General features: G+C 56.1%; 1 protein-coding gene across 4 annotated transcripts; it reads right to left on the reverse strand.

The window, feature by feature from the left end:
* Positions 1–1,885: 1,885 nt before the first annotated feature.
* On the reverse strand, positions 1,886–55,696 carry PPP2R3B (protein phosphatase 2 regulatory subunit B''beta). 4 transcript variants are annotated; one of them, XM_082608987.1, is made up of 14 exons: positions 54,951–55,696; positions 36,387–36,572; positions 24,052–24,141; positions 15,921–16,024; positions 15,579–15,681; positions 14,759–14,833; positions 13,196–13,282; positions 11,965–12,121; positions 8,137–8,185; positions 7,504–7,593; positions 6,995–7,170; positions 6,227–6,345; positions 5,927–6,033; positions 1,886–2,667 (listed from the first exon to the last, which is right to left on the reverse strand). In XM_082608987.1, the coding sequence occupies exons 1-14, from the start codon at positions 55,566–55,568 to the stop codon at positions 2,517–2,519; spliced, it is 2,112 nt and encodes a 703-aa protein (XP_082465113.1). In that variant the 5' UTR covers positions 55,569–55,696; the 3' UTR covers positions 1,886–2,516. The 4 variants fall into 4 exon arrangements, with proteins under 4 accessions (XP_082465113.1, XP_082465114.1, XP_082465115.1 ...); XM_082608988.1 differs by lacking the exon at positions 24,052–24,141 and having other exon boundaries at positions 54,951–55,695; XM_082608989.1 differs by lacking the exons at positions 24,052–24,141; positions 36,387–36,572.
* Between the last annotated feature and the right edge of the window lie 15,289 nt (positions 55,697–70,985).

A 70,985-nucleotide genomic window follows, 5' to 3' on the forward strand; every position in this document is an offset into this window, starting at 1 on the left:
CACCTGTGGGACTCCATCCCCGAGGGTGTGCAGGCCTTGGGGGAGGGGGACGCGGAGCCTGTCGACAACACGTTGCCGCCCCCAAGGGGTCTGTGGGGAGGCGCGGGGTGAGAGGCCAGCGTCCTCAGAACAGGGAGCGGCCTCGGGAGGGAGCAGCGGCCCTGCCGGGCCACCGCGGCTGACCACTCCTGCCACTGCAGAGCTGCCCGCGGGGTCGAGCTCCACCTGGACCCCCTGGCCGACACCTCCGTGGTCGGCAGGGAACCCAGAACCGTCTGCAGGGTCCCCAGTCCAGCAGGTGAGGCGTCCCCTGCGTTGTGGGAACTTGGGGGGCAGCGAGGGAGCAGGTGGGACTCTGCAGCCACCGGGGTCTCCCAGCTGAGACCTGAGCCCAGCGTGGGGATGGGAGGGGCCGCTGTGCAGTCAGCACCAGGGATACAGGCCCTGGTCCCAGTGACCCAGGGCCACTGTGTACACCATCACCAGCGGCTGGCTGGTTGTCAGGTGGCCCAGGCCCCGCTGAGCTACCCCAGGTGCTCTGATACCCCAGGTGTGGACTGGGGCTTGCTTGGGAGCCTCAGGCGTGTGCCCAGGCCCACGTGGCTCAGACCACTGGGTTGGGGGCACCCTGGGGTTCTGACGTCCCTCCTGACTCCGGGCTGGGGCAGTGCTGCCAGGGCCCTGGGACGGCCCTTTAGGAGCAAAGGTGCCCCCCTCCGGGGCACCCTGTGCAGACCCCGCGTGGTCAGTGCACCAGCCCGGGGAGCGGGGGCTCCAGGCGGGAGTGCGGCTGGCCTTGCCCCCAGCCATCTTCATGGCCCCCAGCCATCTTCATGGCCCCAACAGCCATGGCAGGTGAGGGTCCCCCGTCTGCCTTCTGGGGACTTGCCAAACTGTCCCTGAACTGAATGGGAACCACCCTGTGGGCGGCCAGGCCGACCTCTGGCCCCGTATTTGTTGGTCCCGGGCTCTAACGTTTGTGCATCTGTCCATGTGTCCTGAGCACCTGTCCTGTCTGTCAGCAGGGCGGGTCTGACTGAAAGCAAGCCACACTGCCGGAGCTCACATTGGCAGTTCCTCCTCCATCGCCAGGGGCCCAGGGGCCAGCGTGTGCCAATGACCCAGGCCTCGGGGCCCCCAGGCTGCGGGGCGGGTGACGGCAGCCCTTGCCCAGGACAGGGCTGTGTGACCATCAGCTGGGGACCCACCTGCCCCCAGCCCACTCAGTGGCCAGTCGCCGTGCCCGGCTTGGAAGGCAGGTGCCAGAGCTGGCCCTGCTCCCATCCGTGGGGCTCGGCACATGGTGCCTGCGGCCCTGTGTGGCCCCACGTGGTCTGGCTCCTCCTCTCGCTGCCGGCCCTGCCATGGGCGCGTCTTCTGTCCAGCGCCGCGGGCCCAGCTGCAGGGTGGACAGACTCATTCCCTGAGGTCTGCTTAGCACCCAGACCTTAGACGACCTGTCCCCGGCCTGGGCAGGGGGCTCGTCGGCCACCTCCCCTTCGACACGCGGGCTGTGCCCTCCCCGTAAGTCTCAGGTTGGTGCCGACTCAGCTGGGCAGACCCGGGAGTGGCCCGAGCGGCGTGGAGGGTAGGCGTCAGGGCCTCCCCGTGGTGTCTGCACGGAAGGCTCGCACCCCGTCACGCGCAGGTCAGAAGTGACCACAGGTGAGAGTGGCCATCCAGATGGCGTCAGCCCCCGCACCGCGCCCAGAGGGTCAGGCTGCGAAAGCCCGGGGACCTGCGCCCCTGGCTCCCTGCCCTGAGGGCCGCCACACCCTGTGGTCTCCCCGCAGTGACACCACTGTCTGTCCCCACGTCCCTCTGTGACCTGAGTTCGGAATCCCTGGCCGCTGTGTCCGTTTTTGTCCCAAGGTGAGCCTGGGGCTCAAAATCTTTAACTTCTTTATTTGAAAATACAAACGTGATCTCATAAAACGTTTTTAAACTGCTCTGCACGGCAAATAAAACTCAACTTTACATATGCTGTACATTTACACAAAAACAGTTAAAGATATGCTGACGTGGGCACTCCCTCTGGGGGAGAAGCTGCGGCCGGGACAGTGGCCCCTGCGGGGGCGCCCACGGGATGGAGGCGCCGGGGCTCTGGAATGTTCCTGACGACCACACCCCGCCCCGAAGTCAGCGCACATCCACGACCGCGGGCAGATCTTCTGGGGCGGCGCCTGGTTGCCGCTCAGCCAGACAACGCGAGCCTGGAAACACCTACACTTGGAAGCTGGACAGCGGGGCCGAGGTCACCCTGCCCGCCGGGGACACTGGGGCGTGTGCGTCCTCACCGCCAGGCCGGGCCTGGGGCCCTCGCACGCGCATCAGCTCCTCCGGGGCGGGTGGGGACCCACCTCAGTGACCATGACCGTCTCTGAGCAGCTTCTGTGCTGAATAAATAAGAATGTCTCTCCATACAAACGCACTTCACTTCCTGTAAAAGGGCTCAACAAGCACACAGTTCTGTTCCTGAGGCAGAGGCTGCGCTCACGCCCCATGGAGGCCACAGGTCACGAGGGCGGCAGGTCGTCACCCCCGCGCTCGTACTCATATAGCTCGACGGCGCCCAGGCCGGTTGGCACCTCGAAGAAGGGCCTCTGGGCCAGCGGAGACCGCAGCGCACTCAGCTTCTGGTCCACGGGGCTGAGCTCCGCCTCGTACCTGTAGGGAGGGGCTTGGTGAGGACGCGGGCAGGCGCGCACCCCACCTGTGCTCCCCTACGGCCACAGGTGCTGCTGGCAGCCCCCTGACGCGTGAGCGCAGGGCCGCCATACCGACGGCCTCCTTGTTGAGTCCTGCCCGTGGGGAAAACAGGCACGTCTTCCACCCAAACTCCTTCAGAGGGTGGGCGGAGGCCCCCTCACTGTTGCAGGAGGCTGTGACCCCGATTCCAGGGTGGCTGCCAGGAGGCCAGCGTGAGCCCGGTGCCAAAGCAGGGCACAGTGTCACAAGGAAGTGCAAGTCATCTCTGCAGCACAGTCCAAGGACAAACGAGAAGGCCCACGTACCGTGACCAGGTTTGTCACGGGAAGGCAAGCCCGGTTCAAGCACGAGAACCTCGCCGTGTCTGTATCGGCAGACGACAGGCGAGCAGCCATCTGGCCAAAAAGGCACCTGACAAAGTGCAGGACTCAGAGCCTCTGCGGACGGCAGTGAAGCGCGGTGTCCGCAGGCTGGGGAAGCACGTGGGCTGAAACATCCCACAGCAGCGTCACGCTTTCCGGGCAGCGGGGGACTCCACACCTGACGTGGGATCAAGGCCACGCCGTCCCCCATCACCACTTTCATTCAGCATCGTGCCGGGTGGCGGAGGAACCACAACACGATGAATAAACCACATTTCTCTATGTCACCAGTGAACTGCCGGGATGGAAACTTTAGCAGGACCTTTTCAACACTAAAAATGACGACGTACTCAAGTACAAATCTCACAAAATACGTGTAAGATCCACACACTGGAAACTACAAGACACTGGCAGGAGAAGTCAGAGACCTAAATAACCGGAAAGGTGCTTTGTGGATCAGGAAACTCGATGTCACTAAGGTGTCACTGTCCCCAGAGCACGCGTTCCTTCCTCAGAGTCTCAGCTTAATATTGTGTAGAGACAAGCTTGTTTGTAAACATCCACGTCCAAACAAAGGAACCAGGACAGCCAACACCGCGCTGGAGGATGCAGGGTCTCACCACGCAGAGGCCGGGCTTCCTCGGAGCTGCAGGAAGCACAGCTGGTGGGGGGGGGGGGTGCGGCAAGAGGCCAGCCACACCGGTCACGGGACAGACGGTCCCGAGACCAACTCACAGGTGGTCACCTGGTCACGGTGCCAAGTCTCACCATGTAGAGACCAGGCTCAGCCCAGTAAATGTCCCCCAGGCTCTTCCTGGACAGTCAGGCCGACTCTATATGATTCACACAGAAGCCAGAGCAACCGGAGTGACCCAGACGATTCTGAGCGAGACCAGAGTCAGAGGCCTTGCTACGTGAGTCCACTGCCCACACCCCGAGGCCACGGCAGGCGAGACGGCATTGCACTGGTGGCTGGACAGAGATGAGCGTCAACAGAACCGACGGAGCTCACAGACCCCACAGACACGGTCAATTGATTCTCAACAGAGATGCCGATCTGGTGGCCTTGCGTTAAACTGGACATCCACGTGCATAAAAAAGTAACCTGGACCAGACCCCATGCCCCCCAGAGGAGGTCACTCAGAGCAGATCACAGACCCAGCGTAAAATGAAAAACGCTGAAACTTCCAGAAGGGTCTCTGTGGCTTTGGATTAGGCAATCCTTTCTTACACATGACACCAAAGCCCAGTCCACGAAGACAAAGTGACAAATGGCAGTTCATCAAAGTTCAGAGCGTCTCCTCCGTGATACACAAGGTTAGGAGAAGGAAAAGATACACCACAAACCGCTAGGAAATACAAGTCCCCTCCCTCCTGAAGGACTTGTATCCAGAAGACGTAAAGAACCCCTGAGACTCCATCAGAAGGAAACAAGTAACCCACGATGGGGAACAGAAGACACAGCCCTTCACCAGAAAAGAGCAACAAGGACACGAACAGCTAAAGCCGGGATGCAATCCTGCTGCACACGTACGAGTGGCTACAATTTAAAAAACAAACCAACCGTAACCACGGCAGAGCCGGCGAGGATGTGGAGCCGCGGGAACTCACGCCCGACGCTTGCGGGGACGCAAAGTGGCGCAGCCACGTGGGAAGATGGGTGGGCGGCTTGTGGAGGTAAAGGTGCATCTGTCTACCAGGTGACCCGGAACCCCCCGCCCAGGTTCTGAGCCAGGAGATGAGCGCTTACAGCCCCACAAATCCAGCTCGCGCAGCTCGACAGCGGCACTGGCCACGCGTTCCCAGGCCCGAAGCAACGGACACCAGCAAGCCAACGTCCATTGCTGGTGAGGACGCAGCCAGGTGTGAAGGGGCCCCACCTCCTGACGCGCCCAGGGACCCGCGGGGCTCTCGGAGGCCTCGTGCTGAGAGCAAAGGCGGGCCTGAAGGGGCTCCACCTCCATGACCTTCTGGAGAAGGCCAAACCCCTGGACCAAAGACAGGGCCTGAGGGTGGGCGGGACCTGGGGTGACGGGCGTGCTTACCCTCCTGCCCACTCTGAGCCCCCTCGGGGTGGGAGTCTGACGACCCCTGGGCAGGCAGCACTGCTGGCAGCCCCTCAGAGGCGGAGGGTGACCCTCAGGCCCCGGGCTCCACTGCCACCCCGAGCACCACACGAGCAGCTGTGCCAACCCCGGCCCTGGTGCCGAGCAGCCACGCCAGGGGAAGAGGCAGGTCGGGAGGCTCTGGGCGGGACGGGCGGGGGTCCGAGCCCGCCAGGGACCCAGGCATGAACACTGGACCCCAACCCTCCTCTACCGCAAGGCTGCTTTTAAACCTGAGGACCAAGGTCCTGGGGGAGACGCCCAGTCCCCGGCCCCGCCCCCCTCACCTGTCCACACCCGTCAGCCACGGAGGAGGAGCATCGTCAGCAGACGTGCCCACTGAGCTACAGCCACGCTCCCCGACGGGAGACTCCACGAGGGGCCGCCCCTCCGTAGGGGTGGGGTCTGCGCCCCTCCAGCCGTCTGCCGGTCCCAGCCCCAGAGGGCGGAGGGAGCTCGGGAGACGGGGCCCTGGAGGAGCCCATGGGAGCCGGGGAAGGGACTGCCTCAGCAGGAAGCCCTCCCGGGCTCAGGGCGGCGTGAGGCCGGGCGGTGGGGCGGGGGACGGGGGGCGGGGGGCTGAGGGCCCGGCCTCCGTGGGTGCCTGCCCTCGGGGCGGGGAGGCGGCAGGTGGAGCGGAGCAGGCGTCTCTTGCCTGCAGCCTCAGGCCCTGGGCCGGCGGGCTCCTGGGGCTGTGACACGGGGCGAGCGTCCCCGCGTCCCGGGCCCCCGTCCCCGCCGCACCCTTACCCGTCCTCCCAGGGCTCCCCCACGGCCTCCTCAGCCACCAGGATGTCGTACTCCTCAGCGGCGTACCTCTCCCAGTCGGACAGCTCGGGGCCCTCGCTCTCGCTGTCCTGCGGGAAGCATGCGCGTCGTGTCACACGGTGGGGGGGACCCCGAGGTGCCCCCATGAGCCCCCCCGCCCCGCCGCGCCCCCCTGCCCCCACGCCCCCACCATGCGCCCCGCGCCCCTCCACGCCCCACGCCCCCACCACGCCCCTCCACGCCCCACGCCCCCACCATGCGCCCCCCCGCGCCCCCCCTCACCCTGAACAGCGAGATCTGCTCCCTCTGCTCGTGGTCCAGGTACTTCTCGATGTTGAAGAAGGTGTCGAAGAAGACGCTGGCTAGCTTGCACCTCTTCAGGTCGTGAAGCGTGATCCTCCCTGCGGGCAAGGGCGGCACGTGAGCACACGCAGCTCCCACGCACGCCCAGGAACCACGTCCCCTCCGTGCGTGCGTGCGTAATGACACGCCTTAGGACACGGCACCCCCTGCCGCGACGGGCCACGGGTGTGGGCAGAGCCCGGGGGGTGGGAGGGGTCGGGAGGCAGGGCCCAACGCAGTGAGGGCCGCCCGCGAGTCACCTGAGGGCGGGACCCAAGCTGCCCTGGACCCGCGGACACGGGGCAGGAAGGCCCAGGCCACCATGGCCCCCGGTGACGACACCTGAGACCAGGGTCCAGGACATGGACGCACGACACCGACTGAGGCGGGTGGCTTCGGGCAGACCCTCCCTTTGACGCTGGAAGGTGTCCTGGGCGCCCCTGGACGGACGCACCTGGTGGGCTCCCGGCTCCCACACCCACGACACACACCCCGGGGGCCCCAGCACAGGGCCGGACGAGGGGGAGCCGAGGGCGGGGGGCCTCTGCAGTGCCCACACTGGGGTTCCCGGCTTGGCCTCCCCACGTGGGCCCTGAAGGAGCACAGGCACAGGGCCATGGAGTCGGGGGACCACCTTCCCAACCCCCAAGGACCCACTCCCCCTGGGGTGCCCCTGTCTCACTGGGGGACCCCGCCCCCAGGCACCACCTTCGCTCTGGGGCTTCACCAGGTCCAGCATCTGGCACAGGCAGTCCTCAAAGGGCAGGGCCTCGATGGCCATGCTGTCCAGCCGGCGGCACTGCTCCTCATAGAAGTATTCCAGCTCGAACATGGACAGCACCCCGTCCCCATCCAGGTCCATGCAGCGGAACCAGTACTCAATGCTGTGACACCGGGCCACGGTCAGCATGGACGCCCAGGACGGACCCCACCACCTGGGGACGCCTCCCCCAGTGCGAGCCCCGCGTGGGACAGACGCCACCACCCGGGGACGCCTCCCCCAGTGGGACCCCGCCTGGGACAGGCGCCACCACCCGGGGACCCTCCCCCCCAGTGCGAGCCCCTCCTGGGACAGGAGCCACCAGCTGGGGACCCCCCCCCCCAGCGCGAGCCCAGGTGGATCATGGGGCGGGGGCGCCCTGGCTCAGGGGTGAGCTCTAGCCCCTGCTTCTAAGGGTTCCAGCAAGTGGAGCGGAGGGCAGCTGCCAGACACTCACCTGGTCGGTGTTTTCTTGTCTTCCTCAGAGATCAGGAACCAGACAAAGTCAGCGTAGCTTATTTTTCCTTCTTTCTGCACTTTTTTCCCTCTGGATTCAGGGCCGGAATCGAGAGACAAAGACTGCGTCAGGGAGAAGCAGCCTGAGGCGGGGACCCGCCCACCTTCCCCGGGGCGCAGGGAACCCTGCGTCTGGCCCAGGCCTGTACCCTTGGCTCCTACTCGGGACAAGGCCGGAGAGAGACCACGTGACCCGGAGGAGGGTCCCTGGGGCCCAGCTCGGGCAGGAGCAGCCGCCACGGTCACAGCCGCCTCACAGCCTCTGGTGCAGGGGCCTGTGTCCCTGGACTCACGACCTCGTGGCAGAGGCGTGTATGCGTCCCAAGTTACGACCCCGTGTGACGATGGCGTGCCCCTTACATGTGACCTCATGTGGCTGGCATGTGTCCCCCGACTCGTGACCTCGTGTGACAAAGGTGTGTACGCGTGTCCCTAACTCATGACCTCCTGTGACGATGGCACGCGCTCCCAGAGCACGGCCACCTCACATCAGGAGCGAATGAGCCAGAGCCGGATGTGCGTGTGCAACGTCAGCCCAAACCCTGACGAGCCCCGCTGGGCGGCTGGGACGCACCGCGTCACGGCTCCGGAGAAGATCCTGTCGATCATCTTGGTGGATATGGCTGCAAAAGAGGACGCAGGCCGTGAGCCCCGCACGCTGCTCCTGGCCCAACGTCGCGGCCCTGCAGATGGCTGGGCGGGGCCCAAGCCCAGTCAGGGGAACCCTCGGGACCAAATCTCCTGCTCCAGGCCTCCCTCGGGCGCTGCCCGGCGCGTTCCAGTCCAGGACCTGAGCCCAGAGCAAAGCCGGAGTGAAGAGCTGGCCCAGGGGCCCCAAGACAGAGCGGCCGGTAAAGGCAGGACGCGCACGTCCACCCTCTCAGAGGCTCTGCTTCCAAACACTGTTTGTTGTGATCAGCACACAAGTGCGTCCAACCCCCAGGCAACTAAGAGGATGAAAGAGTGAAAGACATCAAATTAGTCGGCTGGGGCTGCCATAACGAAGCACCGCAGACGGGGCGGCTTAAACAGCACACGTTATGTCTCCCCCATCCCGGAGGCTGGAGTCTGAGATCCCGGTGTGGGCAGGGCTGGTCCCTCCCGAGGCCTCTCTCCTGGGCGTGTAGACGGCCGTCTCCGCCCTGTGTCCTCACGTGGTCGTCCCTCTGTGTCTGTGTCCTGATCTCCTCTTCTTATAAGGACACCAGTCCTCTGGGATCAGGACCCACCCTAGTGACCTCACTGTACCTTCGTCCCCTCTTTAAAGGCCCCATCTCCAAATACAGTCACATCCTGAGGTCCCGGGGGTCAGGGCTTCATCGTGTAAATTTTGGGGACACTTTGCAGCCCATATCCAAGATCTATAACCACGAAAATGGAGAAATAAAGACAAAGTGTCTTTTCCCCCAAGTCATCCTGCCTCAATGAAAGTCACCTCTAATGGGAAATGACTGGATGGTGTCAGAGGCTGAACAGTGTTTCTCAGAAAGAGATGTCCACGTCCTCACTCCTGGGCTGTGAACGGGACCTTATATGGAAACAGGGTCTCTGCAGATGTGATGCAGTGAAGGGTCTGAGATGAGGTCCTCCTGGAGGAGGGTGGCCCTACATCCAATGACAGGGTCCTTCTAAGACACGGAAGAGGAGAGACCCAGACACAGAGGAGAAGCCCCATGAAGACAAGAGGCAGAGATGGGAGGGAGGCGGCCCCAAGCCCAGGGACGCCTGGAGCCCCCAGAAGCTGGAAGAGGCGGGAAGGACCCTGCCCTGGAGCCTCTGGAGGGACCACAGCCCTGGGACACCCTGACCTCAGACGTCTGGTCCCCAGGCTGGGGGAGGATGGATTTTAAGCCCCTGATTTGCGCTCATCCGATACAGCCGCCTCAGGAAGCCCCTCCTGGAAGACAGTCCTTCATAAATGCGTTGATTTTGGAACTCTGGCCTCAGAACTGGGAGGATGATTTCCTGTTCTTTGAGGGTCCGCCCCCCCCGCCCGCCATGACGACAGCCCCAGGGACCTGCACAGCTGACTCACTCACCGCCACGACCGGCAATCTGGGAGCAGAGCCCGCTCGTCCGTGGGACCCGCGACAGGTCAGCCCTGCCTCTCCGCCCACCCCTCCCCATGACGTAAGGGGGAGCCCCGCCGCCTCTCACGCAGGACCTGGCAGGCCAGGAACCGGCAGGTGGAAGGGGGGGTACGCGTCACGGCGCTCACGTCCACAGCTGGGGGGCTGTGCCCGAAGCCACCCAGTGTCCTGTGCTGGCCGCAAGACCACGGTCCCCACAGTCGGTCGTGTCTCGAGGCCACAACGCCACCAGCCCTGCCTGGTGACAAAGCCCCGACACCGGCCCCACGAGATGCCCTGACGTGAGACCTCGACGGGGTGGACACAGGGACACGGGGATGTGGGCCCCAGGAGAGGGTCGTGGGGACGGGCGGGGACAGGTGACCCCCGATCTGGGGAACCACGTGCCGGCCACCACGGGTCTGTGCCTGGAGCTATTCCCGAGATCACAGAGGGAGTTGGAGTTGAGACCAGGCGTCGAATTTAGGGACGGAGTTGAGAGAGACCCACGTCCGCTCAGGCGTCCACAAGCCAGCGTTCACGGCACCCTCGCGAGGCCAGTCTGAGAGATACAGCAAGCAGACGGTGCCCTGGGGAGCTCACATCAGGGGACCATCCGGGCCCCACCGACCACAGATGAAACACACGCCCGGAGAATCAGAAATACGGGCGTGTGTGTGGGTACGTGAAAAATCCGTTACATGAAAACGTGCAGTCTTAAGAAAACTGTTTCTAAAACTAAGAACCCACGGCGCACTTAAATTCTGGCCCACTCTGTGCACCCTGAGCATGTGACTTCTTGTCACAGGAGGTGGGAGGTGATCATTTTCTCTTATCACAGAAGCGTTTACACTGGATCCCCCCACTGCTCCTGAGCTGTGCGCAGGCCACAGTTGACCTTCTCAAGCCTCTGTGACGAGAACGCATGGAAGCTCAGCCAAACCCAGAAGCCAGAAGTGAAACCTCTCAGGGAACCGCGTCTCTGCTCCGCCGTTCCGGGCCCTCAGAACGGCTCCTGGAGGCCGCCGCCGCCGTCCCACCCGCTGCAGCCCAAGTGGCCCCGAGCTGGAATTTGGCCTCGGGACGGTGCCCAGAGCCATCCACGCAGACAGGGCACCATCCACTCCGCGGACAGGCCGCTTGAGGCCCCAACACAGAGCAGGAAGCTGCGGGAGGAGGGAGGGAGGGAGGGGGGAACGCTGCCCCACCTGCAGAACAGGTGTTTGTTCAGCTACAGGAACAGGTGCTGGGAGCTCAGGGCGGCACCCAGACTGGCCCACGCCAGGGCTCATCAGGAGACCTGGCGTGAAATGACGGGTGGGGTGGCCCCCAAATACCTGAGGACAAATGGAGGGGAGGTGGGGCGGGGAGAGCCGGGGGATGGACGGATGCGGCCTGTGTGGGGCAGCCGCTACCTCTGCTCAGGACGGGGGCTCCACGCCCCCCAGAGAGCGCCTCCACCGATGGCAGGACCTGTGCGTCCCAGTCCCCGCAGGTCCTGTGCTGTGTCCCGTGCCCGCCCCGGTCCCCATGTGTCCTGTGCTGCGTCCCGTGTCCGCCCCGGTCCCCATGTGTCCCGTGCTGTGTCCCATGTCTGCCCCATTCCCCATGCATCCTGTGCCGTGTCCGGTGTCCATCCCGGTCCCCGTGGGTCCTCTGCTGTGTCCCGTGTCCGCCCCGGTCCCCGTGGGTCCTGTGCTGTGTACCGTGTCCGCCCCGTTCCCCATGCATCCCGTGCTCTGTCCCGTGTCAGCCCCGTTCCACATGTGTCCTGTGCTGTGTCCGGTGTCCGTACCGGTCCCCATGCGTCCTGTGCCATGTCCCGTGTCTGCCCCATGCCCCACGCGTCCTGTACTGTGTCCCGTGCTGTGTCCCGGTCCCCATGTGTCCCGTGCTGTGTCCCGTGTCTGCCCCATTCCCCATGCATCCTGTGCAGTGTCCAGTGTCCATCCCAGTCCCCGTGGGTCTTCTGCTGTGTCCCGTGTCCGCCCCGGTCCCCACGTGTCCCGTGCTCTGTCCCGTCTCTGCCCCATTCCACGTGTCCTGTGCCGTGTCTGGTGTCCGCCCCGGTCCCCAGGGTCCTGTGCCGTGTCCCATGTCCGCCCCAGTCCCCATGTGTCCTGTGCCATGTCCCATGTCTGCCCCGGCCCCCAGGGTCCTGTGCTGTGTCCCTGTCTCCCGTGTGTCCTGCAGGAGGACACCAGAGGCAGTACAAGGTTCAGGCCTTGAGGGTCAGGGAAGGCAGCCATGCTGGTCTCCCTGGAGATGCAGGAGCCCAAGGGCAGCGCCCGCCCCAATGCTCTGTCCCTGCTGCCCGCAGGCCACGTCCTCACCGTGGTCATTGTGCCGGGCCAGGTCCTGCGCGTCAATGAGCAGGTCGTGGTCCGTGTCCAGCTCCCAGAACTTGCAGTAGATGACATAGAAGTGCTCGTAGGAGAAGAACTCCGTCAGCTGGTTGATGTCCACCTCATCTTCCAGGAGCGCCACGTTCTGCCACGACAAACCCAGAAAACCGCTGCCAGGCACCCCCGGCTGCAGCGTGGGGACGGGTCTCCCGCAGGTGGGAGCCCCCCCAGGACTCTCACGTCATGAGGGCGGAGGGTCAGAGCTGGTGGAGACCTGCTTGAGGGCTGGGAAGCCCAGCACCCAGGTCGGGGTGCACCTGGTCAGGGCCGCGAGACTGCACCACGGAGCAGCCCAAGCACGTTTGCTCCTGTGGCCGGGGGCTCCTGACGCGAGCGGGTCGGCCCCGCCCTTGCTGTCACGCACAGGTCCACAGAACCCGGGTGCACCTGCTCCCCAGAGGGCGGGGCCGTGCCTCCGGGATGGACGAGGGTAAAGGAAGGGCACACGACCAACGGAAGAAGAAAAAGCGTGGGCGGGTGGATAAGTGAGAGGCAGGACAATGAACAGATGACGGACGAGTCGGGGGGTGAGGGGTGGATGACGGTGGAGGGCTGGAAGGTGGGTGGGGTGACGACGACAGGTGGGCAGGTGAACGGGGTGACCGCTGGGAAGCTGGGTGCTGGGTGGGTGGAGGGAGGGGGAGGGAGGCTGGGAGGGCGGACAGACGGATGACTCGGGGTTGGTGTAGCGATGGGTTATGGTGGTGGGGGACGGATGCAGGGACAGGCGATAGGGTCGGGGAGGAGTGGGTAATGGCCGGGCGGGGGGACAAGAAGGAAGGTGGACGACGGGTGGGTGGACTGCGTGGGAGGAACAGGTGATGCGTCAGTCGATGGAGGGACGGGTGACAGGCTGGTGGGTGCAGGGAGACACGACGGGTGGGCGGACCGACGGACGACGTGTATGTGGGTAAAGAATGCGCTGCTGGCGTGTGGGTGGAGAAATGGATGGCGCTGGGGAAGGGAGGGAGGGGGTCCGGGTGGGGTAATGAGGACGGCTGGGTAGACGAGTGGGGTGACTGCTGCCAGGCTGGGGGAGGGATGGGGCATTGATGGGGGGCGGGTGCGGGGGGGTGGATGGGTCGCGGTGGAAACTGGGGAGGATGAGTGGGCGGCGCATGCAGGAGGCCCCGTGTCCCCTCGGCCAGCCGCCACACACCTGCAGGAACGTGCTCCTCCGGAGCTCTGCGCACGTGATCCTTCCGGACCAAGACCTGTTGACCGTGTAGAAGATCCTCTGTATGACCTGTAGGAGGAGGCCCGTCGGCTAAGCACTGGGACGCTGGGGGCTGGGGGCCCCGCACGTGACTGTGCAGCAACCCCACGTGTGGTCCTGCAGGTACCTGGCCTGGGACCTCGCCTACGAGCTCCTGCCTGGCCTCACCAGGAGCTCCGCACCCTGGACCGCAGGGCCCCGTGTCGCCGGCAGAGGGCGACCGCCCCGTACATCATCAGACGGGGGTGGTGGGGGGAGCAGTCCCGCCTCCAGCTGCAGGGAGGACACAGGTGGCAGGAGAAGCGGACCCGCTGCCACGTGCGGGGGGACGTCCGGGTGAGACGGCCGCCCCTGAGCTGGGACGGCGTGGGCACGGAGTTCCTGCGTGGCTGGGAGCCCGTCTTACACTGCGGGTGGTTTGAGAGACTGCCCCCAACGCTTCCACGGACACTCAACTGACCACTGAGTGAAAAACGTTAACTTAAGGCCAGAGAGTGCCCCTGCCCCCTGCACAGTGAGGCCCACCTTGGCCACGGGGCTCAGCTCCGCTCCCAGGTGGGGATGTCCCCACCTGTGATACCCCTCGCCTGTCCCTGTCACGAGCCGTCCCCTCACCTGCCCTCCTCCCGGGGCATCCCCGCCAACCTGTCCTCGTCCGAGACATCCCCTCCCCCCCACCTGCTGGAGGCTGTCCCCTCCCCCCGGACGTGCCCTGCCTTGTCCTGTCTGCACAGGGAGGTCGGGGCATGGGAACGGAGCACCTGGCGCACAGCCCCGTTCCCACGCTGCGCTCCCTGCCGCCGCTGGAATGAGGCACGGCTCCGGGGACCGCTCCTCGGCCACGAGCCCTCAGGGCGACGCGGACCGGTGAGGGGGCGGAGGGAGGCCTGGGGAGCCGCGGGCACGCGGACTGCCACGAGCGTCCGCTCCGCGCCGCACGACAAGCGCGCCCCTGGCCGGCGTGCCACGGGGCCGCCGCGCCGCCCGCGCCCGAGGCAGGTGGAGACCTACAGCCGGAGGGCGTCCTCCCCCCGTGACCTCAGACCGGGGCGGGGGCTGGGCCACGGGGTCCTCGTGTCCCCGAGCCAGGCCGGCACCCCGCCTGCAGCGCTCAGAGCGCCGCGCTCCAACTCGCTGGGAGTGCTTGCCTGGACCCGAGGAGGCAGGGCCCTCAGGAGGAGGGTCCCGGGCGTCCTCTGAGGCCCCTCCTGCCCAGAGAGGGAGACCGCTGGGTCTCTGGACGTCCCCTCGCCTGCCCCGCCCTGTCTGACCCCGGGGCACGCGGCCAGGACCACCCAGGCTCTCGCTGAGTGCGCCCAGCTGGGGACCCAGGGGGGATACACAACCCGCCCGCGCCCGAGGCCCACACCCGCTTCCTGGTGAGAAAGCGGGCCGTAAAGGGCCATGGGTCCAGGGGCTGGGTGTCCATTCCCTCACGGTGGGCCTGGAGCCCGGGCCTCAGGCGCCCACGGAAGCCACAGGGGCAGCGGACGTGCTCGTACTCACTGTGGTGATGTAGCGGGAGTGGAACTCTGACGCTTCCTTCAGGAATGCCAAGCCTGGGTGGGTGTTCACCACGTCCTGCACACGGGGGACAGGACACAGCCCTGGGATGTGCCGCCAGGCCCAGGGATAAGAACGCACGTGTCCACCACCAACATCCAGCTTCACACATCCAGCCACAGAGCCGCTCACGCGTCACCCCAAACACACGGTTACATGAAATCACATCAAATTAACGGATCACACAGAATCATCTGGGCCACGAGCTAAGGAAGCACGTCACCTCTCGCGGCCAAGGGTAATAATCTGACACGTGGAAATGTATAAAAGACCACCGTGGAAGTCCATCCCGGATTCTGAAAAAGAAACCTTGCGATATCCTCACTCAGCAGACCACTGCAGTCCCAGGAACCCTTTAAGTCTCTTCCATTCAAATGGTTTTGGTAACTTTGGTTACTCCGTGTTCACGGGAAACACGCGGGTAACCGGGGACCGCCTTCGATTCTCCTCTACAGGATGTAACACAGAGCGCTAAATAAAACCGTGTTTACAGGAACCAGAACGGCATTTGGAAACACGCGTTCTGCAAACCGCGACCGGCCGGGGTGCCCGGCGCCCCGAAGGTGCTAAGCCCTGTCCAGCTCCACGCTCTGCAGGCTCAGGTGTGGAGCTGTCCACGCCGTCCTGCCTCTCACGTGGGTTTGGAGGGGCTGCATGGAGCCAGCTTCGGAGGAGCCCGCCCGCCCGCCCCTGGGGTGCAGACACTGGGGCGCTCCTGCGAGGAGGGGGAGAGGGCGTGTGCGGCGGGGAGGCGGGGCCGCACCTGCAAGAAGGGGACGAAGTCCTCCTGCGCCAGGGAGTTGCCGCCGGGGCTCGTGAGCAGGTGGACGAACTTGGCCGCGTCATCGTGACAGCTCTGGAGCATCCTGGGCGACAGAGAGCACCCTGGCTGCACCCCGCACGCGCGTCCACAGGCCCCTCCCCAGACTCCGGGGTCGGGTGCTCCGTGAGGACGGGCACAGACGGATGGGGCCCCGCAAGGGACACGACGGCCGTGCCGGGCACCCCTGGACATCCGTCTCAGTCCCTTACTGTCCCGGCCGCAGGAGCACCGGCCAGTGGAGGCAGAGGCACGGCCGGGCCACCATCCCGCCCCGGGACTCACTTTCTCCACATGGCGACAAACTTGTGCACGGAGACGGAGCCCGTGCGCTCTCCCCCGGCGCCGCAGAAGAGCGGCCCCTTCCAGTAGAGCGGGCAGCCGCAGGCCTGCGGGGGGAAGGGGGGACGACACAGGGTTAGCGCGCCCTGGGACCCTGGCTGCCCGAGCCCCCGAGGCGGCCGGGCGCGCACCGCGTGCAGACAGCCCTACCGCGCAGGCCAGCGCCTGCGCCAGCCGCAGGGGCCTCGGGGGGAGGAGCAGCCTCTCCCAGTGGACACTCCGGAGACGCTGACGGAAACGGCGCTCCCGAGTACGGGGCACAAACCACCCGCTCCAACTGGTGGCGGCTCGTCAGCAGCTGTACAGAGGCAACGAGCACGTCCCCAGCCCTGAACGTGCAGCACCTCCGATGATGCGTCAGGACGGCATAAACGACAGAGCAGGTCAGGAGACGCTCGGGGTGCGACAAGGCCGAGGCTGCGGCCCGGGCACATCTCGGGGGTCGGGGCGACCGCAGGGCCGTCAGCGCAGGTGCTGACCGGGAAGCAGGCGGGAAACCTGCGCTCTGAGCTTCCCTCCCGAAGACGCAGAAGAAGGGCGGAAACAACGAAGGCTGAGAGAAGAGACAGAGAGGGCGGATCCGCGACAGAGAAAAGCCAGCACGGCCGAGCCAGCTCTGCGGAAAGCCTCTACGCAGGCAACAGCCCTCAGCGACACTCCTGCAGGAGCAGAAAAAGGAGGCGTGCGCTCCGCACGTCAGCGGTCACTGCAGAGCCCACCAGCGCCGCGCAGACAGGCAGTGGACACTCCCAGCAGTGGAGGCCGGGCAACGCGACAACTGCAGGCGAACGGGCGGACTCCTGACTAGCGAACGTGTCTAACCAGAACTGACAACGGACATCCAGACGGTTCTACATTTCAAGAGAGCGAACCCGTGGCTTAAAACCTTCCCACTAAGAAAATCCCGGGCCTAGCTTTAGGGAAGAAATCACGTGGATGTACCCACACTCTTCCAGAGAATGGAAACAAGGGACGTCTCCCAACTCCTGTTTCGAGGCTGCATGTCCTGGACCCGGACACCTGTGAAGGGAGATCAGGTGCCCTCAGCTCCCAGGAACAGAGACGCCAACATCCCACACAAATCCAGGCCGGCAAATCGAATCCAGCAGTAAAAAAAAAAAAAAAAAATCACAGTGAAACAAACAACAGGCCAGGAAACTTAAGAACAGGAGGGAACACAGCACTGTAATTGGGGGTGTACACAGGAGCCCACGGCTCGCATCTGCATGTGGGGAAGCGCGCAGGCCAGCTCTGCCCTGAGCTGGAACGGGACAGGCTCCACCAGCAGAGATGGAGGAGGGGACGCTCGGGGCAGAGACAAAGGGGAAACTGGTAATTCAAAAATACGTGACGGTAGGGAGAATTCCGAAAGGGTTACGAAATACCAGAATGACACTACGTCCCCTACACACGAACGAGTTCCATCCCGAGAGCACGTTCCGAAGCCCAGTTTGTCCGTAAGTCCAACAAAGTCAGCCTAGGTACCCAGCTAACACAATCGGCTGCATAGTACTGAACTGTAACAGGTTTCTAATGCTTTCCATGCAAATGACACCTTAAAAACAAACACAAAAGATGAAAAAACCACTTTTACAGTCCCTTGAAAAGTACAGTAGTGCAGTGCAACAGCTGGCACAGGGGGGCTGGCATCGAGGGAACAGGCCAGAAGGGTTACTGCCTGGAGGAGGGGGAGGAGGTGGGAGATGGTAGGGCTGAAGGGTCGCCAGCAGCACCCGGCGGAGGGCCAGCTGCAGTGCCACTCGCACTCGTGCCTGACGCTGACAGTAAGCCCGTTTGCATCTCGAAACGTTCCCAACGTGAAGGCTGTGTACGTAGGGGACTCACGTGTAACAGACAACCAGCAAAGCTGCGGGATCCCAGGACAACGTACAAAAATCAATTATGTTTCCACACACTGGCAACAAGCAATTAGAAAATAAAAAACGTTAACAGTGCCGTCCATGAAAAGCATAAAAAACATCAACCTACAGGTAAGCGTAACTGAAAGTGCGAGATCTCTACAAAGGGAACGAGAAAGCGTGGCTGGGGGAAATCAAAGACCCCCCAAATGGAGGGACAGACCATACAGATTCCTGGACTGGACACTTAATGCTGCTGACACATTTTGGACCGGAGACGTTATTACAGGAACAGGCGTTAGTTTCTGCAAAAATCCCCCGGTCAATAATGTGTTAAAATGTCAACTGTTCCCCAGATGACCCACAGATTCAACGCAAAGCCAATGCACACCCAGCAAGGTGTGTTTTGCAGAAATCAACCAGCTCATTCAAAGCCCACATGCAAACGCACACGACTGTCAAGCCTTCCGTGCAGTCACAGCAGTGAGGCTGTGCGTCAGGGCAAAGAGGAAGTGACCAGTTTAGGGTCAGACCCCCCCACGTGCCACCCACCAACTCAGCACACAGACAAAGCTGGCGGCAGCTCAGAGGGAACGAGTGTCTCTAGTGAGAGCCCAGCTGGTCAGCGGGGCAACTCTACAAAACCATGAGGGAGGGATCCCAGCCCCAAGCGTGGACGGTGAAACTCCAGAAGGAAATGTAGGAGATCGTCCCGATGCTGGAGAAGCAAAGGTTCCCTAAACGTGACTCAAACACCAAAACTCTAAAAGAGAAGGTGGGTGAACTGAACCGCTTCCCCACAAGAACTCCGGGGCAGAGGTCGCCGAGAGCATAAAAACAAGCCGCAGACCAGGAAAACGTTCACAGGGCATTATCCTGACAAAGAGGTCACACACAGACTTTAAAGCAAAGGTACAGGAAAAAAGGCAAAGGGCCCAAGAGAGCGACAGGCCCTGCAGGGAAAAGGGTGTGAACACGGCCAGGACTCCGGAAGGAGAGGCAGAGGAAAGGCGCAAACCGGGTCCCCACAGAAGCCCACACGGGCGATGGCACTCACAGGACCCGGGTCACGGGCATCGCCCGCAGGTCGGGGAGCTGCCGGCAGATGGTCTGGCAGGACGCACCGCCTGACCCGAGCACCGGCCATGCACGCCCGTGGCCAGGGGCCGCCCTGGGGGAGACCACCGGAGTCCGCTCCTGCCCACTGCGCCAGGCCCAGAACGTACCGGCGCCTTATCCTCGGAGCCCCAGGAGGGAGCAGCCCAGCTGCGCGGGAGCCGTGCGTGTGGACGCTCTGTGGCTTCGCGCACACGCTGGGGTGGGGACCACGGGGCGAGGTTCAGGCACAGTGCGGGCTGAAAGGCCTCTGCTCTGTGCAGGTGGGCGCGCGTCCTGGGGCGACGGGAAGCAGAGGCCTCCTGCCAGGGATGCTGGCGCCAGGGCCCCAAGGGGGCTGCGTGAGCCGGGGCGTGGAGGACACTGGCCGCTCCCCGGGGCGGGAGGCCGCAGGCGGCAGGGACAGGGGAGCCAGGGGCCTCGGGCATCTCGCCTGGGGTGCTCGTGCGGACACGTGAGAGCTCGCTGGGCGGACTTGGGCGACGGAACCGTCCCGTCCCACGGCCGTGCGTCCGTCCACCGCACGGCAGTAGTGTGCCCTTGCCCGTGGGGTGACGCCTGCATTCCCGTCCCCAGACGAGCGGCGCCTGCACTTCCAGGGCCACCCCCCCACCCGCCCACAGGCAGCTGCAGAGTCCATCCTAACGCTGTCACTGTGACCTCTGTCCGCTACCTCTCAGGACCGTCTACAAACATTCTAAGGGAACGGGAAACACCAACTCTGAAATCCAGAGGTACGAAGAAACGCGTTTAAAAATACGGTAAAATGTCACCCTGAAAGGAAAAACACACGACATGGTAAGGTTTTACAGGTTTGTAACGTCTATCTAGTGTACGTGATGGGAGACCCGGGCAAACGTCGAGGCCCGTGTCACCCCGTCAGGAGCAGTCCTGCGGTGACCCCGATCCCCGCCCTCACGCCCCTTATGGCACCCCCCGACGCCTGCGCACACACAGAGCTCTCCGTCCGTCCACACAGCCTGTCCCGAACACGGCAGCATCTGGCTGGGGCCTGGGGTCTGGCTCTTCTCACGTGGCACAGGGCATCTGACGTCCACCCGTGCAGGACTCTGCATGTGGACCATGAGCAGGTGCACGCTCGCCTTTGCCCAGTTCCCCCTACGGGGCTCCTGACCATGTGGGATCCCCTCAGAGAGGGAGTCCCAGAGCAGCTGTGCTCCCACCACGAACACCTGGTGCTGGGAGCGTCTTCTGCTCTGATATTTGGCCTCTGCCCCCGGCTCCTGACACGGAGCCCCCAAGTCCCTTGGAATCTCCTGGGGGGACGGGAGCCTGTTTGGTCGTGGGTGGGGCTGTCCTTACAGAGCTCACGCCATGGTTCCTGAGCCAGAACTGTCAGCCCCCGGCATTCTCTGCAGAGGACGAGGGCAGAGGCGGAGGGAAGCCTCGATCATGCGCACGGGATGAAGCCTCTGAAACACCCCCTAAGGGAGCGGGTGCGGGGGCCTTCCAAGTTAGGGAACGAATCCACCGCACCAGGACAGAGGTGCACCCCAACTCCACCAGGACAGACTGCTGCACTGGGGACCCCCGACGCCCCACCCCGACGCCTCTTCACCAGGCCGCTCACCTGCACCCCTCATCATACCCTTTATAAGGATCCCTTTATAGTGAACTGGTGTTTCCCTGAGTCCTGTGGGCTGCTGAGCAAACTGCGGAACTCAAGGGGGGGTCGTGGGAACCCCCGGAATCCAGAGCCGGTCAGACGGACATACAGGTGACAGCCTCGGACTCGGGCCTGGCGTGTGCAATGAGGGCGGCCCTGTGGGTTCAGCAACCCCCGTGCTAACTCCAGGCCGAAGGGCTCAGAACTGGACGGACTGCAGGACGCCCAGATCAAAGCCCACGCGTGTGCTGACAGAGGCCTCCGTGCGCAGGGAAAGGAAGCGGAGACTGTCCTTCTCACGGATCAGCCGTTTGCCCCTCTCTGTGTTCAGAGAAGCGGGTCCACTGATCGCGGGAGCGCAGGCTCCCGAGAAACACGTCTCGGCAAGAACAAGAGTCGTGTCGCGATGACGGGAGAGAAGACAGGGTGTGAGGATGGAGCTGATCTGGGGACAAGAGGTCCTCACACGACACAGCCGCCCACAGAGGCACAAAGGCCACGGCCCCCAGCCCACAGCTCCCCGGGGAGACCCCGCAGCCACTCAGCATCAGGAGCAGCACCCTCTCCCGTAAGCGACGGAACAGGCAGAAGCTGCCGAAACGCCGGGACCTGGACACGCTCGGAACCCAGGGAGCAAACCGACACTCAAGGGCTGGAGGACCTTCAAGTGCACGTCTACCAAGACGACCACCCTCAGCCCAGAAAACACGTCTCAGTACATCTGGAAGCCCTGAGACCAGAGCACCCCTGCCCACGACAGAACGAAACTGGAAATCAGTAACCAAAACATGTCTAAACAAGCTGCAGGAGTTGAAAATCAAAACAACGAAATTCTAAATAACACATCGGCCAAAGGAGAAGTTACAAGACAAACACAAATGTAGTTTGCACTGAATGAGACGGAAAAAAAAAAAACCACGAAAAAACCCCAAAACCAACACATCAACAGTGTGTGGGATGTCGGTCAAGCAGCACCGGAAGGAAGTTCACAGCATTGAGTGCTTGCGTGAGCAAAGCAGAAAGGCTGAGTGGACAAAGCTGCCTCGTAAGAAACCGCAAGGAGAACACTTAGCCCTAATGTGAGCAGAAGAGAGGAAACAATAAAGATGGGAAATCGATGCGATAGGACATCATTACAAAAAAGTTAGCGAAACTAAAAGCTAGTTCTCAGAAAAGATCAGGAAAATAAAAAACTTCAGGCCCAACTGACTGAGGATAAAGACAGAGAACACAAATGCCAACATCACAAGTGGCAGAGGGAGGTCAGTACAGGCCCTAAACGTGTGGAATCTCATCAACAACGTGCGCCAATAAATTCACCAAGTCATGGGAGCTGGGCACACACTTGAAAGACGGGAACTACCCCATCAAATGCAATGTCCACAACCTTCCCAGGGAGAGAATGTCCAGTCCCAATGCTTCACTGTGAATTCTGCCAACGTTTAACGTAGAACACCAGCCCAGTTCTAAACACGCGGCTCCAGAAAAGAGGGCAATAGCCCAACCAATTCTGTGAGGCCAGGCCACCCTGCTACCGAACCAGAGAACTCACTAGACAAGGCATCTCCAGATGGGAGCTTTTCCTGAGCCGGGATTTAAACCCTAACAAGACACAAGCAATCAGAATCCAAAAGCACGTAAGGAGGAAGAGACAGGATTTATGATGAAATGGGATTCATCCAAAGACGCAAGACAGGTTGAGGGAAGAAGAAAAACCACAGGAGCACTCAATACGTGCAGAAAAGCACTGGGCAAATTTCAACACGCCTTCAAGATTTTACACAGTAAAAGGGCTCTCAGCAAACTAGGTTCCTCAACCTGATACAGGACACAGGAGCAGCTGCAGCTCCCACGCTGCATCTGCGGGGAGCGACACGCCCTGAGGCCGGGGGTTGAGGGCTATGCTGCTCCCACACCCCGAGTCAACGTCCTCACGGAGGCCCAGCCAGCACAGTGAACAAGGCAAGAAAGAGGATACAAGACACGCAGATTACAGAGGAAACGGGGACACTCTCTTTATCTGTAGAGCACCTGATCCTCTATTAGAAACTCCTAAGGAACCTGGAGAAACTGACCTGATGAGTATGTTTCGTCCAAAGTCAACACACAAAAACCAACAGTAGTTCTGTACCCTTCCAGGAACAGCCATAAACTGAAGTAAAATAACGCTACTGACAGGATCATCAGATATGAAACACTGGCTTGTGCCCAAGTATTCATACATCTGATGAAAGATGAACATGACAAAACGGTACTGAGAGAAATTAACGATGACTTAAAGTCTGAGAAATGTCGGGGTCATAACCCAGCAGACTCGATGTTGGAAAGGCGTGGATTGTCCCCAAATTCACCCACACACTCAAACGATCACAACCCGAATCCCAGCAGGCTTCTTTCGCAGACGTGGGAAAGGTGATTCTGAAGTTCATGTGGGAATGCAGAGACACCAGAACAGTCTCAGCACTTGAGAATCAGAGGGAAGCAGGAAAATCAGCACTGCCTGAAATGAACACAGCAGTGAAGCTACAGCAGCGGGGCCAGTGCTGTCCTGCTGTGACAGGCAACCCGTCACCGACACCCAAGAGCGTCCAGGACAGACTCACGTACAGCGATTCCTGTCGGAAGGAGGTGCCGAGGCAAGTCAGCAGGAGGACGAGGTGCCCAACGAGCGGGTCTGGGGCCACTGGACTCCGTGTGCACAGATGCACCTTCCCTCCTACCTCACGTGTGCCAGTACCCAGCTCAGAGTGGAGCAGAGACCCGAAGCGAAGAGGTACCCGAATCGGCCTCGAGAAGAAAACACAAGAGAAAAATCCTACTGGCCTTGGATTTGCCAACACTTCCCATCAAGGATACAAATGCATAAACCAAGTAGGGAAAAAATCTGAAAACTGGACACAATCAAAATGCAAAACGTTTGCAATTCCAAAGACTGTTACGACAGCAGAAAGACAAGTGAACACGGGGAGAAAACGTCTGCTACACAGCACCTCTGACGAGGGCTTGTATCCAGAATGCATGCAAAGCACATATAACTCAATAGTAAGAAAACGCCAGATTTTTAAATGGGCAAATCATCTGAACAGGCATGTCATCAAAGAAGACATTCAATGATAAATGGGCACATTTAAAAGATGCTCACCCAGTACTGTCAGTCATTAGAAATGTGCAAATTACAACAAGTTATCTCCATATACCCAAGAGGAGAGAGCTGTGGTCTGAATGTTTGTGTCCGCCCCCCACCGCCCCTGCAAAGTTCTTATGTTGAAACTTAATCCCCGAGGTGATGGTGTCAGGAGGTGGAGGCTTTGGGAGGTGAGGAGGTCATGAGGGTGGTGCCCTATGAACGGGATTAGTGTCCTTAGCAAAGGGACTCCAGAGAGCTCCCTCACCGCTTCCTCCGTGCGAGGGCACAGCGAGAAGCTTCTGTACCCCAGAGGACAGCCCTCACCAGAACCAGCCCTGCTGACACCTTGATCTCAGACGTCCAGCCTCCAGAACTATGAGGAGTAAACTTCTGTTGTTTATAAGCCACCCGGTCTGCAGGATTTGGTACATCAGCCTGAACCAAGACAAATGGCTACAATTAAAGAGAGAGAAGAGCAAGCGTGCTGAGGATGTGGAGCGACGGGAACCCACACGTGCTGCTGGGGATGCAAGACGGCGCAGCTGCCGTGGAAATCAGCTGGGTTGTCCCTCGGTAAGTCAAACACAGAATTACCACATGACCCAGCAATTCCACTCCTAGGTCTGTGTACACACACACACACCACTGCCCACCCCCTCCCCACAGCCAAAAGAACTGAAAACGGGACCTCACACAAACACTCATACTCAAAAGTTCACAGTAGCACTGGTCACAGCAGCCAAAAGGTGAAAACCACCGAACGCCCATCTATGGATGACGGAATAAGCCGCATGGGGTCCAAGCGCCTAATGGAGTATGACCCAGCCATGAAAAGGAGTGAAGCTCTGACACAGGCTACCACACGGATGGACCTTGAGGACATGATGCCAAGTAAAGGAAGGAAGTCAGACACAGGACAATTAGTGTATGGCTCCATCAGTATGAAATATTTAGAACAGGCCAATCCACCGAGACAAGAAGCAGATGAGTGGTGTCAGGGGCTGGGGGAGGGGGAAGGCCGTGACTGCCAAGGGGCCCAGAGCTTCTTTTGGGGTGATGAGAGTGTTCTGGAACTAGACAGTGGTAAGGGTCATGCAACACTGTGTATGTAATAAGGGCCTCTAAAGTTTAGATTTTAGAATGGCTAACATGCCGATAGATTTTTATGTGAATTTTACCACAATTAAAAAAAATAAGTATCTACTCTGTGATTCTGTTTACATGAAGTTCTAGGAAACTCCACTCCATAGTGACAGAAAGTAGACCAGTGGGGGCCTGGGGCTGGGCCAGGATGGACTGGAAAGAAGCCAAGTTTGGGGGATGCTGGAAATGCTTCTCATCTCAATTGTCTGCCTAGCTTCATGGGGATTCACACACATCAAAGCTCACTAAATGGTACACAGTAAACATCTACTGTTTACCTCACATCAGTTATACCTCAAGAGAGCTGCCAAAAAAAGAAAAAGATGCTGATGAGAAACAAACACATAACCAGGGATTGAACATAATCATTAGGGAAATGAGACACGAAGCCACAGTAAGTGACCTCTGCACAGGCACCAGCTCGGCTAAAGTTAAAAAGCGTCAACACCAAGTGCTGACAGCTTACAGAGCAACTGGCGTCTCACACACTGCTGGCTGGACACACATAACGGACAGTCACACTGGAAGACAGTTTTACAGTTTCTTATAAAATTAAAGATATAGTCACCAGATGACCAAGCAATTCAACTCTGTAGCATTTCTTACCTCAGAGAACTTGCAAAGGTGTTGCACAAATCCTGTGTACAGACATACACAACAGCTTTATTCATGAGACAAAACTGGGAACAACCTTTCATCCACCAGTAAACAGATACACCAAGGGACATGCGTGCACAGAATGCTACTCAGCAGTAAATGCTAAGGACAAACATTGACGATTAGGCTGGGTGAAAGAGGCCAGAAAAACCCAAGACAACCCACCACATGATCCCATTCATGTGAAATTCTAGAAAAGGCAAAACAACAGCACCATAGGGCCAGGGAGTGAGGGTGAGGTAGGCCAGGACCTGGGACCCTTTGCTGCAGGGCTTGCACATGGACAAATGTCTCCTCCAGCAACAGATAAAAGAAACTACAAGGGACTAAAAATAACTGCACACACGTGCAGCTGGGGCAAATTATGAACAAGACACAAGAAAGTCAGAACCTAACTGTCACTTCTGCGGTGCCAGGAGCAAAAGCAGGGTCCTGCACCCATGATCCCTGTACACGGCACCACCAAAGGGGTGGGCAGATGCCCAAGCCACTCCCTCTGGCCCAACCCACTGATCAAGGAGTCCAAGGGACGTCCCTGGGAATTAGTGTTCCCTACCTTGCCGGTGATGTGGATCCACAGGGGTGAACATTTATCAAATTCCGTCAAACTGTATACTTAGAACTGGGGAGTCTAACTCTGTGTCAATTATATCTCAATAAAGCTGACTGAAAAATAACTGTTCAATTCAAGAAGCTGGAAAAAAGTGACAATAGAAAAAATGTAAGAAAGTAACAAAAATGAAAGCAGAGGTTCATGAAGGAGATGAACAAAAAATTATTCAATGAAGCTGACAGATTCTTATCTGAAAAAATATAAATTAACCTCTAGCATGACTAGTCAAAAGGAATCAGAGATAAATAACCCTACAAAGACAAAGGGTCAAATGTTCAGATTTGATGTTCTTGGATTGAAAGAATCGATGCTGCCAAAATGAATATACTACCCAGGGCAATCTACAGATTCAATGCAAACCCTATCAATTTACCAATGGCATTTTTCGTAGAACTAGAAGAAAAATTTTTTAAATTTATATGGAAACATAAAGACCCCCAAATAACCAAAGCAATCTTGAGAAAGAAAAACAGAGCTGGAGGAATCAGGCTCCCTGGCTTTGGACTACACTACAAAGCTACAGTAATCATAACAGTATGGTCCTGGCATAAAAACAGACACACGATTCAATGGAACAGAATAGAAAGCCCAGAGACAAACCCATGCACCTATGGTCAATTAACCTATGACAAAGGAGTCAAGAATATACAATGGAGAAAAGACAGTCTCTTCAATAAGTGGTGCTGGGAAAGCTGGACAGCTACATGTAAAAGAAATAAATTAGAACACTGTGTAATACCATACACAAAAAAAGCTCAAAATGGATTAAAGACCTAAATGTAAGACCGGATATTATAAAACTCTTAGAGGAAAACAAAGACAGCCACTCTGGCATAAATCACAGCAGTATCTTTTTGGACCTAGCTCCCAGAGTAATGAAAATAAAAACAAAAATAAACAAATGGGACCTAATTAAACTTACAAGCTTTTGCATAGCAAAGGAAACCATCAAAACAAAACAAAAAGACAACACACAGAGTGGGAGAAAACATTTGCAAACGAAGCAACTGACAAAGGATTTATCTCCAAAATATACAAACAGCTCATGCAGCTCAGTATGAAAGAAAACAACGCAATTGAAAACTGGGCAGAACACCTAAATAGACATTTCTCCGTAGAAGACATACAAATGGACAAAAAGCACATGAAAAGATGCTCAACATCGATAACTATCAGAGAAATGTAAATCAAAACTACAACGAGGTATCACCTCGCACTGGTCAGAATGGCAATTGTTAAAAAATGTACAAACAATAAATGCTGGAGAGGGTGTGGAGGAAAGGGAACCCTCCTACACTACCAGTGGGAATGAAAGTTGGTGCAGCCACTGTGGAGAACAGTGTGGAGGTTCCTCAGAAACCTAAAAACAGAGTTGCCATGTGATCCAGCTAACCCACTCCAGGGCATATATCCAAAGAAAACCACAATTTGAAAAGATAAACGCAACCCAATGTTCATTACAGCACTATTTACAATAGCCAAGATATGGAAGCAACTTAAACGTCCATCAACAGGTGAACGGATAAAGATGTGGTACATACGTACAATGGAATATGACTCAGCCATCAAAGAGAATGAAATAATGCCATTTGCAGCAACATGGATGGACCTAGAAATGATCATACTAAGTGAAGTAAGTGAGACAGAGAAAGACAAATACCATATGATATCACTTATATGTGGAATCTAAAAAAAATGATACAAATGAACTTATTAACAAAACAGAAAAAGACTCACAGACTTAGAAAACAAACTTATGGCTACCAAAGGGGAAAGGCAACGGGGAGGGATAAATTAGGGGTTTGGAGTTAACCTATACACCCTACTACATACAAGACAGATAATCAACAAGGACATACTGTATAGCACAGGGAACTCTACTGAATATTGTGTAATAACCTAAGTGGGAAAAAAATTCTGAAAAATAAATAGATATATGTATAAGTGAATCACTTTGTTTTACACCTGAAACTAACACAACATTGTATATCAACTATACTCCAAAAGAAAACAAAAATTTTAAAAGAATCATACAAGAAGATAAGGAAAAGCTTTAGAATAATACATTTATAATCATGCCAAGGATTGTTTTAGAAAAAAACATAAATGACCAAAATCGACCCCAGAAAGTAAAACCCTTAATAAAGCAGTAACGTTAAAGGAAATTAAAACTCAAAGAGGAAAATGTGGAGGAAAGAGATCACGGTGGAGGAGGAGAAGGACGAGAAGGACGTGGAACTCACGTCCTCCCACAAATACATGAAAAATCCACCTGCGTGTGGAACAGCTCTCACCGAACACCTACTGCACGCTGGCAGAAGACCTCAGACTTCAGAAAGGGCAAGAAAATCTCCATGGAACCAGGCAGGGCAAAACAAAGAAGAAGAGAAAAAGAGAGAGAGAGAAAGGAATGGGGACAGGACCTGGGCCCCAGGGAGGGAGCTGTGGAAGAGGAAAGGTTCCTGCACCCTGGACAGTGCCCTCGCTGGCAGGGAGATCAGCGTGGACAAAGGAGGAGCTTCAGGGCCTCAGAGAGAGCACAACAGCAGGTCTGCAAAAGGCAACACAGACGGTGCTCACTGCTGCCCTGTGCTCCCCAGACTGAGACACCCGTCCACTGGGGCGGGCGGGGGCTGGGTGCTGAAGCTTGGGCTTCAGAGGTCAGACCCAGGGAGAGGATGGGGGTTGGCCTGCCGATGCAGGGGGCACGGGTTTGTGCCCCGGTCCAGGAGGATCCCACATGCCGCTGGGCGGCTGCGCCCGTGAGCCATGGCCGCTGAGCCTGCGCGTCCGGAGCCTGTGCTCCGCAACGGGAGAGGCCACGACAGTGAGAGGCCCGTGTACCACACACACACACACACAAAAAACCTAGGAAAAAATCAATAAGACCAAAAGCTTGTTCTTTGAAAGGGTAACAAACCCAACAAAAATTGACAAACCTCTGGCCAGGCTCACCAAAAAAAGAGAGAAGACTCAAACAAAATAAGAAATGAAAAAGGAGAAATATCAACCAATACCACAGAAATACAAAAAACCGTAACAGAATACTATGAACAACTATATGCCAACACATTCGACAACTTAGAAGAGATGGACAACTTTCTAGAAACATAAAACCCACCAAAATTGAATCACAAGAAATAAGATACTTTGAAAGCCTGAAAACTGGAAGTGAAATAGAATCTGTAATAAAAAAAAACTCCATACAAACAAAAGTCCAGGACCAGATGGCTTCACAGGCAAATTCTACCAAACATACAAAGAACTTTTACCAATCCTTCTCAAACTCTTTCAAAAGACTGAAGAGGAGGGAATACCCCAAAGACATTCTATGAAGCCACCATCGACCCAATACCAAAACCAGACACTACCAAAAAAGAAAATTACAGGCTAATATCTTTGATGAACATAGATGTAAAAATTCTCAACAAAATACTAGCAAACCGAATCCAACAACACATAAAAAAGATCATACAACATGACCCAGTGGAGCTCATCCCAAGTTCACAAAGATGGTTCAACATATACAAATCAATGTGAAACACCACATCAACAAAAGAAAAGACAAAAACCAAATGACCATCTCAATAGATTCAGAAAAAGCACTTGACAAAATTCAACATCCATTCATGATAAAAACTCCTACCAGAATGGGTATAGAGGAAACATATCTATAAACATAATAGAAGTTATTTATGACAAACCCACAGCCGATATACACTCAACGGGGAAAAGTTAAAAGCCTTCCTGCTAAAATCTGGAACAAGGATGCCCCCTCTCACCACTTCTATTCAACATAGTATTGGAAGTCTTAGCCACAGCAATCAGACAAGAAAGAGAAACAGGTATCCAAATTGGAAGGGAAGAGGTAAACTTGTCACTACGTGCAGATGACATGATACTATATATAGAAAACCCTAAAGACGCCACACAAAAACTACTAGAACTGATAAACGAATTCAGCAAGGTACCAGGATACAAGATTAACATACAGAAATCAGTTGCATTTCTTTACACTTTAACATACAGAAATCGGATGCATTTCTTTACACTAAAAATGAAAGAGCAGAAAGTGAATGTAAAAAAAAAACAAAAAAACACCAAAAAACCCCCCAAAAACTAAGGAATAAACCTGACCAAGGAGGTGAAAGACTTACATGCTGAGAACTACAAAACACTAACAGAGGAAGTTAAAGATGATTCAAAGAAATGGAAAGATATCTCATGCTCCTGGACTGGAAAAATGAGTATTGTTAAAATGGCCATACTGCCCAAAGCAATCTACAGATTTAATGCAGTTCCTATCAAATTACCCATGACATTTTTCACAGAACTAGAACAAATAATCCTAAAATTGATATGGAACCATGAAAGACCCAGAATTGCCAAAGCAATCCTGAGGGAAAAAAACAAAGCAGGAGTCATAACCCTCCCAGACTTGACAAAATACTACAAAGCTACAGTAATCAAAATACTGTGGTACTGGCACACAAACAGACATGTAGATCAGTGGAACAGAATAGAGAGCCCAGAAATAAACCCACGCACCTACGGTCAATTAATCTTCGACAAAGGAGGCAAGAATATACAATGGAAATAAAACACTTTCTTCAAGTGGTGGTGGGAAAGTTGGACAGATGCACGTAAATCAACGAAGTTAGAACACACCCTCACACCATACACAAAAATAAACTAAAAATGGCTCAAAGACTTAAATACAAGACATGACACCATAAAGCTCCCAGAAGAGACATAGGCAAAACATTCTCTGACATAAACCGTACCAATGTTTTCTTAGATCAGTCTCCCAAGGCAACAGAAATAAAAACAAAAACAAATGGGACCTAATCACACTTTACAAGCTTATTTTTGCACAGCAAAGGAAACCATGAACAAAACGAAGACAACCTATGGAAGGGGAGAAAATGTTTGCAGAGGATGCAACCGACAGGGAACTGATTTCCAAAATATCCAGCCAGCTCAGCGACTCAACAACAAAAAAACACCCAATCAAAAAATGGGCGGAGAACGTAAATCGACATTTCTCCAAAGAAGACAGATGGCCAACAGGCACATGAAAAGATGCTGAACATCGCTAGTTATCAGAGAACTACAAATCAAAACTACAATGAGATACCACCTCACACTGGTCAGAAGAGCCATCATTAAAAAGCCTACAAATAACAAGTGCTGGAGAAGGTGTGGAGAAAAGGGAACCCTCCTACACTGTTGGTGGGAACGTAAAGCTGGTGCAGCCACTACGGAAAACAGTGTGGAGGTTCCTCAGAAAACTAAAAATAGAGTTACCATATGTTCCAGCAACCCCACTCCTGGGCATATATCTGGAGAAAACTACAATTCAAAAAGATATATGCATCCCTATATTCACAGCAGCACTATTCACAACAGCCAAGACATGGAAGCAACCTAAATGTCCAGAGACAGAGGAATGGATAAAGAAGATGTGGTACATATATACACTGGAACATTACTCAGCCATAAAGAAAGAATGAAATAATGCCATTTGCAGCAACATGCATGGACCTGGAGATGATCATACTAAGTGAAGTATGTCAGACAGAGAAAAACAAGTATCATATGATAACGTAAATATATGTGGACTCTCAAAAATGATACAAATGAACTTATTTACAAAACAGAAACAGACTCACAGACATAGAGAACAGACTTTGGTTGCCAAGGGGAAGAGGGGTGGGGGAGGGATGGATTGAGAGCTTGGGATTAGCAGACGCAAACTAGTATCAGGTTGGCCAAAAGGTTTATTTGGTTTTTCTTTGTAAGACGGCTCTAGTAGCACTTAGATGTCTTTAACTTCATTCAAAACAATTTTGTTAGACTGTATGTGACAGCTGTCATACCAGCATGCATTTAAAAAAAGACTTATCAAAATTGGTTAAATTTTTGTGTAGCCATTTTAATATTGAAGATGGGAGAAAAAAAGCAACATTTTCAGTATATTATGCTTTATTATTCCAAGAAAGGTAAAAATGCAACCGCAACGCAAAAAAACGATTTGTGCAGTGTATGGAGAAGGTGCCATGACTGATCGAACGTGTCAATAGTGGTCTGCGAAGTGTCGTGCTGGAGATTTCTCGCCGGACGATGCTCCACGCTCGGGCAGACCAGTTGAAGTTGGTAACAATCAAATCCAGACGTTAACTGAGAACAGTCAATGTTACACCACGCGGGAGACAGCCGACATACTCACAATATCCAGATCAAGTGCTGGAAATCATGTGCACCAGCTTGGTGATGTGAACCGCTTTGATGTTTGGGTTCCACTTAAGCGAAAAAAACCTTCTTGACCGTATTGCTGCATGAGACTCTCCATTGAAACATCATGAAAACGTTACATTTTTAAAACAAATTGTGACGGGTGATGAAAAGTGGATACTGTACAATAATGTGGAACGGAAGAGATTGTGGAGCAAGCGAAATGAACCACCACCAACCACACCAAAGGCCGGTCTTCATCCAAAGAAGGTGATGCTGTGTATATGGTGGGGTTGGAAGGGAGTCCTCTATTATGAGCTCCTTCTGGAAAACCAAACGATTAATTCCAACAAGTGCTGCTCCCAATGAGACCAACTGAAAGTGGCACTCGATGAAAAGCGTCCAGAATCAGTCAACAGAAAACGCATAATCTTCCATCAGGATAACACAAGACCGCATGTTTCTTTGATGACCAGGCAGAAACTGTTAGAGCTTGGCTGAGAAGTTCTGATTCATCCACCGTATTCACCAGACATCACACCTTTGGATTTACATTTATTTAGGCCTTCACAAAATTCTCTTAATGGAAACAATTTCAATTCCCTGGAAGACAGTAAAAGGCACCTGGAACAGTTCTTTGCTCAAAAACATAAAAGGGGGCTTCCCTGGTGGTGCAGTGGTTGAGAGTCCGTCTGCCGATGCAGGGGACACGGGTTCGTGCCCTGGTCCGGGAAGATCCCACATGCCACGGAGCGGCTGGGCCTGTGAGCCATGGCTGCTGAGACTGCGCGTCCGGAGCCTGTGCTCCGCAACGGGAAAGGCCACAACAGTGAGAGGCCCGCATACCACACACACAAAAATAAATAAATAAATAAAATAAAAGGTTTTGGGAAGATGGAATTATGAAGTTGCCTGAAAAATGGCAGATGGTAGTGGAGCAAAAGGGTGACTACGTTGTTCAATAAAGTTCTTGGTGAAAATGAAAAATGTGTCTTTTATTTTTTACTTAAAAACCGAAGGCACATATATATACAATGGAATATTACTCAGCCATAAAAAGGAATGAAAATGGGTCATTTGTAGAGACAGGGATGGACCTAGAGACTGTCATGAAGACCGAAGTCAGAAAAAGAAAAACAAATATCGTATATTAAGGCATATTTGTGGAATCTAGAAAAATGGTACAGATAAACTGGTTTGTAAGGCAGAAATAAGAGGCACAGATGTAGAGAACAAACATATGGACACCACGGTGGGGAAGCAGGCGTGAGCTGAACTGGGAGATTGGGATTAACATACATACACTAAGCTGTATAAGACAGATGACTAATAACAACCTGCTGTATAGCACAGGGAACTCCATTTCAGTGTACGGTAGACACTAACAGAACACTGTAAAACAACTCTACCCCAATTAAAAATAAGTTGTAAGTATGTGAGATTATGGATGTGCTAACTAACATTACTGTGGTAATCATTTTGCAATAAATACATCTATCGAATCACTATGCTGTACACCTTACACTTACACAATGTTGTACGTCAATAAACTCAATAAAGCTTACACAATGTTGTATGTCAATAATCTCAATAAAGCTAGAAATAAATAAATAAATAAATAAGTACAAAACCCAAAACCGAAGTCACTTTTTGGCCAACCCAATATATATAGAATGGATAAACAACAAGGTCTTACTGTATAACACAGGGAACTATATTCAATATCCTGTAATAAAGCATAATGAAAAAGAATATACAAAAGAATGTGTGTACCTGTATAACTGAATCACTCTGCTGTACAGCAAAAATTAACACAACAATGTAAAACAACTTTACTTTAATATTAAAAAAGTGGAAAAAAAAGTGAAAAAAATCACCCAGATAATGGGAGAAAATATTTGCACACTATATATACCCGATAAGGGATTCTATCTAGACTGTATAAAGAACTCTTACAATTCAACAATAAAATGACAAATACCTCAACTGAAAAAATAGTCAAAGGATCTGAAGAGACGTTTTTCCAAAGAAGACAGAAATAGCCAATAAGCACATGAACAGAGGCTTAACATTAATCATGAAGGAAATGCAACTCCAAACCACAAGGAGGCACCGCTTCACACACACTGGGATAGGATGGTCTACAATCAAAAAGGCCACAAGTGCTGGCGAGGATGTGAATACACGGGGGCCCTCACACGGCGCTGGTGGGTGGGAAAGTAAAGCGGGGCCGCTGCTTCAGAAAACAGTCTCCTAGTTCCTCAGACAGTTAAATAGTGTTACCGTCCAACCCAGCAATTCACTCCTAAGTATCTACCCAAGAGAAACGCAAACATGTCCGTCTACACAAAAACTTGTAGCACCTGAACGTTCACAGCAGCACCACTCACAAGAGCCAAAAGGTGGAACAACCCAAGCGTCCACGAAAGGATGAATGGATAAATATGTAAAGGAATATTAAAAGGAGTGAAGGGACTTCCCTGGTGGCGCAGTGGTTAAGAATCCGTCTGCCAGTGCAGGAGACGTGGGTTCGAGCCCTGGTCCGGGAAGATCCCACATGCCGCGGAGCAACGAAGCCAGTGTGCCACAACTACTGAGCCTGCAAACCTAGGGCCTGTGCTCCGCAACAACAGAAGCCGCAACGAAGAGTAGTCCCCGCTCGCCGCAAGTAGAGAAAGCCCGCGTGCAGCAACGAATACCTAACATGGCCAAAAATAAATAAATTTATCAAAAAGGAGTGAAGCACGGGCTACAGCGTGGACGAACCTTGAACACATGATGCTCAGTGAGAGAAGCCAGACAAAGGACACACAGTGTGTGATTCCACTTAGAGGAAACGTCCAGAACAGGCCAGTCCACAGAGACAGAAGGTAGATTAGTGGCTCCCTAGGGATGGGGGGAAGGGGATGGGGGGATGACAGCCAAAGGGTATAAGGTTTCTTTCTGCGGTGATAAGAATTAACTGTAGTGATGGTTGCACAACTCTGTGAATACACTAAAAACTACTGAGTTGTATACTTTAAATGGGTGAATTGTGTGGCATGTGAATTACATCTCAAAAAAGCTGTTAGAAAAAGAAGAGAAGGCAACTGCTGAAAACTGAAAGCAAAAGGGAGCACATGAAGTTATTCAGCAAACAGAACAGGAGAACTTTTCAGAATGCACATAACGGACAGAGGATCAGCCGCCAGGACTTAGAAATTTTACAGGCGGAGAGGGAGAATGAAAAAAGAGAACTCACCCCAGCAGCACCAGGGGCAAAGGAGAGGCACAAGCAACCCACTGAAGAAACCTAACGATGAATTCAGAAGCACTTTGTAAAAGCAGCCTGACCCACGGGGGACCGGGAGGTACAAACTCAAACACCCAGGAAATGCCTGCGCACAGCTGCCAACGACACAGAGAGCTGGGGGGCTGGGTGCGCGGGAACCTCCCACGGGGGCACAACTCCGCTAGGCAACCTGGGGCATCTCATGGAGGTGAGGGTGAGGACTGTCCTCTGTCCAGCAAGCCCGCCCCCAGGGTGAGACACCAGAGGGACCACGTGGAACCCAGGTCCCTTGCCACAGGCAGACAGCCAGCCATCGGGGATGGACGAGTACACCGTGGTGTGTTCCCACAAGAGAGGGTGCAGCAACCAAACTCACTGGGCGTCCACACGCGGGACCCTGACACACACTGTTGGAAGGAAACACCGATATTGATCAGGGATGTGCATGGCGTGAGAACACCTGGGTTAAGTTTAAAACCCCACACACGGTGTTGCTCCATGCGGACTATGGGTCCACATGCGTCTGCCCAGAACACCACCACCCTGCACAGCAGAGACACAGAGCCCCTGGGCAGGGTCCCTCCAAGCTGCCCACACCTGGGAGGACGGCACACAGACACGCCCGAGGACAAAGCGTAGCACGAACCCCTCTGTGCCTCAGGTCGCTAAGGACCGAAGTAAGCGGGACGCAGGCGAGGTGAGCTCACGCGTGGCCACGACGCAGGGGGGCCGCGGGCCACGGCTCTGCGCGCAGACACCCACCTTGGCCACTCTGCCCATGTCCCCCATGGTGGCCCTCTCGTGCGGGAACTGGGCGAAAGTCCTCTCGATCTTGGCGATGCTGGCGTCTACGTTGACGGTGTCCTGCGGGCGGCCTCGGGGGAAGTAGAACGTGGGGATGCTCAGGCTGGCGGCGGGCGGCAGGGGCTGCTCCTTCCTCGTCTGCACCTGAGAGAGAGAGCGGTGAGGACCCAGCACGGCGAGCACCTGCTGCCCGCCGGTGCGCACTGAGCAGGCGCGGGCTGGACCAGAGCGGCTGCCCCGAGCCCAGCAAACCCGACTGTGGACAGAACGCCCAGACCATCGCCGGGCTGACTGCAGACACGGGAGGTGACGCGGCCCGTGGCGGAGCGCCACACACACAGCCCTGCTTCGCCCGATCCTGCCTCGGGCATGACCCCTCAGGACAAGGACAGCTGCTGAGAGAACCTGCCCTCCTGGCTCCCGGGAGGTCAAGGTCGGCACAGGCGGGCTGTCCCCTCGTTTGCATCTCGCGCCTGGAACCGCCCGTCCCCACACCGTCCTTCCCTGTGGATGGGATGTGAGGCAAGCGCCGTGGCCGGGCATGGCCCTCAGAAAGCACCGCAGCCCTGAGGGCTCGGCGTCCTGGCACAGGGAGCAGCCAGGAGCCATCCTGGAGCGCACACCGCGCCTTCCAGACGGCAGCGTCAGGATGTCTGCCTGGTGGCCGGCGGGGTGACCTGTGAGCTCAGTGCAGTCACAGGTCAGAAGCGTGCACCACGCATGCAGAGGAGGGCTGCGTTCGCCAACGCCCCTGAGTAGACGGGACCAGCCAGTGGAACCACTCAGGAAGCACCTGCCGGGAGTGGACGCGCTGGGACTGGGCAGGTCTGGGGAGGCCCGGAGGGTGGCCGCACTCGGTGAGGCGTGCTGTCCCTGGACTGTGGGACACTGTCCCCCTGCATGATGTGCAGTGTCCCTCTGCACTGACCCGGGAAGGCCTCCTGGGTGCCAGAAAGAGCTGTCCCGAGTCACGGCCCGTAATGCCCACGGAGACTCACGCATCCGGGCGTCCCTGACGGGCAGGGACGGGGAAGCACGGCCCGCCTCCTAGAAACACCCCAGGTTCCCTAGGGACACGAGGACACACCCCGGATTCCCTGGGGACACGAGGACGCACCCCCGGGTTCCCTGCGGCTGGGGACACGAGGACGCACCCCCGGGTTCCCTGCGGCTGGGGACACGAGGACACACCCCGGGTTCCCTGCGGCTGGGGACACGAGGACACACCGTGACGCAACAGGAAGAGCCCAGGGTCCTGGTGGGAAGCGCTGGAGCAAGGGAGGAGCAAGCAAGGCCTCAGGCCACGGGACCGGTGGAGGATGGGGAGTGACCAGGTGTTCCAGAGAGGGGACGGCGAGGGGTACGCCTGCCAGCGAGGTCTGGGAAACTCAGAGCACACAGGGCACTACGGACACACGGAGCCCACGGCCCCTGGGCATCCAGAGGCACACGCGGAAAAGCAGATGGAAGGCAAACGCAGGAGAGAGGGCTCACAGGCAGCACTGCCCGGCCAGGGGTGGTTACATCCAGGGGGTTGGAGCGGGCAGCCAGGCCCGCACAGCCAAGAACAGGGCGCGGTGGCGGTCTGCTCATGGCGGGGTGCCCCCATCCCAGCTGCCCCGACCAGGCACACACAGCACAGCTCCACGCCCACAAGTGCCAGGGGCCCCGCCACCGGCCTGCAGCCGAGGCGCAGCACACGGCCTTCAGGAATCACGCCGTGCACTGATGCTAACGTTGTGAGTGGACGTCACCCCTACAGCCTACGACCCAGACTGCTTCTCCACCCGCGACACAGCAGGAAACGGCAGGCACCCCCCTCGGTCACACCTCGAGACCTCCTGCAACCCCTCGGTCACATCAGGGACCTCCCGCGACCCCTCGATCACACCTCGGGACGTCCCGCGACCCCTCGGTCACACCTCGGGACCTCCCGCGACCCCTCGGTCACATCAGCGACCTCCTGCGTCCCCTAGGTCACACCTCGGGACGTTCCGCGACCCCTCGGTCACATCAGGGACCTCCCGCGTCCCCTGGGTCACACCTCGGGACGTCCCGCGACCCCTCGGTCACATCAGCAACCTCCCGCGTCCCCTGGGTCACACCTCGGCACGTCCCGTGACCCCTCGGTCACATCAGGGACCTCCCGCGTCCTCTGGGTCACACCTCGGGACGTCACGCGATCCCTCAGTCACATCAACGACCTCCCGCGTCCCCTGGGTCACACCTCGGGACGTCCCGCGACCCCTCGGTCACATCAGCGACCTCCCGCGTCCCCTGGGTCACACCTCGGGACGTCCCGCGACCCCTCGGTCACATCAGCGACCTCCCGTGTCCCCTGGGTCACACCTCGGGACGTCCCGCGACCCCTCGGTCACATCAGGGACATCCCGCGTCCCCTCGGTCACACCTCGGGACGTCCCATGTCCCGTCAGCCACATAGGGGATGTCCCGCGTCCCCTTCCGTCACATCGCGGATGCCCCATGTCTCCTGTGTTTCCTAAGGCCCCAGCTGACGAGGCAGATGTTCGGTGCTCCATGACCTTGCACGGGGCGGTGACCTTGCACGGGGCGGTGACCGTACCAAGAAGAGGTGGAGCCCTCATGAGTCAGCCGTACCAGGTCCGTGTGGCAGCCTGGGGACACTGGGCGACGAGCTCTGTGATCACCACGGGGCCAACGTAATCCTGAGGGGCTGCGTGCAGACTTGGCTCAGTCCTGAGAGACGAGGGGAGAGCTGGGAGGCGCACGGAGAGGAAGGAGAGGAACAGCAGGCGGCCCTGAGGGCCGGCACGGCCACGGGCTGGGGCAGCGACAGCACGGGCATGGGGTGGGGGGACAGCAGGAAGCGGGAGGACAGGCCCCAGGGGAGCCCCTGCCCCGGGAGGGGCCGCGGGACACCTCGGCCCATGTTCCATTCAGACTCGGCCCTGTCGGCGCCCAGGGACAGAGGCTGACCCCCTCCTCCCAGCCCTAGGACGTCCTGGCTCCGGGATTTGGTTTCGCGGCAGAGCTGCTGGGCTGTGATGCCCGCCTACGGTGGCAAAGAACAGCCGCGGGGGAAGCGAGACCCAGCGCCGGCCCTGCGGACGGAGAGATTCGAGGGTTCACGCGTCTCCTGGGGATGCCAGGCTTCACCTGGGGAAGGTTTCCCCCGGGTTCACTCCTCTGGGCGGGTTCAGTTTTCCCCAGTTTGCCTCGCCTCTGTGTGGAGGGCAGGATGGAGCGCAGGCCCCACGTCCTGGCTGTCACCTGTAGCAGCTCATGGCTCACGCCTGCGGAAAGGGCTGCTGGCTTGCACGGACGCCTCTGGCATCCTCCCCGGCACGGCGGCACTCAGCGCCGGGTGCCACCATCGCCCATCCCCGAAGCAGCCGGGCCGGCTGGTCCCAGGGCAGGTATCCCCACCTGCCAGGCCACGGCCGCAGACGCACACAGACGAGGTGCCGCTCAACATGCGCTCTTTTCTCCGCTGTCAGGACGGGGGCGCCGCCCTCCCCAGCCACCCGGGAAGCGGAGGGAAAGGCAGCCGCCAGGGACACGGCGGAGCCGAGCGGAGCCTCCTGAGAGTGGTGAGCTCCCCCCACGTCCCCAGCTCCACGGCGCCTGCCACTCGGTCAGCTTGTCGACCCCTCCTGGGAGAACTGGGCTCGGGCAGGAAGCGACGCGCTCCCAAATGGAAGGTCTGAAGTGCAGGACGGAACGAAGGGAAAGGAACGTGGTGCCGACCTGGGTACGTCCACGCACGCGCCCTCCACACACGTTGGTGAGAAGAATATTGTTTTACCTCCTCTTTAAAGACTCTCGGGACAACAATGTGAAACGGGAGGGGGCCGGCGGTGAAGGGCTTGAAGGTTTTGAGTTCGAGGGTGAAGATGCTGACTCTGTACCTAGAGAAACGAAGTCACTGCCTTGTAAGACGAGCAGTAAGCTAGTATTAACTACTCCGGCGAGGAAAAGATAAAAAAGAGGGAAAGAAGAGCATGAACAGAAACATAACTAAGATGTGAAAATAAATCAGAACGGATTCATAGTCCTTATAAATGAAAATGGGTGAAATGTTTCAATTAAAAAACAAAGATCAGATGAAAAAAAAAAAGAGTGACTTACAGGAAACACATGTAAGATGTAAGGACACAGAGGTTGAAAACTTTTAACAAGTGGAAAAAGATACAGCAGCCAACAGTGACAAAAAGAAGGCTGGCATCGCCATATTCACGCCCAGATAGGGCTGAAGGTCTGGATGTGACAGAGAGAGATGGTCAGGACACCACGCTGGGCGTCCATCACGGGAAGCTCTGCCGACCCGGAGCTGACCGGTGCCCCAGCACAGCCTCGGCGCCGACCAAGCCAAGGTGCTGGGGAAATGCAGGGACGTGGCACAGAGGCAGGCCAGGCCTGCTCCCCCGCCACCCCTGACGGACCACCGGATGACGGAAAAACAAACAGCTGGGCACGGACACGGGAGAGTTTTCAGTGTAATCTCTGGGCCATAAGTAGAGCGCGGCCGGCACAGCTGCAGGACGCGCGTTCTTTTCCAGCACACATGGCGTTGTTGGGAGCCGGCCACCTCCAGGCCCCAAACAGGCCTTTAGCGGAGCCTGAGGGGACCACGGGGGCTGTTTCCTGAGCTACCGGCGGCCAGGCTGGACGTCCACAATGAAAGCGGACGTGGCACAAATACGTGTGTGTGTGTGAGACAGACAGACAGACAGGGAGGATTCTCAAGCAGGGCTGACGCCTCTCAGAAGCCAACACAGCAGGTGGGGCACTCGGCTCCCAGAGCAGGGCAGCTTCCCTCCCAGCGACACGCCTGACACCCGCCTCCCGGCTGTCACCCGGGCACCGGTCAAGATGACACCTGCTCGCAAGAGCTATTTCTGTCGCCGGCACGGCCACCAGCGCAGCCTGACTCATCACGATTCCAGGCAGCACGGAGACGCCCGGGGCCCCCAGAACACAGGAGGGCTGAAAACTCGGCCTCATGGGAAAGCACGGCCATCCCTGCGCAGCGGCAGGGGCCCCGGGAGGTGGGCCCGCACAAGTGCGCGCCCAGGCCAGCCTTCTCTAAACGCAGCCTCGCACGGCCAGAGCCCCCTCGGGCAGACGCACTAGCTGGGGCGGAGGAAACGACCGCGGCTCCGACTCTGCCAGGGCAGGACGCAGGGCGAGCGTGGCACAGCCCGGGGGCAGCAGCCAGCGGGCCGGCCCCATCGGAGCCGAGACCCAGGGGCAGCGGCCGAGTCCGGCGGGCGGCGCAGGGACAAGGGCAGGCACAGCACCCATCAGAGTCCACCGCCGGGCTGGGAGGCCGTGCAGGCCAGAGCTGCTTCTCTTCCGACCCCAGGGCCCCTCTCCACCGGCTGGCGGCAGGCTCCCCAGCTAGACCTGCCAACGGCCCGCTGGACGGACAGCAAGAGTCCAGCTGTGAAAGTTTAAAGCAGAGGCGCCAACCAAAACAAAGATGAGAACGGCTGGCCCTGCGCGTGGGTTTGTTCAAAAGTCCTCTAGCCACCACAGGAGAGGGACCGGCGTCGAGGGGCCACATGAGCCACGGAGGTTTCCAGGGGAGAAAAGGCGGCTGGAGAGCAAACTCTCAGACCCACGAAGCGCTGGGCCGAGCAGGGCGGCTGCCGTGAGGGGACAGGCTGGGGCTCCACGTCCATGAGGCAGGGGCCTGAGACGTCGGCTGGGTCTGCACCCCCAGCCAGAGGACGCTGGGGGCATGGATGGGACGGGGGGGCGGCGTGAGGGGTCACATCTGTGGGCTCAGGGACCTGGGGGCCCACGTCCGACCCCTGGGTACTGGGAGCATGGATCAAGGGGGTACTCAGGGCCCACCCTGCGCAGCGCCGTGACCCCGTGCGGTGTCCGGAGACGGTCAGAGTCCCCAGACCAGGCTGTCACCGTGTGGAGGAGAGGTCAGGTCAACACCCAGCACTGTCCTCCAGGGGCGGCTGCGCTGCGTTCTCGGTGCCCCATGGGGCCCGTGCACCCACCTGAAGGACCCCACGGGGAAGCTGGACGGGCGTGAGCGGGACCAGGGCACAGTGACAGCGGAGGAGAGTGTGTGCAGAGCCCGAGAGTCAGTCGCCGGGGGACGGAGGGTCGGGACCCGGCTTGGACAGGGCGGGCAGCACGGCCATAGCAGGCCCGCGAGGGCTTGGGACAAGGTCTGAGGGACGTCGCGGGGCTGCTCAGAGCGCGCAAGGCGCGGGCGCCACAGGCGGGGCAGGCGGGCGGACACGGGCCGCAGGGGCAGGACAGCCTCCCACGCACGACACAGCCTCGCTGCACACCTTCCCTTGGCCCCGAGTCCAGCACGGATGCCTCACGCTGGCAGCGGGGCCGGCACGTACGAAGCATCCCCCCAATCCCTTCACAGTCCCCGTCTGCCCACAAGGCCAACCCCACCTCCCTCAGGCCATCCTCTCCGGCCACGCCCCCATCTCCACACCTTCCCCAGCTGCCCTCCGCCCCCATCATCTCCCCATGCCCCCCCACCTCCCCACGCCCTGAGGTCTGCCGACCACCCACGGCTCTGCACCGAGTCCACGCTCAAACACCAAGGGGTGAAGGAAGCCAGGAAAACTCGCCTCCCCGACACTCCCCCGATGCCCGCCCCTGAGAAGCACTCACTCCACGCAGCACGTGCAGACGTTCGTGGGAAACGTCATTGGAACACATCTGCCATAACGTGAAACTTCTTCCTCTTAAAGGCAACCGCGAACCGCGTATCCCAAAAAGTGATTCTGTAAGACGAACAGGCGTCCTGGAACAACCAGGCTTCCATGAACAGTTCTGCGTGGAGCCAGGACCCCCCATACACCAAGATCAAGTCACAGCCGCCGTGGGGGGGGAGGGCTCCCCAATCCAGGGAACACCCCGGCGCAGCCTGTGTGCACCATGTGTACGCCACGCACACAAACGGTAACCAGCAAACATCACACCTCCTCTCTAGAAGATCACCCTTAGCTGACTCCACGTTGAGGTCTCCACGTTCAGATTCTAAATAGACTTTCCTTCTCCACAAGCAGCAAACATACAAGCATCAGCCACTTGCAGACAGAACTTCACAAGTTGAAGGAGAGAAGTCAGACAAAAAAGTACCAGAAGCCCTGTAAAATTTGAGACATGTTCCCAGGAAAAGCATCCAATTACAGTACCAGCAGAAAGCAGGCCTTTTTCCCCACCCCAAACAGCCTGGTTTGATTCGATGTGATTTTTTTTTTTGGCCACGCGATGACCTTTAACTCCTCGCCTGGGCGAAAATACAAGTGATGAACGTGCCAAATATCCGTAAGGCAGCAGAACCTCCAGTTGCCAAAAGATCCCAGGTGGCCATGACTTTTAAATTCCATAGTCCCCTTACACGAATTTACAAAGCACACACGAGGCACAGACACGGGGTTTGCTTCTGTGCGCGCTGAGGAGAAGCGCCGTGATGTTTACAAGCCGAGTCGTCACTGAAGCCGCGGAGAAGGCGCTCCGGCTGGTACGTGCCTGCGATAAAGCCCTTAAAACAACGCAGGGGCTCGCGGCAAGCCGCGCTCTCCTTTCCAACAGCGCTGCGCTGTTATTACCCAGGGCTCCACACGCTCCAACGACACTGGGAGGCTCGCTGCGCACCTGCGGTGGGTCAAGTCCCCAAGCCTCCTACTGCCCGAGGTCGACACCTCCCCGCCTCGCGCAAGACCCACCACGACGTTGCCCCGCGCCGCGCCCGGGGTATCCGCTGCTAGAACTCAAGGAAAGGAGATGCCGGCGGCTCCCTTCACAGCGCTTTCCCTGACAAACCGCACGGGCACACCTGCTCTCTGCGCGCACGGGCGCTATTCCAGGGGAGCCGCGCACGGGCGCAGGTGGAGCCCCCCGAGCCCAGGCAGCCCCCCACCCCAACCTCGCCAGAGCGGCGAGGAGCCCGCGGACGCAGCGGACCCGTCCGCCCGCCTGCCGCACCTGCTGGAAGGCCTTGAGCCTCTTCTTGAAGCGGGAGGGCAGCACGAAGTCGCAGCCGCGGGCCAGCGAGGCCAGCTCCTGCCGCAGGTCGGGGTCCTGGCGCAGGGACAGGTCCCGGAGCCGCATGTCTGCTCGCATGGGCCGCCGGGGCCCGGGCCGGGCGCGCTCGCGGGGCTGGAGCTGCGGCTGGCCGGGGCCGGCGGGGTCGGGGCGGTCCAGACGGCCGGGCTCAGCGCGCTCCATGCATCGCCGGCCGGCGCTCTGGGGGCCGGGCCTCGGGCGCGCGCATTCCTCAGGCGGGGCCGGGCGGGCGCACGCGGCGGCGGCGGGGACAGGGGAGGCGTGGCGGACGCGCGGCCCCTCCCGCGGCCCGGGCTGTGCTCCGCGGTGCAAGACGGAGCGCCGGACGCCCGCCCCGAGCTGGCCTGCTGCGCGCGGAGGCGGCTCTCCCGCCGAGAGCCTCCCTCAGCTCAGCCAGTAGGCAGGCCGGCAAGGGCAGCGGACCTGGAGACGCCGCCTGCCGGCTCCTGGGAGGGTGGGCCTTCTCTCCGGACAAGGGCAGCCTGTCCAGGACTAAGAGGAACCTGCTACAGAGCCCGCGGCCGGCGCCCCGGCCACGCCCGCCCGACAGCCCACGTGCGGCCCAAGAGCTGGTACTTCGGGAAAACGGCCCCAAACGAAGGGGCCACCCACCAGCCCTTCAGGAGTTGAGAAGATACACTTAACCGGCAGAGGACGCTCTGAAGGCCTTTGTTTAAAGCTCGGGGTTGGGGTGGAACTAGGGGTCTTATAGCTTTCGCCGTGGCGTACACGGCTGTGTAGAGTATAGTGGGACGCAGATGACATAGATGGTGTGCGTGGTGTGGAATACGACACCGATGACGCATACTATCGTGTCACGTGAGCCATGAGAGCACGCGACTCAGCCCCTAACACGAGGCTGAAGCAGCAGCAGAGCCAGGCCCCACCTCTGGGCGGTCTTTCCCCCCCACATACCGTCTAGATCAGGCCTGCATGTCCCACCCCTGAAATCCCAGGACCCCAGGAATGCCTGTTCCGGCCAAAGCTGACCTTCCCTGCTCCCTTCCCTCTGCCCCCAGACAAAGATGTTGGGGAAATGACCCCGGGGGGTCGGAAGGCACTTCACCCACCCACCCTCCTCCTTGTCTCTCTAATGGACTTTTTTGGGGGGGCGGGTAGTTTTTGTTTTACAGAGACGCTGGGCAGAAAGTAGAGCTCCCGTGGGCTTCCCCTGCGGAGCGCAGGTTCCCTGTCACAAACACCCCGCACTGGGCGCTGCATCTGTTACAGCGATGAGCACACAGATGACCCCATACTGATGCTGCTGTGAACAGAAGTCCGCGGTCCCCCCTAGGGCGCGTCGTGGTGGTGCACGTTCCGTGGGTCTGGACAAACGCACAGAGACGTGTGTCCACCATTACAGCATCATGCAGCGCGGGGTCGCTGCCCTGGAGCCCCCGGGCCCGGCCTGTTCACATCCCTCCCCAGCACTGACTTCTTACTGTGTCCGTATCCTGTCCCAACCCTAGCTGGGGTCTGCCCGTCCCGGCGTGTCCCCTAGCCGGGACCGCAGGGGTCTGCCCGTCCCGGCGTGTCCCCTAGCCGGGACCGCAGGGCTGCAGCCTCTCAGACCCGCTTCCTCTTCCACCTGCACCATCACCCTGCCCCAAACTCCTGTTCAGGGGGCCGCCCTCTCTCCGTCCTTCCCCTCTGCCTCTTTCCCATCTCTTTACCCTATTCTGTCCTTCTCCCCATTCCTGGAACATCCTCAAAGTTTCAGAGGTTGGCTGGCGACCCCTCTGGCTCTCCGGACACACAGACAAGGGCAGTGTATGCACCGCACCGTGGCCACAGAACCAGCCTAGCTGGTGTGAGACCACAGGGCCTAAGCTCTGCCCCGTCCAGACCCGGACACAACACGCAGGAAGGCCCCCAATACCACGCCCCAGGCAGGGACCAGGCTCAGGACAAACTTCTGATTTCAGGGTGTCGGCAGAGGGTCATCAGTGGCTCAGGGAGACTTCCGGGCCCAGGCGCAGCCCTGTCGCTCTGCACTACGCCTCTGCCACGAACGGCCGCACCTGCAGGTTCACTCTTGTTCCCCCTTCCCCTGCAAACCCCAGGGCAGAGGTGCTCCTCCTGTAGCTTGAAAAACTGTCCAGGTCCTCCACTGCTGGCCCCTGCTATGCAGCTCCTCCCAGGGGAAGGCAGAGCATGTGTCCTGCCCCAGACCTGGGCTTGTCCCTGGGCCTGGCCCTGGCCCTGGCCAACCAGCCCACGGGATGGCCGCAGGTCCCGTGCCGGCACAGACTGGGGAACACAGACTGCCGAGAACACAGGGACTGCTAAGCCCAGGGGTGAGTTTTCACAGCAAAGCTCGGCGCTGCTGCACTGAGCAAGAGAGACGAGCACAGGGGAAGCTGGGGCAGCACAGGAGCTGCCCGCAGGGCCTCCCGGCCACACAGACGCTGCGTGTCCAAGTCAGCTCTCAACTTTCCTGCTTTAAGTTTCTGTAGCGACGCTGGTACGCGTGCGTCAACTGCAGTGCTGAGGGTGCGTGAAACCGACACGGAGAGAGTCCCCAAGACCCCTCGCTTGTAGCTTACAATTTGGCTACAAACCAGAAATTTAACCCAAGTAGAAAAAAGGAATCTTTTACTCATTTCTCCACTTCTAGGTAAACTGGGGAAAAATCCATAGCTCCTCCAATGCTCAAAGGTAGCTCAGGAGAGAGGGAGACCGAGACCCCCAGCAACCTTCAGTAACGTTTCTGCCCCAGAGCAAGGGCTCACCTGCAGGACCCCGGACGGAGGGAGGAGGTGAGGAAACAGGCCGCAGGCCACGGGGTGGAGTGGGCCCGGCTCAGGGAGGCAGCTGATGCTGCGCAGCACTGACGGCTCCGGGCCGCTCCACAGATGGGGAACATCTGCCCCCCGCGGCCACTGCTCTGAGAGCAGCACACCCACCGAGGCAGCGTCTAGAACCACGCGGGCGCTCGGCACGTGCAGACACAGCATCACCGGCTCTCTTTCCCCTCCTTCAGCCCAGGCCCTGGTGCTCCGGAACCTGAGCCACTAGCCAGGCTGCAGACCCTGTCACGAGGAACAGAAAGAGCCACGGGGGCCAGGGGGCGGCCCCTCGCTGGCAAAACACCCGTGAAAACTCCTCTTAGCCACGCCCGGTATGGACGGCACCCAACTCCGGCGGTGCAGACCCTGGGGCTGGCAGCAGGCCACGGGCACCCCTGAGGCCCCGGGTCTCCATGGAGGCCTGAAGTCCCCGGGACAGCAGAGAACAGCCCACCCCTGCCACCAGCACCCCCTCCCCATGTTGCTCATCCCGTGATTCTCTGAGCTCGGAGCCAAATGCTGGCCAGAAAAACTAACACGTGATGGACTGTCCACAATTTAGCATCGATTCAGATAAAATAACGATTCCCGACGATCAGCTCTGCAGCCCGGCTACAGAGTCACCTGGGCCCTGGCCCATCTCCTGCCCCGGCTCCTAAATGGCCCAGAGGCAGCCAGGCCACGTGCACACGAGATCCCCAGACGGAGGCGGCCAGAGACAAGGAAGTGCCAGCCTCCTCGTGTGGTCTGAGCGATCTCAGAAGGCTCACGGCGCTTCCCCTCTGGCGAAGGAGTTTTCTGGAAGTCTGTTCTTAAGTTTCTGGACTTATCTGACAGCGCTGACCTCTACGCTGCTCTGTGACGACAGTGTGTTGTCTGTAGGACGGAAAGGATCTGACGTTTGTTCAAACGGGCTCTGTGGTCTGGGACTCGACACCCAGGGAGGTATCTTTCAACAGTGACGGTGAAACTTCTGCTTCCAGACAAAAGAGGAACGGAAACCAGATTCACCCCCTACCTAGATTCTATAGAGCATTTTAAGGAAGAAATGATACCGATATTGAACACTCTTACAGAAAACAGAGCAAGGAGTAACCATTCCCAGCTCCTCTTGGGAGGCCAGCATCCCCCTGACACCACGGCCAAAGACATCACACAGAAGGCGGGAGACGGGTGTCCCCCGACCACAGACACACTGATCTCACAACACGGGAGCCCTCAGAGCCCAGCAGCGTGCGAGATCATCAGCTGGGATCAGTGGATTCATCCAAGGAAGCAAGGTTGGTTAACACCCACAGATCAAGTGAGAAAACATCACGTGATCATAAAGAACTGGATAAGATTCAACACCCATTCATGTTAACAGTTCCCAACCAACTAAATATACAGGGTAGCTTCCTCAACCTGCGGAGGGCGTTATGAAAACACCTGTATCTATGTCATCCTGAGGAAGACGGGATGCTTTCTGGCTGAGCCAAGACAAATCGAGCACCTCCGCTCTCAGCGCTGCCCCCTGACCAGGCCCCGAGACCTCAGCTGAAGTGTCGGGCAGGAAGGAGAATCCCAGGCACGCCGGCCAGGAGCGGTGACGCGGGACAGCTCTCCCTCACGCCAGCACGTCCCTGGTGCAGAGTCCTCGAGCACCTACTGACCGCAGAACTGACCAGCGGGTCAACGACTTCACAGGGTGGGGACTCAAGTGCACGGCTGTCGGAAGTCAGCACGAGGAGGTGCCGGGAAGACAGTTCCACTCCCAGCAGCAGCACAAGGAGCAAACGCCCAGCAACTCGTCCAGGGGCGGCACCGTAAGACCTGCCCACCCAGCCAGAAAGCCCGCGGACAAGGCCGGGAGCCTCCATGACAGGCGACCCGCACTGCCGGGCGGCCCCTGCCCCACAGGGTCTGCAGACAACGTGGCCTTGATCTAAACCTCAGCCGCCTTTTTGTGTAGAACTTGGCACCACGATTCTAAACATCTACGGCAGCAAAAAGCACCCAGAAAAGCCATCCCAACAGCCGTGCACCAGGGTGGGCAGGGTGCTGGTTTCAGCTCACCAGAACGCGGGGCAGCCTGCACAGCGACCTGCAGCACACGCACAGGTGCTCACAGGCGCAGGACAGAAGGTCCAGGAACCATCCAGACACCTGCGGACACAGGACTTCCGGCAAAGGCGCCGGCACAATTCAATGGGAAGTCATTTCAGAAAGCGACGCTGAAGCAATTGAGTAATCACGTACAAAAAAGCACGCTTCGAAACCTACCTCAGACCACACACAGAAATTAACCTGAACGAGACCATAAGTCTAAGCATAAAAGCGAAATTTGGAAAAGTTCTAGAGGAGACACAGGAGAAAACCTATCTGCCCTAGGGTATGACAAAGATTGTTTAGATTATGGACTATACTTTTGGGAACATCAAATAAGTAATAAATTGGACCTCATCAAAATTAAAAACGTTTCTGCTTCAGGAAACACTAATAAGAATATAAGAGAAGGTGAAGGAGACTGAGATACAGACTTCCAGTTGCAAAATAAATGAGTCAAGGGCATAAATGTACAGTGTGGGAAACAGTAATTATGTAACATCTTTGTAGGGTGACATATCATTACTAGATTCATTGAAATGTATAGAAATACCAAATCACTATCTTGTAGAACAAGAACATAGTTTTATAGGTCAATTATACTTCAAAACACAGGCTTCCTGTGGGACCGCGCCTTCCTGGACACCCGAGCCTAACCACGCTGTTAAGAGCAGGCAAACAGGGAGCCGTGACAGCGGGGTCTGACCTCTGACCCATCACAGGGTCTGCTGGCTCTGTGCTCGTCAGGACACTGCAGCCCGGGGCAAGGAGGTGACATCGTGAAGGGACCGGCCAGCCGGCCCCCCGAGCAGACCTCGGCCTCGGCGCTGTGCGCACGGGGGGTGGTCCCGCAGTCACGCGCACCGGCCCCTCCAGCCGCGCCTCCCGCGGCGACGCCACTTCCCAGCCAAGGTGAAGACTGTGTAGACGGCAGGGCCCCGGTCCTGCTGCGGGGTCCGAAGTGCCTCCCCAGAGCCCCCCCCCCGTCCCCTGCACCGACTGACTGTTCCCACTGCTCCGAGCACGGGTCCTCCCAGGGGTTCCCAGCAGCAGACCCTGGAATGGGGCAGAGACGCAAATTCCACCACCGCCGCAGCCCCCGAAACTGGAATTCTGGAAAGGGTCTCAGCAGCTGTTTTCACGGGCCTCCCTTGCACCTGTCCACCTGTCCCCAGGACACCCACGCATCCGTCCAGCCTCAGGACTCTCCCGTCCACGGCCCACCTGTCCCCAGGACACCCACGCATCCGTCCAGCCTCAGGACTCTCCCGTCCATGGCCCACCTGTCCCCAGGACACCCACGCATCCGTCCAGCCTCAGGACTCTCCCGTCCACGGCCCACCTGTCCGCAGGACACCCACGCATCCGTCCAGCCTCAGGACTCTCCCGTCCACGGCCCACCTGTCTGCAGGACACCCACGCATCCGTCCAGCCTCAGGACTCTCCCGTCCACGGCCCACCTGTCCCGAAGACCGTCTCATCTGTCCCTGCATCCGTCTGTCCCCAGGGCCCTCCTGAAGGATGTCATCAGCTCCGCCAAGCAGGTCACCAGGTCACAACACTCACAGAGGATCCCACAGCGCTCTCTGCTCTGGACCTGTTCCCAGATTGCCCTTCAAGGCTCTGAAAGACCCCCTGAGTCTGACGCTGACCTGAGACCCGCACAGTACTGCCTAGAGTGCTGAGAAAATGAATGCTCCAAAGAAACAAGTGTAAATCCTAGGCAATTCTGTCACAAACGGGGCTGAGGGGTGGTACACAGCTCTGCTCTAGACAGTCACTAACCCAGCTCCTGAGGCCCTGGGCTCTGAGGCGCCGCCACGAGGACTCCCCCTGGAGGCACACACCACCGGCGACTGTGCAGGTGAGTCCGCCGGGGTGGGGAGGGCCCTGATGCTGCCCCCTACAAGCCCCACTCAAAGGTCCCATCCCACGTGGGGCAACGTGATGGGCGCGTTCTGCCTTGGTGGGGCCCTGGGGATAACAGAGGCCCAGGCTGAAGGCGCCTGCTCTACGGGGAACCCATGGAGACGCCCCCCGGCTTCAGCTCCAGCACCCTCCTGAACCAGAACTAAACCAGGGCTGAGCCAGGACCACTGAAGCAGGGCCCTAAACCAGGACTGAACCAGAGCCCTGAACCAGGTCTCGTGAACCAGGGCTCCTAAACCAAGACTGATCCAAGACTCCTGAACCAGGTCTGAACCAGGACTGGATCAGGGCCCCTGAACCAAGACTAAGCCAGAGCCTCTGAACCAGGACTGGACCAGGTCTCCTGAACCAGGACTGGACACGGGCCATGAACCAATGCTCCTGAGCCAAGCTAAACCAGGACTGAACCAGGACTCCTGAATCCAACCAGACAAGGGCCCTGAACCAGGACTGAACCAGATTGAACCAGGACCCCAGAGCAAGGAGTCAAACACAGCTCCTGAACCAGGGCCCCTGAACCAGGACTGAACCAGGACTGAACCAGGGCCCCTGAACCAGGACTGAACCAGGACTGAACCAGGGCCCCTGAACCACATCCTCTGAACCAGGCTCCCCTGGACTGGGTTCTGCCATGTAGTGTTCCCCCACCCAGGCCTCAGTGGCCATCCAGTGGCCGAGCCTCAAGTCGGCCCCTTTCGACCCAGCAGCCTGGACAAGGCCTGGGGAAGCTGGTCCACGGGGGGCCCACAGGCAGCTTTGGGGGAGCTGAGGGCTTGGGGGCGAGGCGATACCCACCATCGCTGGGGAGTGGGCTGTGGCCAATCTGCATCTCAGGCCCCTCAGGCTCCTCACGCAGCCCTCTCTGTGGCCAGTCAGGAACAGGAGTGGCGGCCCAGGCAGCACCCAGGTGGACGCCGGGTACCAGATGAGGTGCCCTTGGCGGGCACATGCAGGCTGCAGGTGCCGGGCCCTGTTTGGGAGGCCCGAGAAGACAGGACAAGAGCACGCACACCCCCCCACCACGTGATCGCGAGAAACCTCCAGGTTCCACTCGTCAGGAAGAGAACGGAGGGCGTCTAGGTTCGCACCACTTCAATGTGGCAAACTCCTGACCAGTGATTAAAAGTTCTCAATATTTCCCCTCCTTCCTGCACAAAGATTCTCGTTGATGCCAACTACGAAAACCAGAAATCGTTCTTCACTAAGAGATCCACAGAATGCAACGTGGCCAAGCTCAGCCCCTCTGTGAAGTGTCACGGTCACCGGGCAAACTCAAGGCTCCCGTCAGACATGCTCTCAGGATCCTGACCTTCTTCTCTGAGGACTTCCAGGTCCTTTCTGTCTCCAACACATCTGCTGGAAAATCTAAGGACGCGTCAAAGTAAACACACGTGCCTGCTGTGTGTACACGCATCTGCACGTACACACGAGCATGTCTCCAAGGAACGCACTTCTAACCTAGAACATGGTCACATGTCCTGAGGGAATCAATGGTTAACTGGATACCCCCAAAACTACAAAACGGCTGCAGAGAAAGATCTAAATAGATGGATAATAAATTTAACCAAGGAGGTGCGACACCTGTATGCACACAACATTGCTGAGAGAAATTATGGGACACGTAAGTAAATGGAAAAACATCCAGAGCTCATGGGCTGGAAAACTCAACTGTTTTGGGGTATCAGTTACACCCAATTGTTCTACAGATTCACTGCAATCCCAATCAAAATGCCAATAGGCCTTTTTTGTACAAGTTCATAAGCTGATTCTCAATGTTAGGTGGAAATGCGAATGTCAGCATAGCCAGAGCTGTTTCAAAAGAACAGAGTTGGCCGTACACCACCCACTTTCCACATGTTAGTCTACAAAGCACCCCAGAGTGAGAACACAAACACAGACCAGTGGGTTAGGGATGAGAAAATAGACCCAGACGCATATGGTCAATTGATTTCAGACAATGCAACTCAATGGGAAAATGATAGATTTCAAAACTGCTGTGTACCTGGATATCTTACACCACATGCAGAAACTTACATGAAATGGATCAGAAGTTTAAATGCAAAAGTGAAAACCAGGAAGCTTTTAGAAGGAAGAGAGCAGATAATCCTGAGAGCTTGGGGTAGGCACATATTTCCTAGATCGGATGTAATAAATAAGAACCATAAAAGAATAAAATTGAAAGAATCAAAAAACTAACAGCTTTTGCTTTCAAAACACATGTTAAACAAATGACAAAACGGGCCACAGACTGAGGAGAAATATGTGAAAACATGTGTCTCATAAAGGAGCCGCACCCAGGTTCTACATAAAGAGCCCTTACAACTCAATGACAGAGAAATACCCCGTTTTCAAAAGGGGCAGCAGATTTGGACAGACGGTGCACAATGGCTGATACGTGATGAAAAGATGCTCGCCGTCACCAGAAAACAGGGAAATGCAGGTAAAACCATGACACACAACACACCCGCCGGGACGGCTGAAGTAGAAGTCGAAGGACAGCCAGTGCCGGGGAGGCGTGGATGAGGACCCGCACGCACGGCTGGGGAAACGGGACGTGACACCTGCCTCAGAACAGTGTACGGGCTTTGGAGGCTTTTCAGGTTTTTTTGTTTTTTAAGTTAAACACACACACAGCGCACAGCCCAGCAATTCCACTCCGAGGTCATTCATCCAAGAGAGATGCAAACACCCGTCCACACGAGGTTCTCAGCAGCTTCATTCATGAGAAGCACACGCAGAAACAGCTCGAGTGGCCTCCAGTGCTAAAGTGACAATCAGGCTGTGGTCCATCCACGCAACGGGACCCTACTCGGCAGGGAGAGGGAAGCAGGGCCCGCCGCACGGCGGCAAGCACCTCAGACAGATCCTGGGAGCCGGAGTGGCTGCCTGGGGTGAGGCGCACGCGGGGCCCTGGGGGCGGGAAGCGCTCTGCCCCTTGGTGTGTTCACATGTGTGACGACCGGCCCACACACCTATAGGCACCATTCACTGTACGTGAACTAACCCCCCACAAACTGGACTCTTCAAAAATCAAGGGTTAAGAACAAGCCCCACCCCACCCGCACCCCCACCCCCCACCCCCGTCCCTGACACCTCTGGGAAACCAGCAGACTAAGTGACGGGGGAAGTCCCTCCTGCTGATATGCTCAGCGCTGCTGATGGGATGGATGCGGGCTCAACCGAAAAAACTTAAATGTCATCAGCAAGTCCCAGTGGAACAGTCACACTCCTTCAGGCTTAGGCGTATGCTAGGGGTACGATATGCAGCAACCATACGTTTTTCCGTAACACCTGGAGACGCTTTATTACTTTTAACCGACACAGTATTAAATACCAAAAAGCACCTTTTTAAAAAAATTAAATATACTGCTGTCCAGCTGTCCTTATTGTAGATAAATGGGGCATAAAACCTCTAGGTTCAGAAGCTAGGCAGAATAGAAGAAGCTGAGCCATGGATAACTAAAGCCAACCGGAAACAAACTCCAGAATGACGACCAACTTGGGAATCTGTCAAAGACAACATTTTTCTGTGTGCGAGACTTTCTTGGCAGGGGGAAGAGACTAGACGTGCAAGCGCTTTCACGCCTGACATTCCTCCAGCATCTTCGACCACCCTCAGCTACACGTCGGTAGGCGACCCGAGTTACCTCCGCAGGCGTTAGAAGGAAGAGTAACTTACTACTCTCGTCCCTGCGGATCGACGAGGCCCTCGAACAGGTGGTCCACTCCGGGCACTAGAGGCGGCTCCCAGGGGGAGAGCGGTGGACGCGGGGGACGGGCTGGGCGCCCCTGGGCTGTCCAACCCGCGCGGCCTGCAGGCGAGGGCCGGGGCTGCGAACGCGGGCCCGGGCTGCCCTGAGTCTCCCCCGACCCCCTCGGGCCCCCCGGGCATCTTGATCCTCTGCAAGCAGTCTTGGAGCACTGCCTGCGTGCTGGACTCGCTGAGCCAGCACAGGAAGAGCTCGTCCACCTTCATCTTCAGGACGGGCTGCAGGACTTTGCCGGGCGGCATCTCCGGGGCTCGGCCCCTCCTTCCAGGGGGACTCCTTCCTCCTGCACAGGTGCCTGGAGCCGGGACCGAAGTCCGGCCTGAATGGATCTCCGCGTAGTAGGCGACGGCCCCCAGAGGGGACGAGCCCCACGGGGGTCCCGGACCCGTGGTCCCGGGTGAAGTCGCCCGGCCCGGCGGGCGTGGCGCGCCCGGGGCCCGGTGAGGAGGCAGCGGCCCGGCGGGCGTGGCGGGCCCGGGGTCTGGTGTGGCATCAACTGCCCGGCGGGCGTCGAGGTCCGGGGTCATCGGTCAGGGGTCAAGGGGTACGGCGGCGCCCCGCCCAGGGGCTGCGCGGACTCGGGAGCCCGGCGGAGGCGGAAGGCCGGACCGCGGCGGGGCCCGCCCAACTCAGGGCAGCTTCAAAACGGGCGCGCCAGCTACGCTCCCAAAGAAGGTCGCCTATGTTGTGCGTCACCGTGACGCGCGGCATCATCACGGCGCCGCCCGTCGGCGCCTACGACTCCAGCCGCGGCTGTGCTGGGGCGCTTCGGTGGGCTGGAGGGCGCTCAGAAGCTGGAGTGGGGGCGGGGGATGGCGGGCACCCCATCCCATATCTTTCAGCTTTTAGGCTTTCTTGGGGTGGGGCCCGCACCAGCCACGTGCCCTTATGTCCGCGGAAGTGCAAGCATGGGCGGTGCGATCTCGCCGGGATGGGCGGGGTTAGTTGGCTGGTCTGTTGGGCACTACAGTGCATGCCTGTAGTGGCGGCGCTCGGGAGGCCCGTCGGTCGAGCATGAGCAGTGCGTGCTCGCCGGGATCTAGTCGGAGACCGGGCATTGTGCGCGGACATGGCGCGGTACAACGGAGGAGCATGCGCAGTGCGTGCCCGCCGACCGCGGCAGCGAGCACGCGCGCTGCGGGAGCGAGCGGGAGGTGGGCGTGCCGGCGGTTGCGGGGAAATGTAGTTTTTAGATAAAACGGGCCCCTTCGGACCGCAATGGTCACGGTTACGTTAAGTTTGTTAAATGATAGTGACGGGTTGGAGGCGTGCAGCTGCTTTAAAGCTGGCCTTTCAGGCTGAGAATGAACTGCTTTTGTAATTGCAAAAATAATAAATTTATTTTGATGGAAGTGGAAGTAATTACTTAAGTGACTTCGGCCCCATGACTAGCTTATTTCAGTTTATCCTTTTAATAGTGTCTATAAATAATCCACACAGCACACATGCACCTCTTTTTTTTTTAATGCCTTGATTTTTTTTTTCTTTTCTAAGTTTTTTTTTTTTTTTCTCTTAACATTATGAGTTTTCACTTGGGTTTGCTCTTTTTTAGGAGGGAATTTCGAGGTCTTATGAGCTGGGCTCTCCTATTTCTCAGGAGTATAAATATAACTAGACTCACTAAATAACTCTTAAACTATGGTTTTATTTTGTGCCTACAATGATTTCAAACTTCGTTTGTGTTTGTTGACTGAAGAAAAATGCACAGCCTAAGAATTGAGAATTATGTTTTATTCCGTGGACTTGCTGAGGACTTAAGCCAGGGAGGTGGCCTCTCAGATGGCTCTGACGGGCTTCTTCCAAGAGGTCAGGGAGGAGCCAGGGTACAGAGGCCTTTTTTTGCAACAAAAAATAAGATAGTTGGAAGGTTACTGTTAATGAAAGAAAAACAGACATCTCAAGTTAATGAATTTAGCACTTTTCTATGGATGGGAAGATGCTAAAGATAGGAAATCACTTTTTTGATAGGCACCGTAGCTATCTGGGACCAGTATCCTGCTTTTCTCCATCCTGAGTCCCCCCAGGGTGTACAGTCCAGGGTGCCTGCAGTGGCTGAGGGCTTGATGGATGCAATAAACTTTGTTTACTGATATGGCTTGAAGATAAAAATTCGAGTATCCTGGGTCAGGACAGGGCCATAACGCAGGAATTCTGTGTGGTTATTTCTATTCATTGGGAAGCTAATGCTTGTGTGCGCAGGCTGTCACTTCTGGAGAGAGGTAAATATTAATACACGTCTCTGAGTTTATCACATACAGACATCTTGTCCAAGAACAAATGTGCTTTTCACTCGGGGTCTGTAAACGAGCTGCCATTCATCCACGTGGTTTTGGGGGGGAAATGGTCTTTCTGAGTCCCTGCACAAGACGGCTTTATACCCTGGGGCTCGGCGGGGCCTAAGGAAAGGTCTGTGCGTCTGCCAACGGGACAGCAACAAACTCCGGGAAGGAAACAGAACCTCCTTCAGTCTGTGCGGTGGATCCTGCCGCAAAGGACAGAGAGGTGCTGTGTGGCCCGAGGACGGCGGGGCAGAGGCCGAAGGGGCCTGGGATGTGCACCGCCCACCCCTGAACAGAGGCAGGACTCTGCTGATGGCAGGAATGGAAGCACAGCTGGCTGCATCCGCCTTCCAGGGGTGGCGGAGGTCTCAGGGCGGTGTGGGGGGGGGCGGGGGGGCGGTGGACAGCGTGCACGTGGAGAGGAAGATCCCAGAGGGCCCCCTGCGGGAGGGCATGCACTGCGCATGCTCCCCATGTGGGAGGGCGGAGCTTATCCAGGGGAGTGGGAGGGAGGGCAGTCCTTCCTTCGTCCACGGGAGCCCAGGTCCCTTCTGTGGCCGTCAACTCAAAGCCGGTGGGACGCACCAGCTTCAGCCCCATGGGCAGGCGCTCCAAACATCCTGTGGCTCTGAGTCACACCCGCCTGTCACCAGAGCCCAGGTCGGGTGGTTGATTGCACACTCAGGTGTGAGGCATGAAGACGCCCTGGACAGAGTGTGCTACGTGGTCAGTCTCACTGGTCCTGGGCTGACCCTGAGCTCCAAATATACGTGTTCTGTGCAGCTAGAGGTCAGAGTGATCAAGTTTATATCTGCCACGGCTGTCCCACCTGAGTTTCTTCTTTCTTCCCTCCTTCCTTTCTTCCTTTCTCTCCTTCCCTCTTCCTCCCTCCCTCCCTCTCTCCCTCTCTTTCTTTCTTTCTTTTTTTTTTGGTGTTTGTCTTTCTTGTGAAAACGGACTCCTGAACAGCCACGAGGGTGCATGTGTTTGATTTCAAGTGACTTCCTCTCAAAGCACTTAATGGGGAGTTCCATCAAGTACAGTGTGGAGGCTCTTTTCTGACTGGCGTGTCTTTTCCATCTCTGTCTTTTCCCTTCCTTGTCTTTATTTGCTTTGCTTTATTCCCGACTGATTTCCTTTTCAGCCTTGGTTTCTTGCTGGATAAGACTTCCTTTCAGACCATGCGAAAGTGGAGGAAGTGGCTGGTGCATCCCATCACTGTGGGGCAGCCCCGGCAGACACATCCCCTTACGGGAATACTGCACATTCCCTGATTGTCGAGGAACCATTTCCTTCCTGTGAACCTCGCTCACCCCTGCACCCTCTAACTTGTGGGACTCAGACAAACCCCGGACCCAGTGCCCCCGAGTTTCCCTCCATTGAAAGCAAAGTGGTTTTGGGGAAAGGTTTCCAGACACAGAACCAGGGATCAAATGGCCTTTGAACATTTTTTCAGCATTCATTATGTGCTAAGGTTTTCCTGCAGCCAGGACAAAAAGGAGGGGGAAATCCATTGAACTTTTGCTATATAAGTAGTAGCATTTTAGGTAAAATGCGATATGGACCTGATAATTAAAAACAAAAATTTTTTTTGTTAGCACCCATTTTGATAAGCTTTCAAAGAATAAGAATGTTGAACAAAAGAGGAAAAATGAAACGAATTCATAGCAGTTCTAACCAAACTAAAGAGAACTGAAAAGTCTCAAATGCTAAAAATAAAAAAAATAATAATAATTTTAAAGATTGGAGGGGGGAGGGATAAATTGGGAGACTGGGATTGACATATACACACTACTATACATAAAATAGATAACTAATAAGAACCTACTGTACAGCACAGGGAACACTACTCAATTCTCTGTCATGGCCTATATGGGAAAAGAATATGAAAAAAAAGAGTGTGTATATATAACTGATTCACTTTGCTGTACACCTGAAACTAACACAACATTGTAAATCAACTATACTCCAATAAAAACTAAAAAAAAAAAAATGGGGAGTGTGCATATAATCTGCCTTTTTATCCACAAGAAAGGGTTTTACAGAAGTTGTGTATGTGCATGGTTTTGTACTATTTATAACGAAACTTTCCAGACATCCACTGATGGTCTTGATTCAACATCCCAGCTCTAAATGCTGGCTCAGGACCCCATCCTCTAAATGACCTTTGACTCTGCCCCATTTTTTGTTGTATTTGTCCAGCTGTCAGCTGTAATGGTTGTGATCCGCTGTAACTTCATGACATCAGCTCGCCAGCCTCTATCAGTCCCTTGTCTTTTAATTTACTAACAATTTATTTGTTATGCTGGGACGCAGCATAATTAAATGGGTTAGTATTGGGTCGTCTGAGTGTGTGCAACACGCCTGAGGACATAGATAAATAAAACAGCTCATGATCTCAGAGATCCAGTAGTGGAATGGGGTGGGAGAGGGGAATTATTTAATTAGATAATTCAATGTTCAATTATACGGTATGATGCAGAAGGATGATAGAAAAGTGAAAGTGGGGAGACAGGACAGGCTTGCGGGGGGTCGGGGGGAGCGCTATTTAAGCAGAGTTGTTAAGGATGATTAATAGTGGAAAGCAGGCTGTGTGGAAAGAACACACAAGAATTGAAGCTAGAACCATTGTTTGAGGGTCTGTCGTGAGGGGCTTCTGTGCCAGGCAGAGACTTCGGACGTTCTCTTGTACAAATACCTTAAATTAGGAGGCTGGAAAAATAGTGATCATGTTAAGTTATGGTGGGATACTTGGTAAAACCATGACTTGCATTAACCTGGGAGGCAAAACATGTGCCTTGTACACCAGCAGCTCTGGGAAACCATCTAAAAACAAGACTGCAGGCTGGTTGTGACCAACTGCATTCCATCAGTTTCTACATGAAAGAAAAGTAAAGAATGGGCCAGTTTGCCACCAGAATTTTACAGAGAATAAGGCCAAGCCCCCAAACTGCAGGGTTAGAAATTGAATCCATTTTCTTTCATCCAATCAGAAGTGTGTCCACATAACACAACCTTGGAGAAAAGACCTAATGCGGGTTTGATTCCCTTTGTGAAGACCTCTGAAAGAACTAGAGTGGGCAAATTGGGGTTGGGGGACTCTGAAAAACAACCCAGAATCCTTGTCACTGAGTTTAGAGAGAAGGGCCAGCCCACGTCAGCCAACTCTGAGCCGTGGATACAGATGCGCAAGGGAGAAGAAATGATTGTTATTGTAACCACAGAGTTTGGGGATGGTTATTACACACCACTAACTGCCTGATACACAAAAGGCAGACTGTTGAAATGCAAAAGGCAGGGATTGAAATGATCCAGTATGTCTGAGGCCTTTAACTCTGACAGTGAGGAGGAAGATGAGTTACAGGCATGGGAATCTAGACAACGATTCCAAGGCTGTAAGGGATTTTAGCGGGTGCATTAGTTGCCTAGGTCGGCTGTAACAAAAAGCCACAAACTCAGTGGCTAAAAACAACCCAAATGTCCTCTCTCACGGTTGTGGAGGTCAGAAGTCCAAAATCAGTCTCACTGGCCTGCAGTCAAGGGCTGGTTCCTTCTGGGGTCTCCAGGGGAGAATCTGTGCGGTGGCTTTTCCAGCTTCTGGAGACAGCTGCCTTCCTGGGCCCATGGCCCCTTGCTCCATCCTCAAAGCTCATCACTCCAATCTCTGTTGCTGTAGTCACACAGCCTTCACCTCTTCTGCCTTCAAATTTCCCACTGCCTCCTCCAAAAAGGACTCTTGTGGTGACATTGGGGCCACCCAGATAATCCAGAATCACCTCCCATCTCAACACCGTTGATTTCATGACATATGCAAAGTCCCTATTACCACTGGTGTTAATTTCCTGGAGCTGCCATAAGGAAGTAGCACAGCTGGGGGCTTAAACAACAGACATGTATTTCCCAGTCCTGGAGGCTGGAATCTGAGATACAGGTGTGGGCAGGGCTGGTCCCTCCCGAGGCCTCTCTCCTGGGTGTGTAGACGGCCTCTCCTCCCTGTGTCCTCATGTGGTCGTCCCTCTGTGTGTGTCTGGGTCCTGATCTCCTCTTCTTATAAGGACAGAAGTCCTATGGGATCAGGACCCACCCTAGAGACTTCATTTTACCTTAATCACGTCTTTAAAGACCGTATCTCCAAATACAGCCCCATTCTGAGGTCCTGGGGGTCAAGACTTCAACACAGGAATTTCGACAACACGGTTCAGCCCGTAACAGGTGAAAGGGTGGGCTGGGGAGGGGTCTTGGGAACATGAGACATCGTGAACAGTAGCCATGACTATTGCCTGGAAACCTCACCTGTTGAAAAAGCAGCAAAGAACTCAGAAGCAGAGAAAAGACTGCTTCTTCTTGCTTCCTCTTTATAATTTCTGTCTCTTTATTGAAATTCTCTTGGTCTCCTTTAGCTCTTTGAGGTTATTTTAAGCATCCATTTAAAGCCTGTTGGGGACTTCCCTGGCGGTCCAGTGGTTAGGACTCCGTGCTTCCACTACAGGGGGTTCGGGTTCAATCCCTGGTTGGGGAACTAAGATCCAGCAAACCATGCGCCATGGCCAACAACAAGCAAACAAACAAAACAACAACAGAATAAAGTCTGTTGAGTGAGTGCAATGTCTGGGCACATACTGTGTGATTCCTTTTATGTGAGATGTCCAGAACGGGCAAATCCATGGAGACAGAAGGCAGATCAGTGGTTGCCAGAGGCTGGTGGAGGGGGATGGAGAGTGACAGCTCATGGGGACGGGGTCTCCTTTTGGCATGGTAGAATGTTCCGGAACAAGACAGAAATGGTGGTTGCACAATATTGTGAATGTGCTTAATGTCACCGAGTTGTCCAGTTTAAATGCTTATTTTTATATCATGTGAATTTCACCTTAATTTAAAAAATAAAAAAAGAAAAGAAAGCACACAGGTAGAGAAAAAATGAGAAACAGCCAAGAAAGGGACCCTAGGTCAGGAGCCGGAAGACTAGACATGGTGGAGTGTTTCCTCTGCTGTCCCCTGAATATTTGAGGCTTCCGAGCAGACTCAGCACTAAGGCGAGTGCTGCTTCTTGTTTTGCCTTAAAAGCGCCTGGTGACGTAGGTCTGATTAGCCACCCGTGTGTAACTGATGGGGGCATTTGAAGCAAGTTGACAAGTGGCTGGAGAAGTTCGGAGAACGACAACCCAGCCAAGTCATCCCAAGCTTCGTGTGGCCTCTGAAAAGGGAAACACTGTTCTGATGGAGATGACTATTCCCTCATCACCCTGGTGTAAGGGATTCAACAGGGGCCCCCAAAAGTTATGCCCTCATCTTGACCCCAGAACCTGTGGATGAGACCTCATTAGGAAACAGGGTCTTTGCAGGTGTGATGAAGTGAAGGATCTGAGATGAGGTCCTCCTGGAGGAGGGTGGCCCTGCATCCAATAACAGGATCCTTCTAAGAGACAGAAGAGGAGAGACACAGACACACAGGAGAAGCCCTGGGAAGACAGAGGCAGAGACAGGAGGGATGCGGCCACAAGCCCAGGGACGCCTGGAGCCCCCAGAAGCTGGAAGAGGCGGGAAGGGTCCTCTCCTGGAGCCTCCAGAGGGAGCTCAGCCCTGGGACACCTTGACCTCAGACATCTGGTCTCCAGGACTGGGGGAGGATGAATTCCCGTGGTTTTAAGGCCCCCATTTTTTGGGTGATGTGTTACGGCAGCCCTGGGACATTCACACTCTGGGTCCTTGTGAAAATGGGGTCGTCCTGGAGGGAAAGTCCAGAAATCTGAGCTTTAATCCAGCCCCGTTGTCTGAGATGCTCTGTGAAACTCTAATAAGTACACTGTGTCAATTTTGCGTGTCTCAAGTCGGAGGAGAGGAAACAGAAGAAGCAGAAGAAGCCAAGAATGGCTGGCGCCCCGTCTCACAAGAGAGCACGGAGGTTGCTTCTCCCTCCCCTATAACTCCTCAGGCCTGCATCCTGATCCATCGGAAGGAGACCCTGACAAACACCTCTTTGTCCTGGGCCCTCTCACGGCCACTTGTTTGGCAACATAAAGGGTCCGTTGAAAAATGCTCCTTTTCCACTTTCACGTCTAATTGAATTCTCTCCCTGACACCCCCCTGCCCAGTTCCCCACGGCGCCATTTCAAGGTTTTGATGATAAGGAAAAGAATCTCGTATTTGGATAATAAAATTTTCTGACTTGCCTTCCGCCACCTTCAACTCAATTTCCTGTCCCCGGAGACGATGTGTATGATAGAATAGAATCAAATTCCTTATTCATGGGGAAAAAGCTCCAATTTAATCTGAATATGCAGCACTCTGCATGGGTCAGGGTGATGGATGGCATGTGGAAATGCTTCTGGGGCAGGTAATCAAATGGGAGAAGGCACGGCGGGAGAGCTGGAAATAATGAAGTCGATTGAATATCTCCGCAAAGTGCAAAAATGCACATTACACCGCGAGACCCCGCATCCTCCTATTACTGTACCAATGGCAGCTCTGTCGCAGCGGAAAAAATAATAGGTCACAAATTAGGACTTAATGTATGGGAGCATATGGAAATGCATCCGCTGGGCTGGGCAAGGCGGCAGCCGCCTGCCACTGCGGTTGTGGAGAAGGACAGGTGTCCTCGCAGGAAATGAACAGAAGCTGTGGGTCTCGCCAGACCTTGACGCGTGTCCGAAGGATTCAAAGGAGAAGATGAATCTGCGGGGGCCGCAGAGAATTGGAAACACCTTGTTAGAGATGAGCATGGGAATTCACAGCATGGACAGCCTGGAAGGTTGAGCCCTGGCCCATCCCAACACCAGAGGCAGGACTGGGGTTCTCGGGCATAGAGGTGCATCGGGGTGGAGAAATCAGGCTGAAAAGGCAGAGATTTGGAGCTTGGAAGGAGCAGCCCAGGTCCTAGGCTGCTGGGCCCTGCGCTTTCACTGTTCTGAGAAGCACACACGGGAATGTTCCTTGCTGTCTCAGGTGCCCCGTCCCTCAGCCTGCTTTGGTGGGGAGAGATGAGAGTCACCGTGGTCCAATGAAACCTGCCCACAAGGAGCGCGTGGGGAATGTGTGTTCCGTCGTCTATTTATGCTGCGAACGCTGGGTGTTTAGTTTGTTTCTTCCTTGGTCATCAAGGCAGGGACGTTGTAGAGGGAGACTCGGGGGCCTTAGTGTGGCGACACGTCTTTCTGGAAAGCATTTAGGGGAGGAAGACTCTGACTCCCCGTCAAAGTCCCCTTGAGACACGTGCGATTTCCACAGGGTCCCAGATACAAGAAGGGGCTCAGCACCGTCCTTGTGTGGACTGGACGGTGAAGCCGATCATTAGATCCCCAGACACGGGGCTGGACCAGCAGGGCATAGGGGACTGAGATGTCAGACTGACCTCCATGACCCCAAAATCATCCCCTGGGTGACCTCTGAGACCCCACCATCCCTGATCTGTCACAGACATGGCCTCACAGTGCCCTGGACATAGACATCATCCTAGGTGACCTCTGTGACCTCACCATCACCCAGGTGACCTCTATGACCTCTGTGACCTCACCATCCTCTGGGTGACCTCTGAGATCTCTGTGACCTCGCCATCCTCTGGGTGACCTTGACGTCGCCATCCCCCAGGTGATCTCTGTAACTGAGCCATCCCCTGGTCTGCTCTCAGGCATGACCTGGATGTGGGTGGGCCCTGTCCTTGGATGACCCCAGTGACCCCAGCTACGCCCACTTTTTTTCTCTCAGGTCACCGCTTTTCCAGCCCTTCCTCGCCTGGACACAGGTGGGAATCCAGGTGGCCCCGCCCCGCCCATCACACTGATCTCCTGGACTTGACTCATGGGCAGTAGAGCAGGGCGGGGCTGTGCAGAGGGCCCTGCTGTAGGAGGCTCTGTCCAGCCCCTGGCCGCACCCCCAGCCCCGCTGCTGGGGGAACGAGGTGGTCTCCGGATGGTCACCTGGCAGAACCGTTCTGTCGCTATGGTGGTTCCCAGAGCTACCAGAACCCCTTCCTTTTGTCTATGACCCAGAATGTCACATGCTGGCACACAACTGTTCCGTTTTATAAAATTTAGTTCTTAATTTATTCAGGTGAAATAACATAAAATTAACCATTTGAAAGTGGGTAAGTCGGTGGCATTGAGCACATTCACAGTGTTGTACAACCACCACCTCTATCTTCTTCTCATCCCCCCAGGGAGTCCCCGTCCCCATCAGCTGTCACTGCCCATGCCCCTCCCCCAGCCCCTGGTAACCATGAACCCACTTTCCGTCTGTGGATTTGCCTGTTCTGGACGTTTCCTATCAATGGAATCACACTGTGTGTCCTTCTGCGTCAGCTTCTCTCACTGAGCATCCTGTGTTCAAGGTCCAAACGCGTTATAGCCTGTGTCAGAGCTTCACTTCTTTTCACGGCTGAGTCATATTCCACTGTGTGGATGGACCCCATTCTGTGTATCCATCCATCTATCCATCCATCCATGGACACTTGGGTGGTTTCTGCTTCGTGCCTGCTCTCAATCGTAATGCTACGAAAGCCTTCATGTTTTAAGGGAAAATGCTTATCATTCGCTGTGTCACTGAGGTCTACTCGGGGACCAGAGCTTTGACTCAGCCACTCTGACCCTCAGTTGCCTCCTTGGCAATGTTGCCTTCATCACAGCCCTCACCTGGCAGATTCTGACACACATTAGATGAGCTGACATGGGAAAGGCACTCACAACCATTCTGGAACCTCGCAATGAGGGCTAGGGATGCAGTGTGGGCCCCTCGCTGGGGTCACGTGAGCCCTGCTCACTTTCAAACACCCACACAGACCCTACCCTGCCCCCACCGGGCACAGACCATGGTTATGGGCTGGACGGTGGCCCCAAAAAGATACGTGCATGTCCTGACCCCCAAAATATGGGAATGAGGCCTTATTTAGAAACAGAAGCTGGAAGAGGTGGGAAGGGCCCTCCCCTGGAGCCTCTGGAGGGAGCAAGGCCCTGGGACACTTTGACCTCAGACATCTGGTCTCCAGGACTGGGGGAGGATGAATGTCTGTGCTTTTAAACCCCCCGCTTTGCAGTCATCGGCCACATTGAGGAACCCACAGAGTGGGAGACATCAGAAACTGAACACAGCCTGTCAGCCTGGTGCCTGGGTGTGGGCACAAGTCCCAATGACCGTCTTAAACAGCGCAGGGTGGCGTCTCGTGACAAACCATTCAAACGAGGCTGCCCCGACCCCGTGCTCTATCTCTGGCCACTGCCCCCAAGGTTGAAGAGGCCACACGCTCAGCTGCTCTGGCCGTGTGCCGTGTCCCCCCAGGAGTCTCGGGAAAGGCATTTCCTCGTGGGGACAGCTGAGCACAGGCTTGTGCTGGCAGCACATAACTCGGGTTATTTTAAGGGCTCTCGTTAATGCCCCAGGGGTTACGTACCAGCAAATTTCAGGAAATCACAGCCACACATGGCATTAAAGCTGCATTACTGCCGGGCTCCGGAATCTGAAGAATGTCATTAGCTCCTAATCCTCACCGGTGACCTCGGTCGGGCTCTTCAAGGAGAGAGAGGCACTGAGCAGTGGGCTTTCGCTGGAGGGAGGGGATGCAGAACCCGTGTGGGTTCAGCGGGCACGGTAGTTGGTGCTGCGTGCGCGGGGCTGGGCACGGGCACGGGACAGGATGGTTCCGTAGCAGCAAGAAGCGCCTTCCTCCACCTTCTGGTGACGTCACATGCACACTTCCACAGGGCTGGTGGCAGTTCTTTGGTTTTTTTTAAATTTTTAAAAAATATGTATTTACTTTATTTATTTTCCTTATTTTTTTCGGCTGCGTTGGGTCTTAGTTGCGGCACGTGGGCTCTTCGTTGAGGCACGTGGGATCCTTTGTTGCAGCATGCGGGCTTCGCTCCAGTTGTGGCGTGCATGTTTTCTCTTCTCTAGTTGTGGCCTGCAGGCTCCAGGGTGCTCTGTAGTTTGTGGCACGCGGGCTCTCTAGTTGAGGCGCGCGAGCTCAGTAGTTGTGGCGTGCAGGCTTAGTTGCCCCGCGGCATGTGGGATCTTAGTTCCCTGACCAGGGATCGAACCCACGTCCCCTGCATTGGAAGGCGGAGTCTTTACCACTGGACCACCAGGGAACTCCCAGGCTGGTGGCAGTTCTGATGTTCAAACAGAGCAAACGCCGTCAGTGGGAGCTGAAGAAAGTCCCCCACCACAGTCAGGAATGTGAAGGGTCAGACAGCTCTGGCTTCTGTGGTATCTGAACTTCTCTGCTGGATTGCCGTGTTCTGGCCACAGGGAGCGTGGCAGAGTCAGAACTGGGTTTCAGGGAGGAAGTGGGTTATTCACTGGGGATTTGTTTCTGACCCACTTTAAAACCAAACCTCATCGTGTTGCCCAAACCAATTAAATTCTTTCTGTGCAAATGCACTGAGAGGGTGGACACTTGACGCTTTGAAAAGTAACTCATACATTGAGCTTGAGTTTCCTTCCAGACATGGGATGAAAAGGAAATAGACAGTAGATAGATAGATAGATTAGATTAAACTAGATGGATATATAGATTAGATAGACAGATGATAAATAGGTTAGTAGAAAAATGATAGCTAGATTAGATTAGGTTAGATTGATAGATAGATGCCAGATAGATAGATAGATAGGTGATACGTATTTCCTTTAAGATACATACACATATGCCACTTGGAAATAAAGAGTTTATGAGATACGTGAATATATATATAATGTGTATTAAAATTATATAATTATATATTATAGTTTATAGTATTCTATAATATGCATACAATGTGCATCATATAAAATTGTACAATATGTAGTTATATATTACATACATATAATACATATGTATACATCTTATGTAACATAACTTTAATATATATGTACATATCATACAACAATATAATATTAGATGCTTTGTATTATGATACTATATTATTACATAGTATATATATTATATAATTAACATAGTACAATATAATAATACTATACACTATAAGTTTCATATGCACATGACACATGCATATACTATTATACAATACAGTAGTATGCTACATTATATATAATTTGACTTCTTTTTTTGCATCACTTTTACAATCCAACAAATTATTAAGATGGCTTTGAAGTTTTACACATGGATTCCAACCTTGTGCCCACCCCACGGAGTGAATTCTCTGGAGACTTCCTGCCTGGAACTTCCCCAGGGCGGCCGTGCGGTGGGGTCTGTGGACAGGTGCTGCCTTCCCACTGGGGTCAGATCTGTGTCTGGCCAGAGAGGGATTCAGGACAGCCCCTTCCTGGGTGGCCTGGGCCCCAGAGGCTGCGGGTCCCCAGCTGCGCTTCTCACCTGCTGTCAGGCGCGGCCCAGGTCCCCCCGCCTGGATGCCAGAGCAGCTTACCCACACTGGTGCGCCACGAGCACTGAGGTCCACAGAACGCACCTGTGGGCAGGTTTCCCATCTTTCTCTTTCCCCCTTGAGCCTGTAGACTTGAAATGCTGACTGTGCCCCATCTCTAGGTGTGGGAGAGGGGACATGACCTTACAGCAGCTGATGGGAGGGATCACAGGCCTCAGCTGGGGGGGTACCCACTGCAGAGGCCACGGGCTCAGGTCACGACCTGTCACCCCAAATGCCCAGGGAGGATCCCCATGACCTGTCACCCCATGACCTCAGGGAGGGTCCCTGAGAACTGCCACCCCATGCACCTGGGGAAGGTCCCCACAACCTCTCACCCTATGTGCCTGGGGAGGGTGCCTGGGTTCTTCCACCCCACAACCGGAGGCTGTGCAAGGCTGGGAGCCAGGCTCCTCTGTTAATAGGTTTGTGTGTCTACCTCTTTTATTAGCAGTTTTCTCATTAAAAGCTGAGAAACCCAATTAAAAGCTGGAATCCATCCCTCGTAAGCAGGAGCCATCATCGGCTCACGCTTTTAGAAGGCTGCACCCACAAGCCCTTGATTGACCCCAACCTGTAGGGTCTGCATGCACAGGGAAGACAGTGTGTCCCCCCCACCCATCCCCTGGGGGGGCATAGTCATGTCCCCTTGGATGTGATAAACGCTCCAATGGAGGCGTCAACCAAAAGCCCCCTGCAGCTCAGACCTGCTCGCCTGGCAGGGGCTGTAGGTCAATAACGCCACTGAGGGCGCGATCCAAGCAGACTGTGTTGTTACAGCTCGGGGGAGGGACCCCCAGACTGATGCCAAGAGCCAGGAGGACGCCTGGGCTGGTACTTTAGCTCGTGAATAAGAGTGTGGTGGAGACACAGGTACACAACCAGAGTGAGGACCCGGAGAGGGAACACTGTGTATTCTAAGAAAGGGCAGCGCCAGCGTGAATCCTCGGGGTGAGCCAGCGAACGTCAAGGCGTGGACGGGAGTTCGCGGGACCAGGATGGCCTCTCTGGGCTCCGCCTGGGCCATCTCTGCAGAGCAGGGAAGTAGACCAGATGTCGTCAGGCCCGCGTCTCCCGGACGCCTGACCCGCCGGAGTGGGAGAGTTTATTTCTGGCCACAGCACAAGTGGACTAGATTCCGACACTCTAAAAACATCCCTGCGAGTGTGCAGGGGCCATCTGTCCGCATACCTCTGTACCCGACACCTGATACTGGGCGTCCTGGGCAGCTCTATTTTTGGAGGGCAGCTGCAGGAAGGATGAAACCGTGTGGTTTTGCTGTGTTGAGTGGGGGACGACCGAGGGATTCCCAGCCCAGCTAACATTTTTATTCTTCGGGCTTCCTCCACTCAGCTTATGAAAGAGGGGTTGAAACGTCCGAATGAAGGGCTTGGGTGCCACAAGGGAATGACAGCCTCACGGGGTGTCTGCGATGGGATGCTCTTTCTCGTGGCAGAGATTAGAGGTTTTCTCTCTCGGTTGCAAAGGCTGTGCCTTGCGGCGGCGGGTTCTCACGCTTTTCCTGCCAGGCCAGCTCGCTTTTGGGGGGGACCCTTTTGTCATTCAGTGCATCTCGTGGAGCCTGACCCTATGTTCGTAGTTAATTCCCCCGCTCCCATCTGCAAGCCTTTGGCTCTGTAGGAACTCATGGTCCAGGTTCTCTCCAGGTTGATAGCACAGAGCTGCTGCTTCTGATGGCCAAGAGTTCCCCACATGAGCTTCCCTCTTTGGGTCTAGATTCTCATCCTGGTCTCCCTGCAGCTCTGTGGTGGCCCCAACGGGCTTTCAGAGATGCACTTACATTCTGGCTGAACCCCCAGGAAAGCAAATTCAAGCAAAAGCAGCTAACAGCTTCCCCGGGACAAGCAGGGCAGTGAAGGGATTGTTGTACATATTTTTCTTTTCCTGCAGCAGTGTATGATTTTTATTTTTTTAATTAAAATTTTTTCTTATATTATTTTTTTTGGCTGTGCCCCCGTGGCATGTGGAATCTTAGTTCTCCGACTGGGGATCGAACCCACGCCCCCCGCACTGGAAGCGTGAAGTCTTAACCACTGGACCACCAGGGACGTCCCAAGTGTATGATTTTTAAATATGAAGCCTCAAGGATCCCACTAGTCCCTACCCTTCTTCCTTGTGTATTGAATCAATCCCCCCGACACCCCTAGGAGCTACCCTCCTGGGTTCTCAGAGGCTGGCTTGTTTATGGGAAGCGTGCGTGAACCTTCTTCCTTCTCATAAAGGAATAAGATGACCCCATAGCTGGCCGTGGTCTCAAGGCATTTGGACACTCCCGTAGCTCGGGTGCTGTGTGCTG

Source organism: Mesoplodon mirus (genome assembly GCF_964341445.2).
Source record: "Mesoplodon mirus genome assembly, chromosome: X".
Classification (NCBI taxonomy): Eukaryota; Metazoa; Chordata; class Mammalia; order Artiodactyla; family Ziphiidae; genus Mesoplodon; species Mesoplodon mirus.

Bases quoted from the DNA above. Each gene is read 5' to 3' on its own strand.
- PPP2R3B (XM_082608987.1), bottom strand. From the start codon at position 55,568: ATGACCCCGGACCTCGACGCCCGCCGGGCAGTTGATGCCACACCAGAC. The intron at 15,682-15,920 runs GTGAGTCCCGGG...TCTGTCGCCCAG, and splicing joins TTTGTCGCCATGTGGAGAAA to GATGCTCCAGAGCTGTCACG. The intron at 6,346-6,994 runs GTGGTGCCTGGG...CCTTGCCCGCAG, and splicing joins GGTGAAGCCCCAGAGCGAAG to GGAGGATCACGCTTCACGAC.